Source organism: Peromyscus eremicus, chromosome 10 (genome assembly GCF_949786415.1).
Source record: "Peromyscus eremicus chromosome 10, PerEre_H2_v1, whole genome shotgun sequence".
Taxonomy (NCBI): Eukaryota; Metazoa; Chordata; class Mammalia; order Rodentia; family Cricetidae; genus Peromyscus; species Peromyscus eremicus.
The window spans coordinates 15687959-15760047 of NC_081426.1; positions in this window are offsets into that span (position 1 = coordinate 15687959).

The window sequence follows — 72089 nt, forward strand, 5'->3', positions numbered from 1 at the left end:
CATCATTACAGTGAACTTTTAGTAAGTTTAGACTCCAAAACAATCCCAATACCCAAACTAATTCACGGTATGTGATACAGAACAAGTTTGACATCTACAAAACATAGGCATATGCCTTAGAGAATGTTCCAAAGAATGTCAGACTCTGAACACTCAGGATATGAAGGATTTCACTGCAACAGGCCAGGAATTGGAAAGATGCTTTCCTTAAAAATTTGGTATCTCTTCTCTGTCTCTGTCTCTCTCTGTCTCTCTCTGTCTCTCTCTCTCTCTCTCTCTCTCTCTCTCTCTCTCTTTCTCTCTCTCTCTCTTTGATATTTTCATTTAAACAACCACAAATATACCATGTACCATATGTTGTGACTTTTTCTATCTTTGACTTTTATGCTAAGATTCATTCATGTTGACTTACCAGTCTACTTCTTCATTTCTAGAGTGTGACATTTTCCTTTGAATGATAATATCTCAAAAGACTTGTCTCTCTATGGATTTTCTAATTGGTTGCCACATATCTGAAGAATTTCTGCAGGCTCATAAAGCTAGTCACAGATGTCTTGTGCTGTTGGATATATATATTTTAAAACACCAAGGGAGTACTGAGTGGTTTTATTTATTTTCATTCATTTTTTTTTTGAGACAGAGACTGTGTAACTTTGCCTGGTCTGGAACTTACTGTAAAGACCAGGCTGTTCTTGATTTTACAGTGATCAGTCTGCCCAGGTCCCAGCTTGAGTCATTTCATTTATTTGTACAAAGATTATTCGGATCTTGTCTTGAGGATATTTTCTGGATTTACACAGTACTAGAATCAGAGAACTGGTTGAAAGAGGTTAGTATTCTTCTCTTTTTAAAAACTTTATTTATTATTATTATTATTTAAATTTTTTTCATTCTATGTATTTTTATTATATTCTTCCCCTCAACTCCTCTCATATCCCTTATACCCAGTTTCATGCTCTTCCTCTCTCTTAAAAAAAAGCAACAGCAAAAGGATACACACAAACATACACACAACATGAAGTCTGCTGTGTTTTGGTCAACTTCTTCTGATCATGAGGCTGCTTTGTGGAGTATGATTGACATATTCAGTGTCACTCCAGTTATAAAAACTGATTTTCCCTCTCCTGGTAGCTATCAACTGAAAAAATTTTCAAAGTTGGAGTGGACCTTTGTGTCCACTTCCTCTTTTCCATGCTGGGAATTTATCTGGCTTGAACATGTGCAGGTCCTGTGTGCGCGGCCACAGTCTCTATGAGTTCATATTTACAATTGTCCTGAATGTATTCTTGATGCAATTGGACCTCACTCAATCAGTCAAAGACCTAGAGAGAACACAAAATCCGAATTACTGAGAACTCTGACTCTTTGGGGGTGGGGGGGTCTGGGGCATCAGTTTTCTTCCAGAGGTTACAACCTCCTTGACTGTCTCTCTGGGTGTCTTAGGATATTTTGGTCCCATAGTGATAAGACAATTTCTTATAGGAAATTTTGACTATTACACAAAATATTAGCAAAATCTTTCCTATACTTTCCTCATATATTTATAGTTTTCCTTCAATTCCTTGATAGTACAAAAGCAAATAGATAATGCTACATGTGTTTGCTCACTCACATACTTTACGTTAATTTGTTGGTCACTTATTCTGAATCTTCTATGTCACAAAACTTGGAGAATAAGAAAACATGCTAAAATGACAGTATCAATACCTTGTATCTTTGTAACAAATAAGTGGATTGTGTTTGTGGGCCTAAAAATAATTCTGTTGAAAATCATTTTCTACAAAAGCCCTTTACAAAAAGACCAAAAAAACAAAAATTGCCCATTAAAAATATTTAAATTTCCTAAAGTAGAATATGTGAGCCTAATTTACCATGTATTTGCAGTATGTAAGGGTGCTGGACTTCATCTTGCTTCGACTGAATTGATTTGCAGTCTTATTTCATGTCATCATAGGATAGGTTTTAATCACTCAGAGTGTTTGAGTTGTTCCCTGCACTCCTTTGCTGGGTTTTATTTTATTTTCCAGAACAGGGCCAAGATTAAGGTGACAACCTCTTTCCTGTGAGGCAGTTTCCTTCCTGGTCTGGGCCTGGTGTGCAATTTTTCCTATGAGGTAGGCATGCATTACAATTTTGTGGATGTATTCACTCCACTTCTCTAATAAAACATGTGCTGTGTTTTATGTGTTAATAATTTAAATTTTACATGATTTTTTCCTGTTCCCAGCTCTACATTTTAAGCTTCTCTGTGTTCCCATTCATGGAAATGACTACTCATTTGTAGCTGCTGCACTTTGCAGAGTCTGCACCCACAGAGATCACTTGTTCATTCCCTAATGATGGAAGGTGAGGATTTCTTCAGCCTGCCTCCCCACATCAGGACAAGAGCCTTAAGACAGACACCATCCTAAGTGCTACCTTGCAAATGCAACACTTGTACTTCCTACTTGTAGATCCATGTATATAATGGGTTAATTTTATCTTCACACAGTATCCCTCTATGTTTTGTATCAGAGGTAGATCTGAATTGTTGGCCAGGTTGGTGATTTATATTTTCTTTTATATGCTGTATTTTTCCAAAAAGTTTTCTATTTTCATATTGCAACATTTTAAGGACATTGAAGCACACATAAACACACACACACACACACACACACACACACACACTTATAATCACATTAAAAAGTTCCACTTTAGTTCCCTCTTTTAAAAAACCTAACTTTGTTGCATGTTTAACATTTTAATCTAACTATTAATCCATCAATATATCATTCATCTATCTTCTATGTAAACTTCTTCCTTTTCTGAAGATCTGATTAAGTAAGTCACTGATGAGAAATCAGCTTTTATGTATTGTATAAACAGTCTCTAGCTGCTGTTTATTTTCTTCCTGCTTTCTACTCTTATTCTATTCATGTCTGCCTTATCCCTTCTTTCCTGATTAATTTTTCTCATCTATAGTTGTAAAACTTTCATTTTTAGAATTGAATTTATAATTCTAGTAAAGTTTTCTGTTGAAATAATTATTGATCTAAAGTGTATATATAAAACATTGTGGAATAAATTTACCATTTTTATGATATTTGGTTTTCCTACACAAAATAGTTCAATTTATTTATGTGTCCTTTAATGTCATACTAAAAATTATGTATTTTTATAAATCAAGAACAGCCTTTGTTAATTTATTTCAGGTAACTTTGTTTTTCAGGACAGAGTAAACATAAAAATGCTTTTGTAAAAAATATATCATTATGTACATATATACTAGGAAGAAGTCTATTTTTAATGAGCAAATTTGCTCACTATACAGCACTGAGTAGAAGAAATTAGAGTTGCCTATATGTTACAAACACCTCAGTAGCATTTACTATAGGGAATGGAAATGGTTAGAGAGGATTATATTGTTGAAATGCCTGAGGTTAATATCAAGGTCCCATTTTATAGTCTTAATCTTTTCCCCACAAAGCACTCTTTCACGTGTGTGTGTGGACTGTGAGGTTGCTATGTGGAGCCTAGAGCATCCAGCAGCATAACTGTTGGTATCTGAAAGGAACACCTCAATAGTTGGTGGTTTCTCATCCTCCTGCTTGTCCTCCTATAATATAATAGTGGAAAATTAAAGAATAATCACCATTCTTGTCCAGGAAATCAGACAGTTTGAATTTACCCAAGAACAGCTTTCTAGAAGTGATTCTTAAAGGGAACAACTCTGTTGTGTGAGGAGGCTCTTACATTGGTTCAACATTTAGATGTAAATCTAGACAGAAAAAAAGTAAGATGTGGATGTTCCAGAACATCAGTTTCTTCACTGAACTGCACACACTTTAAGAAAGAAGCTCACATGCAAAAGTTTTATTAGGAGAAATATCAAGTAAGAGGAAGAGAGAGAGAGAGAGAGAGAGAGAGAGAGAGAGAGAGAGAGAGAGAGAGAGAGAGAGAGAGAGAGAAGAATTGATGAGAAGATGAGATGCTTCTACCCTGTAAAGAATGTTAGATGAAGGTATTTTGAGCAGAAAATCTTAAATGGAATCACCTTCCAAATCAGTGCTCTAGGGGCATTTCCAGTTGTTCTGGAAAGCACTGGCATTGCCTGACTATGGATGCACAGAGCTGATGTGAATTTGGCATAATTCTAGCCGTGATTGCTGGTGATGTCAGGAAATCATTCTCATCTTTGAAAATCTTAAGCACATACGCATGCTTCACAGTCCTTGTCTTTCCAAAACAGCTCTCCCTCTCTACTTAGCTTCAAGAAGCAGTTCCTGAGTTACTGAAATGACCATTTTATGTAGAGAAGGAGAAGAGAAAGGTAAGTTTGACTAAAAACAACCCATTGGATTCTCTTGATGTTAGGTCTTCAATCCTCTCTTCCCTGTACTATTTTTTCACAAGCACTGTTCCTTAGCCTTCACGACTTTAGTTCTTGGTGGCATACCTTAAAATTGAGCCATAATCATCATCTGTGAAACACAATGACCTGTTGCAATCATACTCATCTTTGGGTAGAGCTGGGCTTAGTATTCCTTACTGTTATAATAGGACACATCAATTGGATTTGACATTTAAGCGTCATCAAATCAGAGTTAGCATGGCAACTTCCATTCTATTTTATCTTTGACAATTAATTCAAACTGTTCTCATGGCAATAATGGACTGGAGTTCCCCAGAAACCACTGCAATGGGGAAAGTTAGTTTTCTTTGAGAATCACAATTGTCTGACATTTCATATTCTAAAGTTGAAGAAGTGGAAACCAAGATATTTTCATTATCCATGAAGTGACTAATGGTTCCACCAATGTTTCTGAGACAGTGTCCTTCCTCTTAGTGGACAAAATTTCATAAAGAGATCTTTCTTTAAGTGTACATGCTTTAGCCTACAGCCAGGCTCCATATTTCTTTTTGCTATAGTAGTCTGTCTGTAACAATAGTGCTCTATTTGTCCAGCTGCAACAACACATTCCATTAAGCAGGTCATTATATTCCTCAGCACTCATTCAATCCTTTGTCCCAGATGGCATGGACCTTCTCTCCCTACGTCTTTTCAGTTGCTGAAGTAACTGTTTTTTTCTCAATTCTGGTATGTATATGCTGCCAGCTGGCCTCTACTACTATATGGAATATTTGTAGATGTTTAAACTCCAAATTCTGTTTTTCCAATCATAGTTATGGCATATAGTGGACAATGGGCAAGAAATTCAAGTGTCCTTCCAAAGCCTTCACTATGGTTTTGGAGAGTATTGTGACCCCTAAATCCTGGAGACCATAAACTACATTGTGGCCTCCAGTAATGTCTTCATTCCAAAAGTTCCATTTCTCTCAATCTCCAGTCTTGCACCTAACACCTGCCATCAATTCAGTTATTTCTGCATGACTGCTTTGGCCCCTGCCTTCTCCACTCTCCTAAAAGCTTCTCTACAGGCACATTTTTCTTTTTCATATTCTTTGGCAGGGTACATTTGCAAAATCCCAGTGGAGTTTGGAAGCTATAGAGTGTACTGAATCTTACACATGCAGTGTCTTCTCTCTTCACACACCTTTATGGAAATGTTAATCTACAACCTGGACATAGATAGCTACTCAAATTAGCAAAAATAGTTAATGGTGAAATGAACAATTATTGTAATCCACTATACGAAAGTTTAAACAATGCTATCTGTGATTATTGCTGTAATTTTCAATTCAGCTTTCTGAGCTATGGTTAACTATGAGTAGGTAACTAAAAACCTGGGAAGTAGAATGATATATAAGAAAGATTTTAGCATCTTTCTCCTTCACCACTTCCATGCCCATCATGATCCCTGCTAGCTGATCTTGAGTTCTAACACTTCGAATAGTCCTGTTAGCTATCTTTCCCCCTTCCACTCATTTCTCAGAAGGTAGAGATTCTGCCAAGATGTCCAGTGAAACATGGTCTTCATGGTCATCAAGGAAAGATAGCTGTTTAAGAGCAGTGGAGGTTTTGTAGATGACCCATGGAGAATTGTTCTGTGCCACACAGTGCTGTGCCAACTGTGTGCTGGTGTGTTGTACCCGACCAACAGACACCAATGCCAGAGATTTATTGATGGAAATTTATCCCTACAAATGTTAAGTAGTAAGAGGGAAGGCTATCTTCTTGCAAACTACTATTCTCCCTGAAAGATCTATGTTGCTTTCACCCCAATCCTAAGAAGATTTCTTGGCCCTTTTCAGTCTTACCTAAGCCTCTTCTAACTTTTCTTAACAATCTACACCATTGAGATCACTTCAAGTTTTCTAAATTTGAAAGTTGAGCTAAATTAGTTTTGTTGGCACTGGCACTTTCTGTGCTTTATAGTTCTGTTTGGGAAAGATGAATTGTACAAATAGTATAACCAAATAAATGTGTGTTATTTGTTGCTTCAAATAGAGTATTACTGTGTTAACTCTAAAAACAATATAGATGCTTTGATCTGGTGAAATTAAAAGCAACTTTTTGAATGTTTTTCTTTTTATTTATTTATTTATTTATTTATTTATTTATTTATTTATTTATTTATTTATTTATTTAGTTTTTTGTTTTTTGAGACAGGGTTTCTCTGTGTAGCTTTGTGCCTTTTCCTGGAACTCACTTGGTAGCCCAGGCTGGCCTCGAACTCACAGAGATCCCCCTGGCTCTGCCTCCCGTTGAATGTTTTTCAAAACAACAGTGTCAGATATTTTGTGAAACTTATTTTAAATTCAGTTCAAAGTTTTAAGGAAAAAAAAATGGCAAAGAAAATATTTCACCAGTTTCAGTAGGTAGTGAACTAGTAATTTAATTGTTATACATATAACATACAAATGCAACACAATTTGTAACTTCTAATCAATGAAAGTGAACGATCAAAATGGTTATACGGGGATCTTGCCATAAATCACACAGACTTGAAATTTAGGGACCAGAAAATGCAATTTTCTGGGAAAGAGGAAATTCGAGTTTCCAGGGCAGCAAGCACTTAAGTCTAGAAAAGCCCCTATCTAAAGTATGCAGGTATAGAGATTGATTAGACTATTTACAGCAAGGTCCAGCCTCCTCATGCCTTTGCAAAAGGCCAAATTACAGATGCTACAAGATTTCTGGAGACTCCTTGCCACATCCACCTGTCCTTTTAACCCAGGTTTCACAGCAAGTCAGGTACCAAGCAACATGCTCTTTTCCAGGTTGCCAGGGGAATATAAGTATGAAGTTAACCCAATGTAAAATTATCATGTTAGGGGGCAGTTTTTTATGCCTTGACACCACAGACATAAATCCATAAATTAAAGAAATTATATATATATATATATATATATATATATATATATATATATATATATATATTCACATTGGCTAATTGGTACTGATTTAGTTTCAGGAACTTTATATTTATGCAAGACTTCAGCCTATAATTTTTCAATTCTGAAAGCGTTTTTTTGTCTAGCCATACTTAAAGGAAATTATTTTATTCTTTTTCTTTTTGAAGTATGTCGGATTAGAAATTAAGCATAAAACTTTCAAATTTATTTCGTCTAACTCATATCACCTGTTTACTCTTTAGATGATTCTGAAGAAAGGCTTAATTAAACTTTTATTTTCTATGAGTGTTACATATTGATGCAAAATCACAGTTCTCACCTCACTGGACATAAGAGATAGTTTATGTTGAATCTAATTATGAGTCACCATGGTCTGGGAATATAGAGTCATGTTTCTCCAAATACTATTTTCTAGCACAGAAGTAGTTAGATGTGATACTATTCCTCACAGAACAGAGAAAGTCATAAATCAACCTGTATACCAAGCTCATTGATGGGAACAACAGGTCTATGGTTTACAGCAGAAGTGAGCAAAATTCAGCTGGTGTTTTCAAATGTTGCGTATGACTTTCGTGGCTTTTGGTGGTGAAACTTGTGATACTCTAAGAATACATTTTAAAGTTTTAATAGTGGCAATGATATTAGATCACATAGATGTGGGCTGTGGATTGCTTCAAAGTGACAAAAAAGAGCCCAAGACAAGTTAATTTTTGTGTGTAATGCTTTTAGCTCTCCATTAACTGCAAGTTCAAATATTTAATCTTATAAAATTTTAAATACAGTTATAGTTTTTCTTCTTACTTACTTTGTGGAATTCAGGCTATTTAAATATTTAACATTAGCGTTACATATCTGTCGTCCCTTAAATGTAAAAATTCCTAAATATAACCCAATGAGTATAGGCACATTTTGTAAATAGAAGTTGAAATTTTCTTTGATAATTTTTCTTAAGCATCTCTTAATATATTTTGTTTTAAAATTGTTCATTAATTAACATTTAAAGAAGGCAAAGATTTCATGTTTATTAGAAACAGTGGCCATAGACACAAACTACAAGGTCATATAAAAAATTTTATCTTTAATAAATAGTATCAAAAATTCTCAATCCTTTAAATCATTAAATTCACCACCAACATGCATAAGAAACAATATAATCTGTTGAACAAAAGTGTCAACAAATTGTCAAGGTTATCTAAAAAAAAAAAAAACCAAGAACATCCTGTGAAAAAATCTGATAGAAATGATTACAACTATTTTAAAGGATTTTCAATAAAACAATTTAAAAAATTAATTAGTACATACATCATTAGGTTCATTATTGTATTTTCAAACAAAATTTATCTTAAGGAAAATTAGTTTTTGTTAATTGTTTTCAAACTTTTTTCTCCCCTTCTTCTGTTCCCCATGCCACCTTTTAGCTTATTTTCTGCTTCCATTTCACATATTCCCTAACACATACCACCCATTTCCTCAACACCTTTTACACAGCTCATGTTCTCTTTTCTAGTTTCATATGTCATATGTATACTCACTTACTTATATACATACATATAATCTTAACTATTCAGGGACTTGTACCTCAATAAACATATGAGATAGTTGTCTTTGGTTAGCTCATTTACTGTAATACATTTCAGAACCACACATTTTCCACTAAAATTCAGGAATTCATTTTTTTCCATAGCTAAATAAATTCTCATTATGTATATGTCCCCCGTTTTCCTTTTCCACTCATCTGTGATAGACTTTTAAGTTGGTTCAATTCCCAGTCTCTTATGAGTAATGCAGCAATAAGCATGGATGTGCAAGCATCTCTGTAGTAAAATTAGGAGTCTCTTGAGCATGTGCCCAAGAGTGGTATAGCTGGGTCATGTGGTAGATGGCTGGGTTATTGAAGTACTTGAAAAACAAATGGCTAATAAATAATTGTAAAAGTGCTCAACACACTTAGCCTTCGGGAGAATGTAAAATAAAATAACATTGAGATTCCACTGACCCCAATCAGAATGACAGTCATCAAGGAAACAAATGACAACAGATGTTGGTGAAAATGTGGACATGGAGAAAGCTTTATTCACTTGAGTGGGAATGCAAAAATAAGTATGGCAATTACGGAAAGCAGCATGAAAGTTTCTCAAAAAATAAAAAAATAGAATACATCCCTCTATGCCAATACGTATCGAAGCACAAATGATGTAAAAATTGCCCCAATAGTTCCAAATATAGAAATGTTTCCCCAAATAGCCAGGTAAATTATAGAGATGAGGGTGGCCACTGTTACAATATTCATACAAAGAAAATAAAATGTGGGAAATACAACTGAAAAGTTAACACTCATTCAAACTTTAGCAGAGGACTAGATATTATAGCACGGTACTATAATGAAAGAGTGTGTGCTTGTAGAAAGATGAGAGAGTGTTGTATCTATAGGAATGAAAATTCCAAATTTTTACCAAAAGGAAGGTTATATATACAGTGCTAGTATGTGTTCTTAGTGATGATTTTCTTTTTCTGTTGGTGATTGTCCTGGAAAAAGTACAAAAGTACAAGCCAACAACTCAAATGTTCTAAGGGAGACATTTATGAGCAAAGTCTCTTGTGGGTCCAACAGGGAAAGAAATGTAACCATTTCTATTTAGCTTTAATATTCAAAATGTAACTTACCTGTATTTTTTTTATAAAACAAGCTTTGGTTAAAATAAGCAAGAAAGTCAATGGTAAAGCACTTTATATATTAAATTAACAACATCAGAGTCCATAATTTATCTTTAATTCATATTTTAAAGGATTTAGACAATATTTGTATATTGTTAGAGGGCATGATATCAAAACGGATACATGAAGCATCATGATTAGCTAAGTATATTAAGAGTTTCTAAATCCCTGAATGTTAGTCATTTCTTTGGAACACTTGTACTCTGGTTTTCTAGTTATCTTAAAGTATGGCATTGCGTATAAACTCAAGTTAACTTTTGAGTGCAGTGGCATTGAGCCTAGAGGAGTGTTCCACAATACCCCACCTCTTCTTCCACCTAAATTCCTTCCAGGCCCTCTTCCAAGATGTTCCATGACTACTCAGAGTTGGGTGTTAAACAGATGTCCCTTTTAGGGCTCAGCCCTAAACTGTCACTTAATCTCAGCACTTTGACTGATTGTGAGTATTTACTTTAACTGCCAGTGACAGCAGAAAGAAGTGTCTGTAGCCAAAGCTCAGAGTAGCACCAACCTGTAGACATAACCATAAATATTTACAAGGCAGTTTTATGGGCGTATTATGTCCATTCAGCAGAACAATGGTAGTACTTTCTCTACTAGATCATATTATCTCCCTAGAAACAAGCTTTTAACAAATTACATAGTACCAGGTATCAACTCCTTCCAATGAAACAGGCTTTGATTCAATCAGAAAGTATTTGGTTGTGCATTGTATATCCATGACACTATTGTAGATCTGCTTGGAAGATTGGTACTGTAGAATGCCAGATCCACAGCTGAGTAAGACTGCTGATATATCTTCCCCATCAGCCTTTATAATACCTTCAAGTATACCTTGAAAGCTATCCAGCGTGGAAGAAGCTTACAGGCCAATCCCAGCTTGATTGATTTATGTCCTACAGTCACAGTGTTGTGTGATGTTCAGCAATAGGGCCTTAACATGAACTATTTGGGGTAATCAAGTGTAGTAGCAATAACCTGTACTCTTTTGGTGGTTCTTGGGAGCCTGCATGACCAAGAACTCATAGGGAAGGGGCCCAATATGAGCACAGGGACTTTTATTGTATACGCTATATAGATCCTGGGGACAGCTATATTCAGTCAAGCAGAGTATTTCCATTATAACTTAATAAAAAAAAAACTATTAGCTTACAAAGTAGCTAATTTCCTTACGGTTTTTTCATACATGCTTAATTTTGGTTACTGACCTCTCTTCTCTTTGTCTCCTTCCTTCCCACCCCTAATCAAACTTTTTCATCTCTCTTCTTCCCACTTCCCCTTTCACATCACATTTGTGCCACACGTTTTCATAATTTTCCATTAATGTTCTTGTTCGCATGCATTGAATTATTATATTTGTGTTCTTAGCAAAGTCTGAGTGTGAGCTGTTATTGTTTGAATTGTTTGAAGTCCAGGAAAGACAAAGTAGAGAGACAAATTGGCTGACAAGGCTGTGGGAATAGCAACACTGGGATTGCTGGAAGCAGGAGTTCTTCATATGGTGAGTTACATGCCATGGCCAGAGAAATGGTAACATGATGGATATTTGCAGATAGCTGAAATGCTGATTAGCAGAAACAAAGCTAATTTGTCCAAATAACTCTAAAAGGTAGTAATCAGTGAGGAGGAAAGGAACATTTTCCCAAATGCCTGTGTGGCTATGCTAATACTGCAGAGACTCGGCAGGGTGTTCTGCCTGCCTCACCAAAAAGAGAATGACCAACCAATAGAGAAGGTCTTGTCCTTGGATTTTTCAATCTTTATGTGTTGTTAAAATTTATTAATTCCACTAGCTATCATCTGACCAAATTCCATTTTTCTTTAAGGGAACAAAAGTTCATTGCATTGTTTTTGTGGAATTAAAAGGAAGCAAATCTTCTGAATTTTAGCTACTTAAATTACAAATTTCTCTTTCAGCCTTCTGAAGATGTGGTAGGAAGTATCCAGAATATTGTTACATAAAACCTTCAATAATATTTGTAAGATACACTTATTAGTGTAGTGGACAGGTGTTTCAGTACATTCTGCCAACTGTAGCATTCGCCCCTTGTCGTAATGGAAGAACTTGACCATTTTGCCAAAAGGATTTTCATTCAAAGGCAACTCAGAGAGCATCTTTCCTTCAGGAAATGTTTCATCCATCAATGCATTTAAAACTTAACAGGCAAGTTTGGTGCTTTGAATGAGGATGTCCCTCATAGGCTCATATATTTGAATACTTGGGCCACAGTTCGTAGACTGTTTAGGAAGGATTAGAAGGCATCATCTTGTTGGAGGAGGTCTATCACTCAGAGTGGCTTTGTGAATCTGTCAGACTGCTTTCAAAAGTGGCTGCAGTAGTTACACTTCCACTAACATTATTGAAGGTTGTGCCTTTCTGTACATCAACTCCAGCATTAGTGCCCACTTATATTCTTTATGTTGACCTTAGCCAATTTTTTTTCGGGAGTGAAATGGAATCATGAAGTGTTTTTAATCTACATTTCTCACATCTAAAAATATTAAACACTGTTTTCAATAGTCACTTGTATTTCTTACTTTTGAGAACTTTCTGTTAGGTTGTATAGCCTATTAATTTTAAACTGAATTGTTTATTTCTTCATGTTTAGTTCTTTGAGTTCTTTGAACATTTAGTTTATTTTTCTTTGTCAAAGATATAGTTGGGAAATATATTCTGCTCTATAGGGTGCCTATTTACTCAATTGACAGTTTCTTGAAATGTGCAGATGATTTTTGATATCCCGTTTGAGAACTAATGCTCTATGGGAGTCATATTCAGAAAGGTCATACCTGTGCTCATCAGTTCACATGTACTCATTATTTGACCTATAGCAGTTTTATAGTATTGTATCTTACGATGACATCCATGGTCCATTTAATCTTCAGTATTGTGCTGTGTGAGAAATAAGGTACAGTTTTATTTTCTTCATATTGAAATACATTTTTCTAACACAATTTGCTGAAGATGTCGTTTATCCCTTATACACTTTTGCAAATTTGTCTAAAATCAGAGAGCTGTACTTAAGTTTACTCATATCTATTCTCCTCCATTGCTGCTTGTGTTTGTTTTTGTACAATTTCATGCTTTTGTTTATTATAATCTGACCCTGAAATATAATTTAAAATCAAGTATGGTGATACTCCATGTAGTAGTCTTAGAGTTTAGGATTGTTTTGAATAGATTCAATTCAATCTCAACCAAAGTTTCAGGGACATTCTTTGGAAACAGAGAAAACAATTTCAAAATTCACATGGACCACCCTTCCAAAAAATGAATCTATTCACAGCTTTGATAAGATGATGATTTGTAGTGTTTAATTTTTTTCTATCCATGATCACAGTGGTCTTTCCACTGTCCAGTATCTTCTTCAAATTCTTTCTTTACTTCCACAATTTCTTTCATTTTCTTGTTATGGTTTATTCTCAAGTATTGTATTTTTATATTTTTTATTGTGGCTCCTTGAAAAAGAATTGTTTCTTTGATTGCTTTTGAAATATGCTTTTCATTGGAATACAAGAAACTGCTTCTCTTTTGGGTGTTAATTTTGCAATGAGACACTTGGCATAAAGTGTTAATAAACTCAGATTTTGGCAGAGATTTTGAGTCTCTTACATATAAAATTATGCCATCTAAAATAACTTTAATTTCCTCTCTTCTATTTTATATTCTCCTTGCTTACTTTCCCTGTTCTGTTCCTCTAGCTATGGCTTCAAATATATTAAATAGGAGTGGAGAATGGTCATCCTTTTATTGTCCCTGATCTTAGTGGAAATGATGTGAATTTTTTTCTACTTAACATGATCTTGGCTATAGTTATATTGTATACAACTGGGGTGGGATGGTCTGTATGTCAAGTGTGTTGCTGATTGGTCAATAAATAAATCACTGATTGGCCAGTGGCCAGTCAGGAAGTATAGGCGGGACAAGGAGGAAAATAAAGCTTAGAAGTGGAAGGCTGAGTCAGACACACTGCCAGCCGCCGCGATGACAAACAGCATGTAAAGATGTCAGTAAGCCACGGGCCATGTGGCAAGGTATAGATTAATGGAAATGGATTAATTTAAGCTGTAAGAACAGTTAGCAAGAAGCCTGCCACGGCCATACAGTTTGTAACCAATATAAGTCTCTGTGTTTACTTGGTCAGGTCTGAGCTGCTGTGGGACTGGCAGGTGAGAGAGATTTGTCCTGACTGTGGGCCAGGCAGGAAAACTCTAGCTACATACAACCTTTATTATATTAAGATTTATTGTTTCAATGTTTCTACAGTGGCTGAAACTTGCTTTGTATCTTAATATGTGGTCAATTTTGGATGATTTTCCATGGGCAACTGAAGAATATGCATTCTTTATTGTTTGATGGAATGTTGTATAGATAAATTGTGGGTCTATTTGTTTTATAATCTCCTTTAACTCCAGTGTTTCTCTCTTTCACTTTTGTCTTTATGGCACATAACCGGTGAGAGTGGGATGTTGAAGTGAGTTACTATCACTTTGTGGAAGTTAATTTGTAGTTTCACATCTAGTTTTACTCCTTTATGAAATTAGTGTTCACTTCTATTTCGTGCATATATGTTTATACTTGTGATATCCTTATAACGTACTGATTAGACAGACAATAACAACCCAAGAATGTCCTCAGTTCTCTTCTAATCAAAGAAAAGAGTGTGTGACAAGTACCTAGGAGATCTAAATGCTCCACAGGTACAAGAAACCTCCATCTTTTTCTCTAACCAGCTAGGGGAATCTCTGTATGCTTGTTTTTTGTATATGTTAAAAAAACACTTTTGCTTCTGAATGAATCACAATGATAGTCTGGTTTCTAAAGCTCCCTCAGGGGAAGAGGGTACATGAGACAGTAGGGTAGGCTAGAGAGTTTCCTCGGCATACCATTGTGAACATTTAGCTATGTCTATTTCAAGTAAACGAGCTTAACTGCATCTGAGTCCAGCTGACATTTCTAAAAATTTTAAATGATAATAGAAAGGTCTTACATGGTGCCCAAGGCCTAGTTAGGCAAGAGTTTTTTCAACAGGACATACCTGCCTCAATTCTAAGATTTAGTACGTTGGATAGACAGTGAAATTCATCTTTGTAAGCACATATTACCTTGATATTACAGGTCAGCAATGGATTTCCTAGCCAGATGTAGAATACTTTTATAACCCCAGCACTTGGCAGGTAGAAGCAGGAGGTTTGAGTACCAATGCATAGCTTAGTACCATGAGCTCAGAAGGGGTACACAAGCCAGCAGCTTGTGGATATGACCTAACACAATTTTATAATGAATTCTTATTTGTCTCATATAATTTGCTGAATACTGTGACTATTTTCCTGAATGTGAAAACCAAATGGCTGTATGAATATACTTCATGTCAGTACAAGTTGAAATACCTCCATCAAGCCATCATAAACTTGGTGCTATGTGTTTTCCCTCTAAAATTTTGAACTAGCTAGATTCCAGCTTGTCACTCCTGATCCTCTGTCCTACCAGATCTTCCCTCTACATGGCACCAGCCCAAAGCATACACCAGTTCTTGGGCCACTGCTTGTGTTTTAAAGGCCATACAGGATGCACATTCAACCAGCTATTTGATCTTTTGAAGATATCAGACATCTCTTTTCCTTTGCAATTTCTTCCTTCAGTCCTGAGATACTATTGCTGACCTAAATATGGTCCACAGCAGCAGTGTTCCTACAGAGACTGGTTATTCGCATTATCTGGGACTCCTAGGTATGGATCCTTTGCACCTTTGTTTATGGTTCTGAGCACTCCAATCACTATGAACTATGTGACTGAACATTCCTGACTCACTGACTTTATCTATTTTTTTTTTTTTTGTTTAGTCCATTCATTTCAAGGCAATGCCCAGGGATCAGGAGACTGGAGTTTCTGTAGCACTTCATTCAAGAGATGACGGTTGTGTCTAGGATACCTTCAAGGTAGGCAATGGAGCTGTGAGCTTAGCATAGGACTTTCTAAAACTCTTGTTTTCCCTCTCATCTCTCTTAATTATCCTACAATTTAAATGAGATGAAAACATCAGACGTATGCATATCTGCTGACTTCATCCTGTAGCTACTTCATCCATAGATTCCCCCTTCTATAGGTTCTTCTGAAGTCAGTAAACATTTTTCTGAGATGCGTATGAGGTTCCCAGTAAAGCAGATGGAATGAGTGCCTGGAAAGTAGAGAAGCAGACATGTCGCTTTTGTTTTACTGATGAATATTAACCAATGCATAACTTCAACATGACAGACTGAACAATGAGAAGTCCACATGTTTAATTCACCACAATAAGTAAAGATTGATGTGGCATACATGATGCCAGACTATGTGAAACAGCTCACTAACTAATTTAAAAACATCAGTAAGCTGCTGGAGCTCAGCCTGGTGCTTGGCCGTAGATCTCTGCATCTGGTGACAGTTAAGGTGGTCACTGATCTGATTACCTGGTTAGGCCTGCTCAGGCACCCTTTCCACTATTGCTAGTAGTCTAAGCTGGGGTCATCCTTATGGATTCCTGGGAACTTCTCTAGCACCAGGTTTCTCCTTATCCCCACGACGTTTCCCTCTCTCAAGATATCTCCTTCATTGCTCTCCCACTCTGTCCCTCCCCCAGCTCGACTATCCTATTCCCTTACGTTATCATCCCCCATCCCATTCCCATCCCCTCTATTGCCCCCCATTGCCCCAAGTTTACTCAGGAGATCTGAGCAATTTCTCCTTCCCAGGGCTATTCTTGTGTCCCTCTTAGTGTCCTCCTTCTTAGCTAGATTCTCTGGAGCTGTGGGTTGCAGTCTGGTTATCCTTTATTTTACATCTAGTATCCACTAATGAGTGAGCACATACAATGTTTGTCTTTCTGAGTCTGGTTTACCTCACTTGGGATGATATTTTCTAGTTCCATCCATTTGCCTGCAAATTTCATGATGTCATTGTTTTTCTCTGCTGAGTAGTAGTACTCCGTTGTGTATATGTACCACAATTTCTTTATCCATTCTTCAGTTGAGGGGCATCTAGGCTGTTTAAGGTTCTGGCTATTACAAATAATGCTGCTATGAACACAGTTGAGCAAGTGTCCTTGTAGTATGATTGAGCATTCCTAGTGTATATGCCTAAGAGTGGTAGCATTGGGTCTGGAGGTAGATTGATTCCCAGGAGTCTAGTCGAAGAGAGAGAAGAGGGACTTTATGAGCAAGCAGCATCAAGATGATGACAGGGAAACTTACAGAGACAACCAAACCAAGCTAGTGGGAGCTCGTGAACTTTATACCAACAATTGTGAAGCCTGAATGGGATTGGACTAGGCCCTCTGCATAAGCAAGAGAGTTGTGCAGCTTGGTCTGATTAAGGGGCCTCTGGCAGTGGGATCAGGATCTATCCCTGCATGAGCTGGCTTTTTGGAGCTCATTACCTATGGTAGGACACCTTGCACAGCCTTGATGTAGCAGGGAGGGGCTTAGACCTGCCTCAACTGAATGTACCAAGCTTTGCTGACTCCCCATGGGAGGCTTTACCTTTTTGGAGGAGGGGATGAGAGGTGAGTTGGGGAGGGAAGGCTTGGTGAAGGAGCAGGAGGAGGGTTGAGAGGGAGGATCTGTGGATGGCATGTAAAATAAATAAAAATAATCTTAATAAAGAATAAAAACTTGAGACTAAATTGTTTTAGTTGAAAACACATATTATGGTTAAAATTTATAGAGATTTTATTAAAGCTTAATAAATTTATTTTGTCCTTGAAAACAAAAATATCAGTGAAAATGACACAACTGGAAAATGGCTCCCACATAATGTCTGCATTCGCTGCTGCAAGCCTTCTCCTGCACTTCCACCAGATTTCCAGTCATCGCGGCATACTCTCATAACTGGTGTTCAACAAGGGGATGCCATCTCCAGCTTTAGGGAGAAACACGTCCTTTGTCCTTTGCTCCTGCATTGACTGGTGAGTCACATTACATAAGAAATGCCGACTGCACTGTGCTTTAAATCCTTATTTGTGCATTTAGATCATTTATTGTTCTCCTTTTCTCTACAAGGGATGACAGATAAATGAAAGTTTAATATTTGTACTTTAATATTTCCCTAAGAGTCTAGATAAATTCTCTGCTATAAATTTATTGCCACCTTTTCTTACATCTAAAAATGAATTTTAAGTATTTCAAAAATGGTTATATATATATATATATATATATATATATATATATGTATTACTCTGTCTCTATGTATTTTACAAAGTTAAAAATATCCCTGGTACTTTAAAAATCAGCTCACAGATAATATTAAATTTTCATTTGACAGACAACTGCTACTCCTGTAGTGAATTAGTTTGTGCTTTGGATTTATAAGCTAATTAAATAAGCTGTTTGCCATGGAAACAAGTGTTTGAGGCTAGATCGTCTTCCTGGAGTATGGACATAAACAATGTTGACAGTGATGTTTCAAAGACTGGGGATTCATAGTTAGGCAACTTTTGTTGAAGTCCCAGTTGAGTTACAGAATGGGAACAACACAGCTTATAAAATCTGAAAAGATGCCCAAGCTTTTTTAGTTTATATAGAGACAAGAACAAGATATATTTATTTTTATTGTCTTCTACATGAAAAAGAATACCTGTCTACAAGCTTTCATGGTCTGAGCCAAATCCTTATGCCCTACTTGAATTTCAAAATCAGCCAGGTTTTTAACATGGCAATGATATTAGTCCGAATTCTTCCTAAAAGCAGAACTACACAGTTATATATGTATATAAACATAACTATGCAATTTGGTAGCAACAAAATATATTTATAAACAGCTATAATATAAATGTATATATATAGTATATATCTAATATAAATGTAAGTATATACAGTATAAGTATGTATTATTTTGAGTAGCTGGTTTTGCATTTATGCACATATTGGGAAACTGTCAACTAAACAGATTATTTTATAATTTAACTGAACTAATAATTGCTGTAGAGGACATTTAGGATGTTATGAGACAGAATAATGGTTCTCTAGAAAGGAGGTAATTAACCTTCATTGCGTAGGCCAAGCATTTCTCCCTAAGGGACCACGTTTTGAGTTATGAAACATGGGAGCATGTTAACTTTGTATGGAATGGAAAGAAAACTCTTACAGGAATAATTTTGTATGAAAATAGAACATAGAATGATCAAGTAATGAAAAGGTAATTAATTTAGATATCAGAAAGCAGAAGGGGAGTCACAGAGTCTAAAAGCTTTAGCAATGATAGCAGTGGTAGGAAGGAAAAAAATTTTACTCAATGTCTGGGATTGAAGCCTAATTGGGAGCTTGTGTTCTTTGCTAAAATTCTGGGGTGTGGGTGGGAACTATCTTTGAGATTTGTAATAACCAGACTAAAAATTCTGGAGTAATATTTTTATGCAAAGTTTTCAAGTATATTTAGTTATCAGGCAAGCAGTTAGATAACCAGGGCTCTGGATCTCAGGAGAGAAGCTCACTCTAGAGAAAATCAGAGAGAAGTTCAGATGTCATCATGATGGCAATGTCCCAAACCCTCAGACATAACCGGCTGCTCTTCCTTGTGGTACTCATCACTAACATTTTGAACTTACAACTACTACCAATCACATTTAATTAAAGGCTGTAAATATAATTTTAACAACTTAATGTCATTTCAGTTATACCATCTAGTGACAAAATTTTAAAAATTAGATTAGGATCAGTAAAGCTTACAATAAATGGATATACGTTTAACTTTTACAAATCAATTATATATATATGTGTGTGTGTGTGTGTGTGTGTGTACATATGTGTATACATACACAAATGTGTTTAAAAATATTAAATTTTTGTGTATTTTTGTGTGCAATATGTGTAAAAATTGCTGGATCTTCCTCTTAGGAAGTTACCTAGTTACTCTAAAAATCTCTCAGAATTGTCATCTTAAAATGTTTATAAATTACTCTTATTTGTAGTATTTTATCACGTCTTTAAAAAGCTGTTATTAGTTCCTTGGGAATTTTATACAATGTATTTGATCATAGTGACTCCCCCCATGCATCAGCTGCTCCCGATATCCACCCCTCTTTCCTATCATCTGACTTCTGTCCTTTAAAAAAAAATGTCAGAACCAATTTGTGCTGCCCAAATATTGTTGTTGTTGACATATTGGGTGGGCACTACACTTAGAGAAAACTGTTGACCCTTTCCTGGCAGCCAATAGCTTCATGGCTAGGGGAGACTTCCATCGGCAAGCTGGTATTTTGTCTGGCTTGGGTTTGTGCAGGTCTTCTCTGTGCTGTCGCAATCACCATGAATTCATATTTAGAGCTTCCCTCTTGTGTCAGGAAGACACTGTTCCCTTATAGACATCTAATATCTCTGCCTCTTCCACTTTTTCTGCTCCTCTTTCACAATGATCCCTAAACCTTGAGAGGAGGGGTTGTTGTATTCATGCTCAATTTAGGTTTCAACATTCAACATTGAAATTTTGTGTAATTACAGGGAAAAAAAAATCACACATTAGCGTAGACTTTAATGTATTAGAGACAGGTCTGCCCAGATCTTGTGGAAGTGAGCTCACACAGCTAGTGTGAGAAAAGGGGAAGGGAGATCACCCACTAGTTGGAAGCTTCCTTCTTTCCCTTCTACCCACTGGCCCTTCCCAGCAGTATACACACACGTGTTTTCTCTGTATAAAAGTCACCAGGGAGGCTACCTGGAAATCAGGACCCCAAGAAAGACTCAGGGATCGCCCAATGACAGAGAAATGGAATGAGATCTACATGAACAGCCTGGACAGGAGTGGGGGTAGTGAAGGGCGAGGGTCGAGGGAAAGAGAGCTTGGGTGAGTGGGAGATTCCAGCTGGATCAACAACAGAGAGGGAGAACAAGGAATAGGAGACCATGGTAAATGAAGACCACATGAGAATAGGAAGAAACAAAGTGCTAGAGAGGCCCACAGAAATCCACAAAGATACCCCCACAACAGACTGCTGGCAATGGTCGAGAGACAGTCCGAATTGACCTACTCTGGTGATGGGATGGCCAAACACCCTAATTGTCGTGCTAGAAACCTCATCCAACTACGGAGGGATCTGGATGCAGAGATCATGACTAGGCCCCAGGTGGATCTCTGGGAGTCCAATTAGCGAGAATGAGGAGGGTTTATATGAGAGAGAATTGTTGAGACCAAGGTCGGATAAAGCACAGAGACAAATAGCCAAACAAACGGAAACACATGAAATATGAACCAATGGCTGAGGGGTCACCAACTGGATCAGGCCCTCTGAGTGGGTGAGACAGTTGATTGGCCTGATCTGTTTGGGAGGCATCTAGGCACTGGCACTGGGTCCTGTGCTCATTGCATGAGTCGGCTGTTTGAAACCTGGGGCCTATGCAGGGTCGCTTGGCTCGGCCTGGGAGGAGGGGACTGGACCTACCTGGACTGAGTCCACCAGGTTGATCTCAGTCTGTGGGGAAGGCTAAGCCCTGGAGGAGATTGGAATGGGAGGCGGGCTGGGGGGAAGGTGAGGGGGGCGTGAGGGGGGAGAACAAGGGAATCTGTGCCTGTATGTAGAACTTAATTGTATTGCAAAATAAAAAAAAAAAAAAAAAAAAGTCAGCCTTAGTCAAACTAAAAAGAAGTATCCCTCATTAGATTGAAAGGAAATTTCTAATAGTACTAGACAGAAGAATAAATATTGTCCTTTCAAGAATATTAGATCATAATTTTCACTTATGACTTATTGACTATTTTAAACCAAAGTAAAAATTGTGACACTTCATTCAAAATTGAAAACAACCATCATGATATAACTTTTACATTAAAAACAAAATGTTGAATATTTATCACAGAAATTATTAAGGCTTAGTTGCCTTTGAAACAATGAAAATATTATTCATTTTAATTTTCTAATTATTCTTAAATGAAAACATTTATGATAATGGATGAATTTTAATAATAAAAACGTCTTATACAATTCTCTCAGGTTTTTCAAAGTTCAAAAGAATATGGCACTCCAATTTTTATAAAGATATTTTTAGGATGATTTGATTCTGCTTGGCTCTCTCTATATATATTAAATAAATTAATGCCTGGTACCAATATATTTGTCTCAGAGTTTCCAGAATAGCTTGTCACATTTCCGCCTCCAGTAATTGCATGAACTTGAACATGTTAATTCATCTCTTCAAACCACTGTTTCTTCCTATGTAAAAAACTAATAGTACCTGCCTTCAAGGCATCTTGAAAGCTTTGAATGATGCATTGCAGTATGTGACATAATATAAAGACTTAAAAAGGATATTATAAAGAGGACATATATTATTTTTTATTCTGTGGTACATATTTTATAATTTCATCAGACCTAATTGGTGCTCAAATGTGCATGATTATGTAATATATATATATATATATATATATATCAATTATTTCATTCATTCATTATCAGGAACACCACACTTATCTCTTTGTATATTGTGTGTGTGTGTGTATGTGTGCATATGTGTATGTGTGCGTTTATGAAAACCTTTTACAAGGAAGAAACTAATTTTACAAAGAAGTCCAAATACTGTACTAAGGTATTTAAGGTCTTTGAAACTTAAACTTGTGTGACTATATGCCTGCTCTCAGTAAACTTTTAATGTACAAAGTTTAGATTTTTAATTAATATCAAAATGGATATTAAATAATGGATGGGATGAAAGGATTTGAGGTACTCAGTGAAACACATACTTATGTAGAAGCATCATCTAGCTTATAATCACAGGTCCCTCTTTACTTTGTTGACCATGTCAGTTCATTCCTAATCATAGATGAGATTCAGATTTTATTAAGTCACCTTCACATTTACTTTATTTCTTTCCTATACTTTTTTCGAAGCTTTGAAAGTTGCCAGATTTTACCATGACTCCTCTATGTGAGGAATTCATTTTCAATTAATTTGCACAGATGGAATTACTTACAAATCAGATAGACTTGAATATGACTCTTGTCTTTTCTGCAACCCCAAAAGCATTGTCCATCTGCCACCTCAAGTTCCATCACATATATGGAGAGGGAAACAAACTCTCATAGGCTTGGAGGACGAAAACAAACTTAAAAGGGCAGCTTCCCATGCACATGTACATGGGAAGAATACAATTTGTATTAATCTCTACTTATTCTAGTTCTTTCTTGTTGCCAAATGAACACTGTCAATGTGTAGATGAATTTCTAAATGGTCTTATTAATTAAAAAAAAAACAACATGGAGCCAGATATCGGGGTAAAAACCTGAGAGATCAGGGAAATAGGGAAAGCCACAGATAACCTTACCTCACCAACTCCACAGTTTCCAGATGCGAGTTACTTCCTGTCTACCCATGCCTATATGCCTTGCTGTTCTGCAGTCTGATTTGCTCTCTCTGTCCAGCTACATCACTTCCTCTTCTTGCCCAGCTCTGTCACTTCCTGTCTGTACAAACCTACAGACCTCCATGGTTAACTGGTGTTGTAATTTAAGGCATGTACTACTACACCTGGCTCTGTTCCCAGTGTGGCCTTGAACTCACAGAGATCCAGACAGATCCCTGCCTGCCAAGTGATAGGATTAAAGGTGTGTGCTAACATTGCCTGACATCTGTGTTTACTAGGCTGGCCTTTTCCCCTGATTCTCGGGTAAATTTTATTTATGAAAGCACAAACAAAATATCACCACATTTCAGCACAAATAAAATATCAGCACATCAATGTAATATTCTTATATACTATACATTGTTTATTTTGTGTACATGGTCAATTTTCCAAAAAAAGTTGCTTATGTAGAAGAATAATGGGTTATGGATATATGCATGTTCATAATTAGGCTTCCAAGTTTCACTGTATCGTCTTGATTTCCAATTTTTATTTGCTATGATAGCAATTCATTAAAAACTTTATCAATCTTTTCTCCCAGGTTAAGGAGAATTTCAAATCTGCACAAAAGTTTGGGTTCATAATTTATATTTTCTTATGATACCCATCAAAAGAGTAAAAGTTTCATACCATAATAAGATACTTTCATTTTTTGGTTGCTTGTTTGTCATGAGTCTCTTTATCGTATTAGAAATTTCATTCTTTATTCCATTGTCTAAGCACATTATCTGACTGGGTTAGGAATCTGCCCATTTTTGCCCCATCCTAAAATAACATATATGAAACCATTTCTGAAAATGTATCTAAAAGAGATAAATCCCTTGACATCTGGCTACAAAACTACTTGAATGAAGTCCAATGAGGTGGCAAGCAAATCATGTGGGTGCAGACATATTATGGAGAAACAGAGTTCTCAAGTGTGATTTATTTACTCTAATTCCAAGATTCCTTAAGACTAGGCATTGCTCTCAGATGTGATTTAAATAAGTAAAGCCCAACCTTATAGAGTCACATATTTTACCTCTTGGTCACTGGTTTATGTCATTTTTCAGGAGGTTATGGGACCTGAAAGGAGCAGCCTTGTTAAAGGAAGTCCACTTTTGGGATCAGGTTTAAGGGTTTATAGCCTTGTCCCATGTCCATTTCTCATTGTTTCTGCATCCTAGGTGTGGGTGAGAAGTGACCTATTAGCTTCCTGATCTGGCCACCTGCTGCCATACCACTCTGCCATCATGGATTTCCCCTATGGACCCATAATATTCAAATAAACCTTTTCTTCTTTGTTACTTTGTGTAATTGTATATTCTGTAGTAATTTTTAAAAAGTAGCTGATATAGTATTCTTCGTATTATTTTATTATCCATTAATACATATGGGAAGGATTAATTTTCATAAAATTCATATGAATTAAAATCACAACTCTGACATAAAGCCATTAGTGCCCACCTATGATATCCAATTTCTATTTCTTTTGGATTTAAGGTGATAATATTTACAACCATATTGATTTTCCTTTATCTGCATGAAGTCAAACTGCAAAATTTGTCTCGACTTTTTCCCGTTAATAAACTTGGAAAGCATTTAAAATCTACTTAGGTATGGAGAGTGACCATATAAATTTTCTTGGCTTCATATACATAATTTCAAAGAAAGAAAACCTAAGACTTCACTATAAAAAATTCAAGTAACAATGTGGAGTCTGATTCAAAACACTTTAGCAAGTCATCTAAGAGACATGAAAAACTGTCTAAGAAGAGGTCTCTCATTAGCCATGGGACTCCTGGCTAAGAATCTACCTGGGCTGCAATGAGTAATGCTTGGGCCATTTCCAGACACCTGACAGGCTTATCAGGAACCTGCCTTTTCCCATTCTGCTTCTCAGTGAGCACTGTTTCAGCCCTGGACTTGAGGCCCTGGCAGGTCATATTCTTTGTGATATTTACTGTCTTTATGCTAGGTCTTAACTAGCTGAGGTCTCAGACAGAGGTTTGCTTCTGGTCATCCATGAGAACGCTCTACTGCACTGTGACTCTTCAAGGTATTCTTTCTACTCTCATTCCTCTTCCATCAAGGCTCCTTCCCCAGAACCAAATTCCACAAGAACCTTTGTTTGTGGGCTCCCTCCACAGTGAAATGACCTTCCCATCTCTACAGACACACCTGAGTCTGGACTCGGGGTTGGTACTTCCTCAAGCTGTAATCTTTTTATTCTTCAAAATGAAGACAAGCATAGGGTCCGGCTGGGTTGTTTGAAGCGGCTCCTCTGCCAACTGCAGTTCAGCTCTCTCCTGGTTCAACTGACCTTTGTTTTCCTTGAGTATTCTAAATGCATTTTTCTTTAATACTGTGGACTTATCCATGTGTAATTTAGTGGTAAGGTAGACAGGGAATTTTTCTCTGACTCATTTACAACAAATTGTAGTGAGAATCCTAGTTGCTCTTAATAATAAAAACCCAGAGTCAGATATCAGGGTAAATGCTGAAAGATCAGAGAAGTAAAGGAGCAGCCACTAGAGAGACATTTTACCTCTACTGAATCCTCAGACCAAAAGGCCAAGCTTCCATCTCCACCCTGCTTTATCACTTCCTCTCTCGAAATCCATGTCACTCCCTGTTTCCTCCTCCCAGGTGCTGGGATTAAAGGCATGTGCCTCTCAAGTTATGGGATCAAAGGCATGAGATCCCAAGTGCTGGAATTAAAGGTGTGTGCCACCATTGCCTTGCTTCTAGTGGCTAGCTCCCTACTCTGATCACCAGGCAAGCTTTATTTGTTAGAATACAAACAAAATATCACCACATCAAACAGATTATGTTCAAATTCAAATAACTTCCTATTGAATTTTAGTTTTAAATTTCAAGTAAACCCAAATTATTTTTCAATTAAGAAATAAGACCTTTTTTAAATATCTATTTGTTTAATAATAAGAAAAAAATCTCTGTGACATTGTGCAATGGAAATTAGAAAGGAAAGTACTAGGAAATAAATAAATAAATAAATTGAAATGTGATTATTGTAGATTCAAAAAAATCTATTCTGTAACCCAGGTACATTTGTATAAATTAACAAGATGGTAAGTAATACCACATCGTCTACAGATAATTTGCCAAAGAAACCACAGTAGGTGAATGAAGGCTTGGAAAATACACAACCATATATTGACTATGGTTATTCCTATATGCATATCTTCAGTAAAGTTTAATTTAGAAAGTAGGTATAAGTAAAAGATTAACAGGAACTAAAAGTGAAATTAGCTATAACAATATATTATAATAAAGTTGGATTAGCCCCTGGACCTGCTTCTCTCCGAGATAATGTTTTGGAACAATATTAACAGTGGGAAAATGAAGCCAAAGACAGCAAAACCACTTGGAAAGAACAGACAGTTCATCATACAATTGTTCTGAATGCTAAGCAAAATGTCCTCTAGTGTTTTGCCCAAAAGCAATGTCAAATTTTAATTTTACAAAACTCAGAAAGAGAACTGAAGAATATTTATATTTATGGCAAAGTTATTGATTTTACTCATAATCCTGCACATTAGTTAAATATGTTAAGCAACATGGCACTGAGCTAGGTCCCAGAAAACAGTCAGCTGCTGTGTAAACCCTGAGAGCAATCAGCAATGATCGTACACATGGTAGGTCAGCATTCTGCCATTGAGCTACATCATAGATCATTTCCGTACTATTATTATGAGGCAGAACTTTACTGTCTACTGGAACAGATGTGGGAGTCCACAGAGGTTTCCTAGTGAGATCTGAGCTTGCTTTACCCAGCAGGGCTGCATTAGAGGATGGATTGACCACTTGTGTGGTTACCAGGAAGGGTCTGCACTTGGCTGGGCTAGGGGAATGTCGTTTGCTCTACCCTGTGCGATTCCTTTACAAAGCCCTTTAGAAGAGACAGAGGAGCCAGTGGATAAGGATCTAAGCCCTCTCGAGGCTATACTGTATTTCTGTGTCTCTCTCCCCTCTATATTTCTATCTAAATCTCTTATCCCTCACTCCTCAAGATACCTTGGGGGGAAAAGGTGGAGGCGGGCCCTCCACAAACAGACCCGAACCTATGATTCTCATAAGCAACTACAATTTCCAAGCCTGTAGTTACTGTAGATAAACTTCCTAAAAATGAGAGATCAGTCAGATCTCTAATAACACAGAGAAAGTAGAGAGAAAACTGGAAGTGTGGTGGTGCTATAAACCATTAAAGCGCATGCACAGTGACTTTCTTCCTCCAAGAGCCCAGCTTTGGAAGGTTCCATACTTCCTCAAAGACTGTCATCAACTCAGAAATAAAATGTAAGTCCCTATCCTTTGAATGTCACTTCTCATTCAATTCGCCACAGGAGAGAATTGTCCTTGTGGTAGTGAGTAGTAGTTAATGAACTAAGCTGCTGAGAGTAAATGACTCTTGTTGTGGTCCAAAGCCCAGCTATACGTGGAAAAAGTAGGTGATATTTTTAATCATCTCCTCCAAAATACAAGATTCAGCACTGGAGAGGCCATGGTAAGAAGATAGAAACCAAGGGAAGGGTGGAGGGTTGTATAGATACTTTGTCCAACTGGGAACAGTTTCCCTAGAGGGATTTTCATAAGTCTTATAAATTGGTGAAACTAACAAGTGGCAGAAGCTCAGAAAGTCACAGTATTCATAATGGTCCTCCTTAAGACTATCAAAACAAAACAGTAAACCACTGCTGGGGAAGAAGATACTCTACCTGGGACGTGTTGTAAATTTTGTAGGAAAATTTAGGGATTTCTCTCTCACAAGTCACTGGCCATGTTGGGGTAGACTTCACAGTGATAGAGGTGCCTTCGATTCACCCACGGCCCTGTAAGCAAGTCACCTCTCACATAGTATTTAATAGCCTTAATAAACTCTTAATGGTACACACCTGCATGGAATCATTTCTCTGGTCTGTTGTGCATACCTTATGTTAGTTAAATAGCTATTTGTTCACATAAATGCAAGAAAAATAACACAACACATTTTCATTAAAAGTGGTTCCATAACCTTTGAGATGAAGGTTACAGGGTCATTCTCTCATACTTGCGTGTTCCATTAAAAAAAAACAAAACAAAACAAAAAAAAAAACAAAAAAAAAAACTTGCTTTCAAAGCCGTTCTCTCCAGACTTGGAAAAACAAATGGAATTATAGGACAAAGATGACAGGACAGGCCCTGGTATCCCTGTCTCTGACTGTTATCATTATTATATCAGTTGTTCTTGTCCACTCATGCTTCCTTGTGACTTACCATAATTAAAAAATAAGTTTGAATGTTCTTGTAAATCTGTCATTTTGTTTTGTTGTATCTGGCATGAACTTTGTAATATGTGAGAGAAACACAATGTAATTCATTCTTATAAGAACAATTTACTTGATCCGACTTCAGAAGGATTTTATTTCCAGATGAGACACAAGGTGTTGCACAGCATACTAGGTCAAGCTGCTTTGCTCACTCTCACAACTGCAGTTGGTATTCATAATGATATGTCTGAAACCTCACACCTAATCTAATCTAAATATTAATATATGGATTGGATACATAGCTTCAAATATTATGCAAATACGTATAATTGCACACACACAAACGCACACCACACACACACACACACACACACACACACACACACACACACACACACAAGCATGTTCTGTTAGTATTTCATCTAATTACCCATGGACCTCTTTTGCTTCAGTTTTATGAGTGAGTATCTGGACTCTTGTTTCTATTTGTAGAACTCTAAGTTGTAGTTTAAGAGTTAATGTTTCTAGTTGAATCATGTATCACGGGAGGTGTTGGGGAATCTTATTTTAAGCTGTGTTACTTTTGTTTATGTTGCATTTGTTTAACTCTGTGTTACTGTGCCTATCTAAAACATCTGATGGTCTAATAGAGAGCTGACCAGCTAATAGTAAGACTGAAGGAGAACTTAGGCAGAGCTGTCAGGCAGAAAGAATTAGTAGAAGGGGAAATCTGAGAGAAGACAAATCTGGGAGTGAGAGAAGGAAGAGGACATCAGAAGCCAGCCACCCAGCTACACAACCAGCAACAGAGTAAGAAACAAGGTATAAAAAAATAGAGAAAAGTGAAAGTCCAGAGGCAAAAGACAGATGGGTTAATTTAAAATCCAGAAAAGCTAGCAAGAAACAAACCAAGTTAAGGCTGGGCATTCATAATTAAGAATAAGTCTCTGTGTGTGCTTTATTTGGGAGCTGGGTGGTGGGCTCCCCAAAAGAACAAAAACAAACAACAAGGAGGAATAATGCATTGAAGAAAAAAATGACCAAACCACTTGGACTTTCAGCTGGAATAGCACTAAGTTATATCCCAACAGTTTGGAAGTATTGAACAATACTCTTCCACAGTGTGAACACATTCTCATTGTCTTTCTAGTCTATTTGTGGCACTTCCTCATGCTTTTATCACTTCATAATATATGTATACTTTAATTGATATCAGGGAGTGATTTCTTGGGAAGCTGAGTAAATCAACAAATATATTATGCAAACATCTACGATCATCTTTTGCAAAGTCATATAGAAGCCTCTTGGATGCTTCATTTCTGTGATTACAGGTCAGGAAATAAGCTCCTGTAACTTGTAGAAGCATGTTTTACTCTAAACACTCTCAGTGAACAAGATATTTTTGTGTATGGCTTTGTGCCTGTGAGTCCCATGTGTATATGAGAGAAGGTGAGGTAGAGAGAACAGGGGGAAGGAGAGGGAGTGAGAGAAATCTCTGGACCCTGTGCTGAAGTCCCTGAGAATGAGAAGTTGAAGATGAATATGTCATCTGATTTCTTTCATTATCAGGGATGCTTTTCCAATTTTCAGATGATTGTGTTATTGCATATTTCATTAAGGAGATGGATTTCTAGTATTTCCCCATCTTTTAGAAAGATACTAGTCCTATCACAAGGATTTCAGCTTCAAGATACTATCGATGTACAAACCTCCTGACAATCGTATATGATATTCAGATCCCCAATGCTTAACTCAGTGGGGAGTGTGAGACATGAACATCGGGAGCCGCCTTTCCTCTTTCTCTTTCCTTCCACCTCCCTCCCTAACTCTTCCTTCCTCCCTCTCCTCTTTCCTCCTTCCCTCCCATTTTCTCTGTTTGAATCTCATTTTATCCAACACAGAAAAAGAGTTTTAAAAAACATGCTGGAAAGGCTATACAGATTGAAAACCGTTAACTCAGAAACATTGTTTCTCCTACTTATAATTGCATATATTTAATAGGGACAATGTGATGTTTTAGAACATTTACATAATGTATAAAGACCAGATCGAAGTGATTAGCATCTCTATCATATCTTTGTGGCCAAAACATCCAAGATGCCCTTTCTTTGTTATCTTATAATATGGTTCAATCACCTTACAATTATTTTGTGTCTTTAAAAAATTTGTGTCTAAAACAATTGCAATAATTTAGACTTTAATAATAGTCATTTTAACTACATTGAAATGGTAGCTAATTGGGACTTTTTATTTGCTTGGAATTTTTTTTAGGTTTAAAAGATTCCTAACAGACCTCTGAAATCAATGCAGACAGAGTTTAGAGTTGCAAAGGTTTCTTAAATATGTTATAGTTTTTAAATCATATAAGATAGTATTGACTACTTGCAGGTAACAATGGAATGGGCTCTAATACATTCATTAGACTGCACAGGCCTTTACCATTGTGCAGTCACAGACCCCTTCCATATAATCCCTGATATCTCTGAGTCTACTTTTTTCACATAAATGTATTTCAAGTAACTAAAAACATGGCAAGAATGTACATGGGATGAAACATTTTTAAGCAATAATGACATGAATCAGTACTTCTTTTTTTTTAAATAGTCCAGTGCTTTTTCCGTGAATGAATATACTACATTTTACTATTTTGACTACATGAGTATAAACCCAATTGCTGAACTAAGTGATACTATGAAAACTATGTTATTATTTACGTGTTATTTTCATATCTCCTAAGGGATCAATGATGCATTTAAATTTCATCCCTATTATGAAATGAGAAAAGCCTGAATATGAAATCTGAATGTAATATTTAGACACAAGTCCTTGAGATGTGATTGGGCTTATACAAAGTCATGAAGGTAGAGCAAGCATGATAGAATCCTATTTTTCATCACTTTTACGTGGCTACATTCAGCCAATCAGTACATATCTGGCTTCCAATAAATTCAAACTTGTGGGGCTGTGGAAGTGTGCTATAGGAGTTGATGGAAGAGAAAGAAACAGAGGACTGAATTCAAGGCTCATGGGGAACGTACTTGACAATAATGCCCTAACCTGAGGCTTCTGCCCCAAACAGGAAGCTCCCTTTAGCCAGCTTTTAAACTCAAACAGCAGCTGCAGATAAAGAATCTGTTTTTGCTCAGCAGATAAGTTTCAAAACTAGGCTGGACTGCAGAAGGGAATTCATCCCTGCAGTTACTTCCAGACTCCAAGACCCATCATTTCTGAGACCTGCAACTCCAAGCTTCTAGCCTCACTTCTCTGTTCAACCAGGAGTCCTGTAACACTTACTGGATCTACCCCAATTCTCAGACAATTCTGAGTACAAGTTTGCTATGCTTCACCTTATGTGAATTTCAAAAATTTATTTTTGTTTCTTTGCTTTCTTCTTCTGTCTATTAGGAATTGAAATCCTATGGCAACCCTGCCCCAATCACATTTGCTTTCTTCATTCTTGAGTAGTATTTATTCCTTTTTTGTCTCTGTCACATTTCAGTCATTATTAAAGTATTTCAAACATTTTCATTACTGTCAAATTTTTCTTGATTGTTTGAGGTCAATGATTTTTTATGTTATTATTATAACTATATGGAGGCACTGTGGAATATACTGATAAAGAGTTAAACTTGATAAATGGTTGTTTTCCTTTTCACTTAATCAGCCATTTTTTTTCTCCTTCTTTATGGATTTCCCAGCCCCTGATACAAATAATGTTGAAATTAGGCCAAAAGCTCTATGGTGATCTGTAGTTCTCTAAGTTAAAGAGAGAGTTACAGACTGATCACTTTAGATTGTAAACTATAAAGGACTTCACTAAGTGAGATATGTATGAAAAGCTAGGCTGAATGTTATACCACTTGTGCCAAAGAGTTAGCCAAGTAGTGATTACAAAGGGAACATTCTCAGAGGATGTTAGAAGTGTTCTTCCAGTAAGTCAACAACAACAACAAAAACAGCCTGTTCTAAGTAAAAGATCACACCAGTTAAAATATCTTTGATATATGTAATTTTACTAGGTTAATGTTAAAACTTTCCTTTTGTTTAAATAGAAAAGGGGAAATGCTGTGGAATAATGCTTTTGTACACTGGTTTAATAATATACTGATTGGCCAGTAGCCAGGCAGGAAGTATAGGCAGGAGAAGTAGACAAGGAGAATTCCGGGAAGAGGAAGGCTGAGTCAGAACATGGAAGCCCACCATCCATGTATGTACATGTAATAGCACACAGGTAAAGCCATGGATAACGTGGTGGCGTATAGATTAAGAGAAATGGGCTGAATTTAAGTGTAAGAGCTAATCATCAGTAAGCCTGAGCTAACAGCCAAGCAGTTTTAGTTAATATAAGCCTCTGTGTGTTTACTCTGAGCAACTATGGACCAGGCAGGACTCAGGAAAACTTTCAGGTACAATTGCATACATAATAGTCAACAGTATATCATAAACATCAATTTGTAAATATTGATAAACACAAAACAATCATGGTTCTTTTGTCAAAAACCACCCTATTGTAAGCCAGCAATATCTCTATGATATGCTCGTATTGATCTATGACCTTGATATACTTATTTATTAAGGGCAATATGTTTTTGAGAGTTTTGAGTGAATTATCCAGCTCTACTGAAGGTAATTTAGAATAATCCATTTATAAGTTCAATAATAGCTAGCCAAGGAAATTTATTTTACTATTTCTATTTGCTCAGTTCTGCTTTGTTCAGGGCCTTCCGAACTTGCATTGTGCCTGACGCATTTTTCATTTCTGAAATAAATAAAATGTTTAATGATAATATTGTTAGAGTAACAACCCTCACTGATATGAATTTTGAAAAAAATTCTCCATTTTTTTTTCAAGATTCCTTTAAGGTAATTACAAAGTAGCCTTTTCTTGTTGTTTTTGTTTTTGTTGTTCATGAATTGAACAAGTCAAATAAAATGTGAGGCAAAGATTTTATTAAATGAAGATATTGGGGAAAATCTAATAACTTGTTTTACAGATAAATATTTGTTTTGTTTTATGAAATATGCAAAAATTTCATAGCAATTAACAATATTTAAATTACTACTACCTGGGTGGAGCACGTTGAAGTATAACTGACTTTAAATATTTACTATGATGTATTTCCTGGCTAATTATCTGGATAGTCTACATTTTTATGCTACTTTATCATGTCAATTTTCTTATCATTGGGTTACCTAAAACAGCTTAAATTTTAAAAGTGTATAAAATAAATTCATTAGGTGAGTTTTTTTCTTCCTTTTTTTTTTTAATATGCTACTTGGGGTGTGGGTAAAGTGACTGTTAAGCATTCGTAAAAGGCTGGGTAAAATTCACAGCCACAGCCACAAAAGAATGTTATTGATTAAAGTAACATCAATGTAGCTTTGATTAAAATAGTAATTACAAATCATCAAAAAGCACTTTGTATTTTAAAGTCTATTTTCCCAAGCATTATTTCATTTAGCTTTCACGGAGTTTAGAAGTATTACCCTAATTTCAAATGTATGAGTCTCAGAGAGATTATTACTTACTAAATAACATGTGCAGAAAATAGCCTAAATCTTTTCTTTTCTTCTAAGTCAATTTTCCAGTTTATGAAGAAACTAGGCTGTCAGATGAGCTGAGAATCAGTGTATTTCTGGAAGGAGGGGCTCAAGTCTGTCTCAAAAGGAAAGAACAGCTATTATTTCCAATGTTTAATAGGTTGATAATTTCACAAATTACAATGTAAATTTCCAATATATTCTTCCAGAGTCAGGATATGAATTAGTTTTCCCAAGAATGAGATATATGTCTACAATAGAATTTAGTATTTCAGGGACTTCACTGAAAGCCCCTATTACTATTAGTCAATTGGTCATTATGTTAGGAGTGATATATAGAACTAGAGAACACTAACTATTTCATATTTCCTAGAGTCCATAGCATTTTTAAGATCACTATTTGCTATAGACTTCTTTAACAGAGAGGCTGATTAGTAAAGAAAAGTAACATAAACGAAAATACCAGCAAGAATTTAGCTTAAAAAAGAATTTAGCATATATGACATCACTTTATTTTATTTTTATTTATGAAAAGACATTTTAAATGGGTGAACATGTTATATGGAGGAACTGTAAATAGAGGGAAAAAAATGTTTGCTAAAATGTAGTGTTTCGTCTTTAATTAAACCTGTCAAAAATGTTAGATGTTTTGTTTGTTTTCACTTTTTGTAGTTAAACATTTTGTAACACAATTCTTACACAGGAAAATAAACACTTTTCGGTGAAGGCATTCATGCATACCACTACTACAGTTATCAAGACATAAGCTAGGCCACTGCCCAATTGCTCCCTGGTGTCTGTCTGTCATTAACAGCCACAGACTGGCTCAGCAGCTATAATAATGCCTTCTAATTGAGTTAAAATAGTCTTTTTATGTTGATCATTAATTCATATCTATTTCTAAAACTTCTTTGGACATATTTTGTGTTTGAATACTATTTTTCCATCATGTTTTGGACGTATTTGTTGTATATCAAAAGGATTTCATAAAAACAAATATTTTTAAATTTATCATGCACATTGACCATATACATTTCCATGCTCTGCGCTCTCCTTAAAATTCATTTATATTCCCAGTTAACCTCTGTTTATTCCTCAGTGTCTCTTCTGATTTCCTGTCATCTCTCTCTCTCATGTATAATATATATGTGTATATATACACATTATATTTATACATGTATATATGCATATGTGCATATATACATTATTGTATATATGTACATGTTTACATGATATATGTATATCATATACATATATACATAAGTGAGTGGGGAGTCCCGTCATGGTCCTTATTACTCTGCATCCTCAGCAGCATTTATTATTGTTTGTTTACTTAATGATAGTGATTCTTGTGTGGGATGACCTCTGAAACAATTTTTTTCCCATATTCCCCTGATGACTAAGGACTTAGAACATCTTTCCATATGTTCACTGCCATTTTGATGTCATCTTTTGAGAACTATTTATTATTTCATTACATACTTATTGTTTGGTTTTTCTGTCACTTTGAGATATCTCTTTTAAACATCATTTTGAAATTCAAGGTTTTACCCACTGTCATTCTGTGGGATGTTCCTTCTCTCTCGAATTTATCAGGTATCATTTCCACAATTATGCTCTCGGTTAAGGATTGATTTTGCTCTTCTAGATCTTTTAGGATTCCATAAAAATTTCAGGATTTTTTTTCTATTTTTGATGAAGTTTACATGGAATCCATATATTACCTGTGACAATGTAGTCATTTTCATGATTTTAGTTCTGTCAATATTAGAGCATAGGAGGACTTTGTCTTCTAATGTATCCCCCAGTTCCTTTCTTATGGAGTTCTTATACTTTCTTGTTTAGGTCAATCGTAAGTGGGTGTTTTCTTATTGTTTTGAAGCTATTGTGGGTGGGGGATTTTCCTGATTTCTTTCTCAACTAGATCATCCTTATTATAAAGGAATGCTACTTGTTTTTGTGTGTTTATTTTTGTTTCCTTCTATTTTACCCAAAGTGTTTATCAGTTTGGACTTTTCTGGTGGACTCCTTAGGATCCCCTAATACAAGAACATACTATCTGCAATACTTTGACCTCCTCATTTTGTATTTGTATAGTTTTTCTTTTTTATCTGTTCTTGTTGCATTACTAGAACTTCAAGCACTAAATTCAATAAGAATATAAAAGGAGGACAACTTTCCGTTTTCAGTGTTACAGGAAATGCTGTCAGTATTTTTGCTTTTGTTGAGTCCTTATTCAGTTTAGACATAAGGGGAATACTGACTTTGTAAAATTAACTTGATAGTAATACTTCCCTCTTTTTTACAGAAAGTAATTATATGAGGATGTGTGTGTGTGTGTGTGTGTGTGTGTGTGTGTGTACTTATACACATTTACAGAGGAGAGGGAGTAGCTTCAGATATCCTACAATATCATTCTCTGCCTATTCCTTTGAGGTGGGATTGCTTCCTGAACCTGGAGCTTGCATTTTTTTCAATTAGGCTGGAGGTCAGCGAGTCCCAAGGATGTGTTTGTCTCTTCTCCCTTTGGTGCCAGGGATACAGGTGTGCACAAATGCCCAGCTTGCTATTTAAGTGTAGAGAGCTGAAAACTACTTAGCAAATGCTCTTCTCACTTTGGAACTTCCTGTGTGGATTTTTAATTAATTTTATCCTATATTATGCAATGTTATTTTAATTTTGTTATTGTTACAGTATATTTGGGGAGCTATTAAGGAAAAGCTGTTTCCTTCTGGTCAAAAATCCTGAAGTCTGTCTGAGAGTAGAGACATGAAATTGTCACTCCCATAAGAATTGATTTGGTTGGGCTGGTCAGTTTTATGGCAAGGGAGCAACACTTCAAAAAGTGTAATTTTCCTTAAGGTGTGCTAAGGAGATGAAAACAATACTTATCCCCTCAATGAGATGCCATGCTTTTCCTTTCCAGAAACCCTGTTCTCTGTGCAGTTAGTACATAGACCCCATGAGTTACTATGTTGTCAGCACACCCTCTGTGCTGTCTCTTTGTTTTGGATGCTATCCAGAGTCATTATGCTTTTTCTGGTACTGTGGGCTCTTTCCCTGTTTCTCTGAAGCTCTCCCCTACCCCATCACATGACTGCTTTTCTGCCATGCTATTGCTTACAAGTATGGTTTTTCTTCTTCTTCAATGCCTTACTCTTTGTGCCTGTCAAGATTTACCATTTGCTTGAGATGTGTTTTGCTTTTAAACTCTAATAAAATTTTCATAGAGCTTTCTTCTCAGTCCATTTAAATTATTTTATTAAGGAGACTAAGAACCCCAGGAGAGAAACCCTAATTTCCATGATCACACTATAAGAAGCCTACTGCAGTACAGTCGAGATTTCTGTGCTATTTTTTCATTCATTTTACTTCATTGCATAATATGAATCCACAGAATTGGATATGCTTTTGGCCTTCAGGCAGCCAACCATTTTTGAGTTGTTTAAAATGAGGCAAATGTTTATATTAACTTTTTACAATTATTGAGTATATTCATGTCAGGTAACAGTTTCTGGTTTATAGCCTTCTTTTTTTCCTACACAACAACTTAACTACTACAAATTATAAATTTAATTTTCATTTATTTTTAAATAACTTATTATTGTTAGTTGTCTTTCTCCTTAGCTGTTCTTCATCTTCTTGGAAACCTTATTCTTTTTCATTTCCTAGGCTGTTCTCCAAAAATGCAAGGTGAGCAGAGCTTAGGGTCTTTTCCCTGAAGCCTGAAAACATCTGCTTTTTAGGGAGAACACAATGCAAAGCCTTATTTGAGTTCATCGTTGAGGGTCACACTCCTCGGTCAGGCGTGTGCACTGTTGGCAACTTTGTCTCATGAAAGCTATTGAGTTAGGTTTCCAGGCTCCCTCGGCCTTTTGTGGTATGGGTGTTCTACCTTGCTTTGTCAGCTCCAGGTTGAGGAGAAAGGGGGAAAAAGCAAAGTGAAGAAATCATCCAATCATCTAAATCTTAGCATTAACATTTCATAATTTCTGTTTTATACACAGAGACAAATCACCAGGTCAAACAAGGGGAAAAAGGGTAAGGGGGCATGGATATCAGAAGATGGGGAACCCTGAAAGCCATTGAAAAGCAATCTGTATTGCTTTATACAGTAAGCATTGTTTTGCTACCTTTTCCAATAGGTTTTTGATTGAAAAACTGTCCAATTATTGAGATAAGGATATTAATATATGCATGCCATTCTAGTTAAATATGTTTCTTTATTCTCCTCCCTGAAAGATTATGAGGATAATCAAAACACAATTTAAAATCTGTCAGTTTATAGTTTGTTTTACTGAATGTGTTTTCAAATATTAGTTTTATGTATTTCCTTAAGAATTAACAAATCAGTAAATGTTTACAGCATGTCTTTTCCAAACATGTATTAAAAAACACAATTGTAATAAAGGAAACTCTGTTGTAGTTTGAATGTAAAATGTCTCCTGTAAGGCTTAGATATTTGGACGCCTGACTCCAGCTGGTGGCACTGTGTTGTAAGGTGGTAGAACAATTAGGACCTAGTCTTTCTAGAGGATGAGGGTTGTTAGAGTGGGAATTTGAGGTTTTCAAGCCAGGTTTATAGTATGTCTGCTTTCTGCTTCCTATTTTCTCCAAAAAAAAATGAAAATGAAAAGTGAATCCAAACACTTCTGCACCATGAATTGTCCTGCCACCAAGCCTTCCTTCCATGATGGACTGTACTTCCCAAACTCTGAGTGACAATAATCACCTATGCCATCAATTCCCGATTGTCAGGTCAGGTCATAACAATAAAAAGAGAAACCAAAACCAACTGTGAGAACATATACACTTTAAGATGAATGGTGGTGGACACCATTTTGTAAAATATACAGGATGAATGAGTAAAACTCAGTTTGTGAAACAATTATTATTAGTCAACCAAATTAAAAAAAATTGACCCAGTTTTTTTGAAGACACTAATTTCACTCTCAGAAAAACTGGTCATGTGTATTCCTGTCTGGCATTGTCTTAAAGAGAAACTCTTTTCTTTGAAATTGTCCCTTGATATGTATTTATTAATTTGATAAAAATATAAACAATACTTAATTATGACTAAAATGAAAAGTCTTATGTACTGTGGGATGAAATCTTTTCACAATGATTCTGATATAGCTAGAGAAGGATCAGCAATTTAGCATCCCTCTTTATCATTACCAAAATGTCTAGGTTTAAATCAGGCCCAGTCAACCATCCATAAAACTCACCTGTTATTTATCCATTCAGTCTTAGAGCCCAGGTTCTTGAATTCTCTTAGTTCTAAGGTATTCTCTGAATAAAGAAAGAGTTTGTACAGTGAATTAGTAACAGGATGATTCTTGAATATTTTCTCTTCCTGCATATATCTTGAAGTTTTTGTCACAAGTGGGAATATGGGGAATTATTGCTTACAGACAAATTAATCCCTTACATTTATTAATATTCTTGTGTTTGTCAAAATTACACTTAGCATTGGATGTTCCTGAGCTTCATTTATCTCACTCATTGGCCATTGTGTCTTAGTTGCTTGAAAACCACCATGATACTCCAACAGCACTCTAGGTCTGTTTTTGAAAATTCTCTAGAATCATCCAGGAAAACATCAAGGACCCTAGTGAGTTTTTTTTTTCCCCATTGGCACGAAGTATATCAAAACTATATCATATTTCACACTGAAGCTACTCCATAAGGTCTTGTTATCTAAGTTTTTTTTTTTTACTGAAATAGATAGGTTCAACAAAGGAGTAGGTATCCCTGACAACAGGAGAACACTCATAAATTTATTGGGTCTCTGTATTGTCATACTAAACTTAGTTTAATGGGATATCTTAGATATTTTTTGCAGTTATCTGCACTTTTAACATATCCTACAAAATAGATCAACTGTGATATAGGCATTTTATTTTTCACTGGCAAACAGTGCCTATCTACAATTACCAAATTTGTCTAAAAACCTTAATAAACTTAAGACACTCATTGTTTTATAAAGTTTATTTTGATATTTTTAACTATTGAAAAATTCATACATGTATATATTATGTTTTGTTTAAGTCCATCTTTCCATTCATACCCCTCCAATTTCTCCCATAAGCCTACCACCACTACTTATTACCTCTCAGTCTAATGTATTCTCTCTCTCTCTCTCTCTCTCTCTCTCTCTCTCTCTCTCTCTCTCTCTCTCTCTCTCTTTCTTCTTCTTCTTCTTCTTCTTCTTCTTCTTCTTCTTCTTCTTCTTCTTCTCCTCCTTCTTCTTTTTTAGTTAAATGCATAGGAGTCCACTTAGTGCTGCCAATATGTGCAGGAATGTAGGGCTATTTTCTGGAGCATGAGCAGCTTCTCAGAGGCCACATCCCCCTAACAATCTGATTTTTCATCTTCCAACAGCAGTTTTCTAACACATGTGAAGTTTCAGTATATTATGGGCATTGTATCAATATTTTAGGATAGATTAAAATGACAATACAATAATAGAGAAAAATATACTTTCAGTGGGAAATATAGACATGGATATAGTGCATTCTGTCAAGCAACAATCATTCCAAGCAGTTATTTACACCCATTCTCATTCTACATTAAATGCCATATTATATATTAATATTGCATTTTGTCAATATGAGTAGAACTGTAAAAATGCAAATTTTTGAGATGGAGAAGAACCTATGATTGGTAAAAAGCCACCCAAATTAGGAAATTATGCTCTGGTCAGAATTTCTTACTCTCAACTCACGTTTATGGAGCTCATGCATACGTGGTATTGTATTTCACCCATTAGAATGTAGGAATTCAATAAATTGACCCAGAAGGCAAATGGTGCATGCTCACAATTTCTTAATTGTCCTTTAGAGGCTGATAGGTCAACAGTATGTGTTCATGCAGTCTCTGGGGCCAAAAAAAAAACCCACTAGCAATAATAATAAAGGCATTTGATGGGGTATTAAGGAGAATCCATGAGCACAGTTGCTGCAGCACAAGCATGAAGAACTAAATCAGGATCCCCAGCACACACATAAAAGCTGAATGTGGCAGGATATATGCACATCTATAATCTCAGTGCTGGGAAATGTAGAGTCAGGAAGATCTTAAGAATTGCTGAGTACCCATCAAGCAAAAATTGTGAGTTTAACATTCAGTGAGAGAGCCACTTCAAAAACTAAAGCAGAATAATTAAGGACACCTGACATATACCTCTGTCTTCCACATATGCACATGCATACAACACATGTATACAACCCACACACAAAGAATAAAGCAGTTGAGAAGCCATTTTATCTTTCCACTTCAGCTATATCCTCTACTTTTTATAATATCTTACTTCTTGCTTTATCTCATCACCAGCACTTGTAACTCTTAAGGAATCCTTACTCTATAATTCTAAAGAAAGAAGTGGCTTATAATTTTGAATATTTGGGCATTTGCTTGTTCTGAATATGAGTTACTATAAAATTCTTTTTATTTGATTATTTATTTATTTATTTATTTATTTATTTATTTATTTATTTATTTATTTTTGGTTTTTCAAGCCAGGGTTTCTCTGTGTAGCTTTGTGCCTTTCCTGGAACTCACTTGGTAGCCCAGGCTGGCCTCGAACTCACAGAGATCTGCCTGTCTCTGCCTCCCGAGTGCTGGGATTAAAGGTGTGCGCCACCACCGCACGGCTTATTTGCTTATTTTTATCATTAACAGTGTTCCAAATAATCAGCATTCTCATTAATGCTTTTTTAAAATTTTATTATTGTAATGGAAGAATTAGGATAAATATATTCAAAGATATATTGTCATTTTCATGGAAGACTACATAAAGAGCAAGTCAGCTTCCTTAGAACAGGAGCAAAGGTCTCACCTCTGATGGAAGAATGGCCAAATACTTTCAGGCAACCCACTATATTTGGAAATGCCTTAGCAATGAGCTTAGTCTTAGGTAGGTTGGCTCATGAAAAATGGCTGTATAAAACTACTGAACGTGGAAAGTAAAAGTATGTATCTCTGATCAGCAAAGATAAGTAAACATCAAAGCAATGCTTAGTAGTGATAAACTATGCCTATAACTATAAACCATTTTGATTTCATATAAATTTAGTTTCTCAAAAGAAATTTATCACTGTCTTGCTACATAAATATGTATAAACTTGTACTTCATACATGGAAATGAAATTGCAGCACAATAATCTTTTCCACAAAATGAGTGCTAGGGAAGTTTTTCTAGCTATGTTTTATAGTTCTTTTAGTGAGCTTTATCATGCTGCTTGAATTAATGGTATGTAGTTTTGCTTCAGAGTGCAAATGTGTAAAGAAATAGAAATTTGGGTGAAAACATGTTTTAATAATGTCATTTTACCAGAGCATACTACTAATGAATATTCAGGTTCTACTGGTGGGCAGTTTCCGTCATAAAACTGGATTTGCAGATGAGGACAGCTCAGCATGAATCACAGCTACCCTGATTTATTGAGTCTATTTTGACCTTGGGCAAGTTATTTAATATATCAAAGACTGAAGTGTGGTATTATTGCACAAAGTCCTCCACACCCCAGTCCCTCTGTTGTAATCCTTACTCCCAGTTCTCAGAATGTTAGTGTATTTTGGGATGAGCTATTAGGAGATGACTGAGGGTAAGGGGAAAGTTTTGAGTGGGCTCTGACTTAACATGCTTAGTATTCTTATAAAACGACACTAGGACACACGTTATGTATTGACCATGAGAAGAAAGGCCTCCGAAGTCAGTCCTGCTGGCATGGCCATCTCAGATATTCAGCATGAGAGAAAACCCATTCCTGTTGCTAGGACATTCGATCCCAGGTGCTATGTTAAGGTGACCACAAAGAGTTGAAACCTTTGGAAAAGGAAGTGTGACTACCAACCAAAGCTGCTCTAGTGAATTCTGTGATGTCTGCCTTCTACTGCTTCATTTTTTTCTTCTTTTCTCCCCCAACATACTACTTTTATTGATTATTTGGGAATTTTATGTAATGCACCTTGATCACACTTCCCAGTCTTCCCAGATGCACTCCTCCCCCAAACCTTTGTGACCTCCTCAGGAAAAATAAAGGAAGAAAAATATTACATAAATATATATTTAGTGTGTGTGTGTGTGAAGTCTAAGCACAATAAAATTCCTAGTGACCAGCCTCTTAGTGAAAATTTAGTCCTTCCCCACCCCCATCCCTGCCAGAAATCAACTGTGCTACACTTCAGCATCTCTATCATAGTTTTTAACAATTTTCTTCAATGGCTTCCTATCTATATTGTTTCCTTTGTGGGAAGAGTGGAGGAGAGAGGGAGAGGTTGTCATGGAAGCCTTCTATGTTTCTCATTCTCAACCGTGAGTCTGCAGCCATCTGTACCACTACAAAAAAACAAAAAACAAAAAAACAAAACAAAACAAAACAAAAGGGCTCAAATGAGTTCCCTTCACAGTCATCAGTAGCAACAATCATGGACTCCCACATGGCCTCCAGTGGCAGTGTAGACCGTGGACATTAACATGGCCTTCTTGCTCCTGAAACCCTCTTCCCTATTTTGCCACATCCATCTTCAGGCATGGGATGTTGGGAATGGTATTTGGTTCTTTTTATACAGAATATGTCAAGGTACAGCTGTAAATGGGGTTGTTTGACTATGTTAGTATAAATTGATCTGACCAGTTGTTCTCATTTCTAACAAATATGAACAAAAGTACACGTCTTAGAAAGATGGCCACTTGTACATTGTCTCCAGTCAGGCAAGATCATTCAGCTTCAGAATGAAAGTGTACAAGCTCAAATGATCAATCATAAAGTCAGGAACACATGATTAAGTAATATCCGTTATGCCGGACATGGTTACTATGGAGGAAGATAAAAATAAATGTTGGAACAATGGCTTATAAAATCAGCACATTTATTCTATTAAGAAATTTATGAATAATAAAACTAAGATCAAGAGGCATGCAAAATGTATAAAATATTCAGTAAATAGTTAAATAAAAGATTAGCAGGTTCTATTTAAAAAGAAGATAATATTTAAATTTTTTTTGTACTTTTTGTAGTTGAGGACTGGCAGTGAGGCTGAGTCTCTCTATATAATCCTGGCTGTCTTGTAACTTGCTATATAGATGAGATTGACCTGGAACTCACCCAGATCTGCCTGTCTCTGCTTTCTGAGTGAGGTAATAAATACACAGACTGCCATACCAGGCTAATATAAAATCTTTCAATGTCATCAATTTAAGAAAATATAAACAATTTATAAATAAATGAAATATGAAATGAATGAATTCAGTAATATTCCAATACAAATTAGAATAAACACACTTTGTCAATATCAACTCTTAGTATATGTTACTTTCATAGAAACTTCTATGCCTTCTTAAGCTTGGCGTAGAGTTATTTTATTCCATGATTTTGTGTTTCACTGAAGAAACAAATTGAATGCAGTGTCTTGATGTTAAATTGATACTGATGTTAAATGGAAACTACACTGAGTTGCTAATATTTCATGTAATGGATTGCCTAGTTAATCAGACATAATTAATTTATGGTCTCTAATGCAAAAGGAAACTCAGAGCGATACAAGGGCCAGGCTATCCAATCCTGCATTCCCGCTGCATAGCAGTAACTCAGTCAATAGCTAGTCACATCTGATTATCATCACACACTCAGGGAGTGCACAGCTATTCATACTGAGATTTATCAGGAAATGTAAACTCACTCTAGCTCTGGAACTGTGTGAATTTAACCTATATTAACGAAATTAGCTCATTCAATAAAAGATTCTCAATTCAGAACTGCTTTATAAACTATTGACATGCCTCTGGTTGTCAAAGTACACTGGTCTGGCTGTAGAGGCTGAATACACTCCCCTACCCTCATTCTCTAAAGCATTTGGCTTACAGTGCTTAGCTCATTGATGTTCTGTTCACGGAGATGGGCTTTCTGAAATCAAATACTCCAGTCCCTAGGCTTATTTTCTCTGACGTCCTTGTTCCTCAAATTCCTATCTTAGCCATTCAGTTTAGTGGTATTGTCCTAACAATTAATCCTTAATGATTCAAGTACTTCAGAACACTATTTTGTAATCTCCATTTTCTCCTAACAACTTGCCTATTTTTTAAATCACGCCTTCACATACTGAAACTCCAAGAAAAGTTGAGCTACAAATACATTCCTGTAGTGGGATGGTCTGTATGTCAAGTGTGTTGTTCTGATTGGTTAGTAAATAAAACACTGATTGGCCAGTAGTCAGGCAGGAGGAAGTATAGGTGGGACAAGGAGGAGAAGAATTCTGGGAAGTGGAAGACTGAGTCAGAGACACTGCCAGCCACGGCCATGACTAACAACATGTGAAGATGCCGGTAAGCCACATGCCACATGGCAAGGTATAGATTTATAGAAATGGATTAATTTAAGATATAAGAACAGTTAGCAAGAAGCCTGCCACAGCCATACAGTTTGTAAGCAATATAAGTCTCTGCGTTTACTTGGTTGGGTCTGAGTGGCTGTGGGACTGGCGGGTGATAGAGATTTGTCCTGACTGTGGGCCACGCAGGAAAACTCTAGCTACACATTCCCACACATTATTTAGTTTCCATTCACTAACCACCATCTAACTTCTTCTTTATATGCCATTTAATTCATTGGTAATTATTCCACTCCTCTCACTCACAACCAACACTGTATTTACTTCTTAAATTAGCAAAATTCTTATTTTGGCACCTCTATTTTTTCATAAAATAGTAGATAATTAAAGTAACTAGAGAAAACTCCTAATGATGCTAAAGGTATAAATTTTAATTCATTTATCTCTCTTCCTCTGTAAGTGTGGAGGGGGAGGGTACACTCATCTGTGCCCAAATATATAAGTCAGCAGTAAACATTTTTGACACACTCTTTTGAGACAGGGTCTGTTGGGAACAGGGAGATTGTCATTTCAGCTAGAATGGCTAGCCAGGGATCCCCAGGTTTTGCCTGAATCCATCCTGATGTGCTGTGTGTCTGGCTTTTAAATCAGCTCTGGGTGTCTATACTCAGATCTTCATGTTGGCATGCCAAGCAATTTACCCGTTGTGCCATCTCTCCAACCGCAGGTATCAATCTTAAAATTCACGATCACTGAACTAAATCTTTCACTCATTGCCATTTGTTTCCCTCCTCCAATATTTCACATCTTGGCTTTAACCCACAGCACTGCTTCCCCAGACCTTATGCAGTAGAAAATCTCACTAATGACTTCATTTTAAAACTGCTATCTGTGATGATGCCTTCTTGCTCACCGGCTCTGCTCTTACATTGGTTGAGTATTTCTCACCTTGGGTGAAACTGGACTCTTATCTGGAAGGTTTCTCTTTCTTTTTGATTCTTTCAAGCACAACAATCTGATGGGTCCTGAAAACAAGAGCAGCAGACCAGGATGCAATATCGCATCATTGGTGAAAGACTACAAAAGAGATTTGGGTGTGTGTTCTGCAATAATCGCTAGCACTCTCATTAACAGTGACATTGTGCAATCCATTCAGATTGTTTGCTGTTGTACAGATGTGCCACATCTTGGTATAAGCGCTCTTCTACTTCTGAATTAAAAATAAAAGACATTCCTATTTATCAGAGTATTTTATACTTGTATCTATCACCTACTACTAAACAATGTGTTATTTTTTTCAACTTTTCCAGACCAATGTCTTTAAGGCGTAGTGAAACTAAACTCCTGGGTTGTTTCTCTCTCTCTCTCTCTCTCTCTCTCTCTCTCTCTCTCTCTCTCTCTCTCTCTCTCTCCCTCCCTCCCTCCTTCTCTCTCACACATAAGGATTTTAATTCTTTTCCCCCAGAGTGGAGGCAAAATTTTCATTGTGGTAGATCTGATTGTATTTCTCAAACTAGGCTACTGAATATTCTTAAAGAATTTCACTCAAAAGTTTTTATTTGTGTTTCTGTAAGAAGTGGTGACAACTTTCATCAGTACCACCCTCATAAAAAATTATCTTCATTTCACAAGTCAGTTCTCTGCCATTTTCTGCAGCAAGAATGGTAATGTGTTTACCCTCATATCCAAATAATTGCTCCTCATTTAAACAAAGAACCTTTCTCATCAAAGAAATAATTTCCTTGGGTATAGAAAGACACAAACACCTCCTCTGTGGCTTCCAAGCATCTTCTCCCTGTCTCTTCTCACATTGTGGATAGCATTGTGTCTCTTGTGAGGATCTTTCTTTCTCTCTTAGGAGCTGCTTTTAAGAAAAATGAGCAGATCATTTTCAAAATAAGAAAAGTTATTCTCTTTTACCTTCAAAATTATTCAAATGTTGAAATAATTTATAATGGTTTAAAAGTTCACATTCAATTATTTCCAGCCTTTGTGAGATTTTTGTATAGATTCCCCCATTAAACCAATGCAACAGTTCAGTCATTAAGCCTATAATGTTTGTATTTGCTTTCAAAATTAATTATACATATTTTGGTCCTCCTAAAATATTGTCACTATACTTCTGAACCTTCTGAAGCAATTCTTGCTCAAAGCTAGATATTTTTATGCAGATAAGATGAAGATAGACAAAAGTTAGACCAGCATTTTCAATTTCCTATTATTTATTGCCCAGACCCACATTACTTTTCTTACTATTGTCGCTTGAAGACACATCTGGTCAATCAATGATATTAAATTCCCTGAGAAACAGCTCTTCAGCATATCACCTTTATCTCTACAAAGTGACAAAAAGAGGCAATCGATAAGGAGTTAATAAAATGAATTAATTTATTTATCTTACTTAGTACATAACAAGCAAATTAATCTAAGCAAGATAATTTAACTGCCCTTAAATATTTTAATATTTCCATGAACTACTACACTTTATGGTTCTGAGGTCTGGAATAAGAATTATAAAGTAATAGCTCTAAAGGAGAAAAAGAATGCAAATATACTGAAGTCTTTCCCATCAACATAACAACAAATTCTAAACAGAATGTTTCAGTTTAGAAGAACATGTGTTTTCAAAATGGGAAGATACACAATGCCCATGGATGGAGGCAGTTTATTTAGTTGACAACTTCATTAGTATTTCATAAAATTCTGCAATGTTCTGAATTATATGGAGGTACTTAAAATGTTGTGAGCCAGGTATATTTTTCGAAACTTACGTTCTCTTCTACTGGAGATAACAATGTGATATTAGTCTGCATGAATAATATTCCCTAAATCGAAACCTGTTTGATGGCTTTAACGGGAATCAGCTAGAGGATGGACTAAAGCCTGTGCTGAGACCTATCAGATATGATTGTAATTGCATTATGATTTGCATACTCGGGATAATTTGAATGATTCCAACAGAATGGAGTTTAAATCTAGATCTGTTTCTTGGGTGCTGTCACACAAGGTTCTGTGCTGGAGATTTGACACTCAGGGATGACTGCTTTGAAATCATGAATAATTTTATATGTGGATTTGTGTTTTGCAGTTTTAATATGCTAAAACAATAGAGCACATGCATAGAGCTTGGAGCCTCAGTCCTCTGCAGCTTCCTTAACCTGATGGCTCATTATCTGGTCTGAAAACTTATCAAGCCTCCTGGTCCCTGACCCTGCTTTCTAGCTATACGATCTGGAATCTTGCTGGCAAAGTAGAGTAGTCTTAGGGATAATGAGGGAGGAACACCCAGCTGTCACAGAGTGTCCTGAGGATTGCTGGGTTGAGCAAAGCAGTGGCTATCCCATCTTAGACTGACATTGCCATGGAACATTAGGTGGAATACAATTCTGCATCCTCTCTTCCACCCAAAATTTAGGTCCTAAGAGCATCATGATTACCATTTACAGGGAAGTTGCTTTGAGTTTTGCATTTTATCTCCAAAATTATGTCAACAGCACAGTCTAGATGTCGACCGTATCCTCACTCATAAAGAAGATCTTACTTTTACAAGAGTAACAGGATAATGAGATATGCAAATGTGATTGTGTATACAAATGTTATTTATGTCTGTATTGGATAAGCTTAGAATTAGAAAGGATCATTTATAGACAAGCATCTGTTAGATTCTGCAAGAAACAAAAGAATCCACAATTGGGACATATTTTATGCTTATGTTTAAGATGTATTTTTTTCATTTTTTATCAATTAAGTATTCAATTTACTTTCATATGTGTGTGCATGCTTTGCCTGCATGTATTGCTTGTGCTTGTGGAGGTCAGAAAAGGGCACAAGATCCCCTGGACCTGGAGTTAGAGATAGTTGAGAGCTGCGGTGTGTATGCTGGTGGCCAATTTCAGGTCCTTTAGAAGAGCAGCTGTGTTCTTAACTGATGAGCCATCACCCCAGCCCTTCTATTGTATTTTAACACAATATCCCGAGAAGTCTGTGATACTCTTATATTGAGGCTCTATGATATTGGTCTCTGGACTTCATTGACACAATATCACAACCTACAGAGTAAACTATGTTTGTTGCTATTTCAAATACATAGAAAGCTATTAGGGTATGTAAAGACCTGTATTTGTCTTCTGTACATCAAGACTAGTATGGTAAAGCATCATTTTTAGAATATTTTTCAAAAAGCATAATTAAACATAAATTTAACTCACATATCAACTAAAATCAGCTGCACACTGATTTTAGTTGATAAGTCACCTATAACAGTATGAGTTCTAAAGCTTTTGAGTATTGTGCATGAATTCAAATTTGTCAGAATTTATCTGAAAAGGAAGTATCCTGGTAACATAAACAACTACCTGGTTGAATATCTAGTTCTCAAACAGATTTGGGGCTTATTACCTCTTGGAACTAATTAGTTGAAATTAAAAGATACATTAACTAATACATCAAATCAAATGTGTGGCCCCAGGCAAGAATTTGTCCAAATTTGCCACTCTGCTTTGAATCATAGTGTCTCCTATACTCTAGCAATCTGATTCCAACTCTAAATGCTGCAGAAACCAACATGTCCTCCTAGGAATTTCAGCACAGAGAGCTATGTGGAGGCAGAAAAATGCTTGGTGCTGTGAGAGCTTTGTTACAACTGGCAGACAGCACAGCTGAATCTGAAGGCATCCTTTGGGCCTCAGGGCTCAGTACAGTTAAATCCAGGCAAATGTTGTCTCTCTTATAATTTAATTTCCACAAAACTCAAGTTGTAGAACTTTGGTGATGTCTAACTATAAAAGCAATACTGAAATAATTTTTATTTAGAAGTAACTGAGATAAGTACAAAAGATATATTCAGAAGTATGAACAACTCTTAAAAAGAAAACTCTAGGAAGAAACAAATGAGCTCTCAGACAAGTACCCAAATGAGAAACTTATATGGAAACTTGTTATTGACTTCCAACCTCAGAGCCAGACTGTCTACCACAAGCAAAGCTGAATAATTGTGATTGGTATTTCTTTGTTTTCAATACTCAGATGAAGTTGGCTGCCCTTCTAAAGAGGGACTGCCAATTCAGCTTTCTGATGTGTCTTTCTCCTTTGTCAGACTTTTCTAAGACTTATTTTGCTGGCAGATAGGATTCGCAAATCCCCCTTTCCAGTAATCAGTTATACATCATTCTCTGTACTGGTCCAAATCTCTATGACATCTCAATTCTCTCCTTCTTCTTGAAGCTGTCTGTGTATCTTTAAACTCTTAGAAGTCTTGTCCAATGACTCAGGTAATGCCCTTAGATAGAAGTTTCAGGAGGAAACATTGGTAAATAGTTTTATGAATTTTTAATTCTTCTTCAATTCTCATAGCTGAGTTAAACCTCAGAAGTGGGAAGATTTGGATAACATTGCCTCTTGGCTAAGTTTCTTTTGTTAGAAATGCCCAGCCCATGTACAAGCAGTCTGAAAAGCAGCAGTAACATGGTGGGGACAATTACTTTTAAATAAATGATCCTTTCTCCTTTCATCCATATGGGTAACCCTCAGAGCCATTTTGTGTAGGCTCCCTTGAGTTATGCAGACTTATGACTATCATCTACTCTGATTTCTCCATTGTGGCACAAAAATTACACATGCAGCTTTGGGTCTTCCAGAGCCTGAAAAGAAATAAATTTAAGTCTTATTCAGACATATATCAAATATATAGGTTCCAAACAAGTTAGTGATCAAGCGTAGAGGGTAATACTCTCAATCAGTAGAACGGTGAGCAATGTAAAACCATTTGTTAACTTCTTATTGAATAGCAAATGAATAAAAGTAAGTTTCAATATATAATGTTCTGGGCTATGATGATGGTCTGTTCATTTGTTCAAGTGACTTAGCTGAAACTTGAAATCTAATGAAAAGGGAAGTAGCTAGTAGAAAGTCTTGAAAGATAGATGTATTGTATATAGTAATAGATCCACTAGAGAACACTACATTAAGAATCAAGATCTGCTGATCTGCTGGTATTCCTATTTAGACTATGTTAAATCAACTCCAGTTTTTCCACTTAGTATTTGAAAATGTGCCTATATAGAGAGCACTATGGGGAGAGAATGGTACAAGATACCCACAGAAAAATTTCATTGTAATCAAGGCAAGCAATGAACTGTGAATTAAAATATATTCATAAAGGTTCTTCCCAGAATCCATAGGTTACCAAATAAAAAACTGCTTTGGTTATTTGTAAGTCAGAAAGAATATTATATCTGATCAAAATTGAAATTATGTGAAATGACAATATTGTAAGTATGTAATGTGTAAATATTAAAATATTTCATTAATACCGTAAATTGAAGGATACCCCTTTGTGAAATTTTGCATTTTATATGATGTAGTACAAAATTAAGTTGGAACAAACATACTTTGATATAATAATAAAGACACTATAACCAAAACATAAATACTTAATTAAATTGGAGCATCAAAACACAAATTAAAATCTAGGGACTGTATTTTAATAATTTAAGACATGCTGTTTTTATTTTCCAAGTCTGGCTTATTTTGCTTAATGTACTCATTTCCTGTGCTTTTGTTGCTATAAATACTGCACTTTCATTTCTCTTTATAGTCAATAAGATTCCACTGTGTAAAGATATCATATTTTTGTTATCCCTTCATCTGAGAATGGGCATCTAGACTGACTATTTCTTTAAGGTATTGCAAGTATTGGAGAAGCAAGGATGGACTTGCATGTATCTCTGTGGTACAATTCCCTTGGGCACATACCTCAAAATAGCACACCTCAGTCATCCAGTGGTTCTCTTGTTCAGCTCTCCAGAACACATCCTTTCTGATTTCTATAATGATTGTGCCTGTTTACATTCCACCAGTGGTAAATAAATGTTTCTTTTTGCCCATATTCTCCTGGCATTCATTGCAGTTTGTTTTATTGATAATAGCCTTTCCTTAGGAGGGTAATATGGCCTCTAAAATCAGTTTCAATTGCATTTTCCTTTTGGCGAAGGATTTTGATCACATTTTAAAGTATGTGTTGGCCATTTCTTCTCTTGTTTGGATTATTTATTCTGTTCATTAGCCCATTGATTATTGATTGAAGATTTCTTACTTGGTTTCAAATTTTTTTCAGTTCTGTGTTTAGTTTAGATGTTAACCTCCTTATCTGATGTGTAGTTGGTGATGGTTTTCTGCAAATATGTGTACTCTCTTCTCTCTAGTAATTAATGATAGTTATTCAGAAGCTTTTTAACCTCATATCATCACATTTGTCAATTTGTAATATACTTTCTGAAATATTTTTCTTTAGTAATTATAAGGTTTGGGGTATCATACTGAATCTTTGACACAAGTGTATTGACACATACAGTTAATTTTACTTGATGACAAAATGTCTATTTGGGGCCATTTATGAAAATGTGAAAAGCAGTTGGAGTGGATTATTTCTGGATCCTCTGTTCTATCCCATGATCCATTCCATGTTGTAGCTGTCACTTTTGCTGGGCAGTAAAATTTTAGGTCAGATATTGTAATATCTCTAGCATTGGCCTTTCTGTTTAGGATTACATGGTATAATCCAGATATTTTGTATTTCCATATGTAATTCAAGACTGGTTTCTGGTTATATGAGAAAAGTTACTAAAATTATGATGGAGATTGCATTAAGACCGCTTTTGTTGATATAACCATTTTATAACGCAAATTCTAAAAATCAAGGAACTTTGAAGATCTTTCCATCTTCTGGGATCTTCTTCAATGTTTTGGGGCTTTCATTGTAGAAGTGTTTTCACTCACTTCCTTGGTTATGTTTCTCCTAACATTTAAAGCTACTGCGAATGGGATATAAGTCCTAATTTTTTTCTTGGCAAGTTAGTCATTGATATACAAAAAAAGAGATATTTGTAAGTGACCTTGTATCTTGTAATTGTTCTGAAAATGATTACCAGTTCTAAAAACTCATCTATTGAAGGAGCTTGTCTCTTTTTTATTGTTGTTTAGAGGCATGCTTTATACTGCCTGCAAACTATGTAATTTCTTCCTATCTTGTTTTTATTCTTTTTGTTTATTTATTCTGTCTCATTGATCCTGCTGAGAAGTTTAGTACTATACATAACAACTTACAATAATGAGAGAGTGAGCACACTAGTCTCACTCCAGATTTTAATGGAAAATATTTGCTCATATAATATTATATATAGGTTTGCCCTATAGTCATTATCTTATTGAGTTGTATTTCTTACATACATAGTTTCTTCAAGATTTTTTTATTGTGAAACAGTGTTCACCATTGTCAATGTGGTTTTTTCTTTTTTTCTTTCTTTTTTTTGTAACAGCTGAAATGATTGTATCCTCTCCATCCATGAGTCTCTTTATGAGGTTTATTGCATTGTTTAATTCACATTTGTTGAGTCAAGCTCACTGACCCTGGAATGAATGAAATTAGTCATGGTGCATAATCTTAATATGTTCTTGGATTCAGTTTATAAGTATTTTGTTGGGAGGTTTTACATCTATGTTCAACAGTGAAATTTGCATATGATTTTTTTTTTATTTTATCTGTACCTAGTTTTAGTGTTAACATAATATCAATACTGGCCGGGCGGTGGTGGCACATGCCTTTAATCCCAGCACTCGGGAGGCAGAGCCAGGCGGATTTCTGTGAGTTCGAGGCCAGCCTGGACTACCAAGTGAGTTCCAGGAAAGGCGCAAAGCTACACAGAGAAACCCTGTCTCGAAAAAAAAAACAAAACAAAAAAAACCAAAAAACCCCCCCCAAAAAAACAAAACAAACAAACAAAAAAAACATAATATCAATACTGTCAATGAGTTTAACAGCTTCCCTCTACTTTCTACTTTGTGGAATAGTTTTGGAGAGTATTAGTATTAGCTCTTCTTAAAGATTTGGTATAGTTAAGCCATGAAGCTTCTGATCCAGGGCTTTTCTTGTGGAGAGATTCTTTAATTACTCCATCAGTCTCATTCCTGATAATGGGTCTAATAAGGTTGTTTATATGTTCTTGATATAATATTAGTGGATTTTCCAGCTGCTTGAAACATGTTTTCAAATTATTCTTTAATATTACGCTGAATGTCATTAAAATTTGTTGTAACAACCTCCTTTCATCTATAATTTTATTAACATGTGATTTTTGTCTTTCAATTTCGGTTAGCTTGATTAGGGGTTTTTTAATCATCCTTTTCTGCTCAAAGAACTAAATAGCACATCCTTTAATTGTCTATACATATTGTTCATTTTTGTCACTGGTCTTTCATTAAATTCCACCCTAATCTGTGTTGCTTATTGCTATATGCTGCATTTGAATTTAGCATTCTACTTTTCTGGAAGTCTAAGGTAATTTCTCATGGTGTTTATATGAAATCCCTCTTATTTCTCAATATTTTTTTCTGATGAGAGTGCCATAATCACATCACCCACTATTTTGTTTCCTGACTGCTGTGGGATGGTCTGTATGTCAAATGTGTTGCTGATTGGTCAATAAATAAATCACTGATTGGCCAGTGGCCAGACAGGAAGTATAGGCGGGACTAACAGAGGGAAGAATTGAGAGAACAGGAAGCTGGGTGAGGGAGACACTGCCAGCCGCCACCATGACAAACAGCTTGTGAAGACGCCGGTAAGCCACAAGCCATGTGTATAGATCTATGGAAATGGATTAATTTAAGCTGTGAGAACAGTTAGCAAGAAGCCTGCCATGGCCATACATTTTGAAAGCAATATAAGTCTCTGTGTTTATTTGGTTGGGTCTGAGTGGCTGTGGGACTGGCGGGTGACAGAGATTTGTCCTGAATGTGGGCCAGGCAGGAAAACTCTAGCTACACCTGACTCATCAGAGATTTTGTAGTTTTGAGTGTTTTTTTAAACATTGTGAGCCTCAATGCTTAGTACATAAATGTGCAAAATTATTCTGCCTTCTTGGTATAATCTTTCCCTTTAGTAATATGCACTGGACCTCTCCACTTCTTTCAGGTTTTTGTTGTGTTTGCCAATGAAGATTGTTTTCTGGAAGCAATACATGATTAAATTTTAGTTTTAATCTTTTTTGTCCACATAGTTGTTCTGTGCCTTTTGGCTATTTGCACCGAGAGTTATTATTGCAAAGTGTTTGCTCAATTTTTCAGGTAGAACTGAATACATTGTACATGTGATTTTATCTCAGTTCCTTCTACTGTGTAGATTTTCATATTCTTGGAAGTTTTGGCAATGTTGTTAGCTTCTTTTCTTTCTACATTCCTGAATGTATTTACCATTGACTCAAATTCATCCTCCATCCTTGATGTTTACATTTCTACTTTGTTTTACCTGTGATGATGCTTCCTACAGTTTATTCTTTCTGATTGATTGATTGAATCTGCCATTCCTTACACTCCTGTTTGGTTGATTTTTAGGATCCCAATTTTCTTTTATAATTTCCTCCATGTTTTTTAATTCTTCTCCAAATTCTCAAGCATTTCTTCCTCCTCCATAAATTCTTGCCTAGGTCCTGAATTGCTTTACTTAGTTCATTCATGCTTATTTGAATTCTCTATGTTGTCAGGGTTCCATTAAACAGTAGGATTCTGTAATCCTTTCTAGAATTTTTCTCATTCCATCAACTTTCGATTCTAGTAATAAGGAGTTGAAAACTTGTGAGGATGTAATGCCTTCTTTGATCATTTGTGTTTGGATGAACCCTTGTGCTGTCTGTTAATGTGTCAGGATTGATGTTTCTCAGTCTTCATTTTTCTTTTTTTTTTCTTTTTTTCTTTTTTTTTGTTATACATGAATCTTCTTAGATAGCTGTCTTCACTTGGGCTTATGTTCCCCACTGCTGTGAAGGAATGAAGCCAACTTCAGTGATAGAAGCAGTGATTTGACCTTAATCCCAGAGTCACATTATCATAAATAGTACTTTCGTACCTCACTGCACCCTTGAAAGTGTTCAGATAAGCTTTTGAAATGTCCACCCGTTGGGGAAAATATAGTTTATAGATTTTTAGAGGTATGAGTGTTAATAAATAGTAAATAAAGAGGAGATTTAAATGAGAAAAACAGGTAATAAAGTATGAATGTTATGGAAAATTGCACAGGCAGCTTCTAATGTTTGTTCTTAATCATAAATCCCAAGAATACATTTCTCAACTCCTTCATTTTCAGTAGGCAGTGTTATTCCTTGATCGTGGCCACACTCTGCTTCTATGAGGTATGAAAATCAGTGTAGAAAATGCCATGCAGTGGTTGAAGATAAAAATATAGTCATAAAAGCCTATTCAGGCAAGATACAAGCTAAGCAAAACTATTAAGCAACTAAAGGACAAATGTGCAAATACAAATGAACATAAAAATAAAATAAAATATTCTATACCTTCTCAGTATCAGACTGAGGTTTGTTTTCATCATCCCATTTGAATGTCTATGATTGTGTTTTCTGCAGATGGGTAGGATCGTGGTCACTGTAATAAAAACTAGGGCGATTAATATGTTTCTGTTAAGATGTCCCAGTCATAGACTTGCAGGAAAAACTTTATCTCTATAGTTTTGAGATTGTTCTTTCCATGCACAAAGCTTTCTCTGACTGAGGATCTGAGAGGTTGTAAAAAGCATCCCTGTTTGTGTTGACATTTATTAATTCATCAACTCACCTGCTAGTGTGTGACAAGTATATCAGCTCACTCTTCACTCTCCTAATTTGTTCCTTTCCCAAGCAGTGCAAAGATTTTTTTGCTGAACTCACTTCAGAACACTATTGGTGAATCTCAACTTCACTCTCCCATGTCATACTTCTGCCTTCATAGCCACAAATTTCACTGCTCTGCTGTTTTCTGTCCATGGTGTGTCTAGCCATATGGAGGAATCTCTGGTGCATATTCAGCCTCCTTTAAATTTATTGTGCCATGTTTAAGCCATATTCAAGAATAAAGAACACTTAATTAACAGCTAAAACCTGTATCTCCCAGTATAAGTGGAAGTCTGCATCAATGACAACTGATGCCCATTCATTGCTCCTTTAAGGAGTTCTAACTTAGATTTTTATAATTTTTCTTCAGCTATTTCTATTATAGGAATGAAGTCCTTTCTTTTTCTTGTGACTTCTGTCTTTCACCATGTCACAAAGAGGTGGCTCATAATCAACCATCTTCCCCAGAATTACAAGAATTTGTTTCTTGTCTCATGTTACTGGAAGCAGTCCTCTGCTCTTAGCAATCTTAGTCCAGTCTCTGCTTCTATGATGATAGGGTCACCAATTGTAAGTCTCCCTCTGTCCTTCCGTAAAAACCTCTGTGACTACAGCAAGTGCATATGACAATGTCAAAGAAATACCTTCATATCAATACCTTTAACTTAACATCTATAAAGTTATCCTTGAAAAATAAAACCTTCTTGAGATATTCTGTGGATTTGCAGGGAGTCATATTGGGAACATGAAAGAATATTATAAAACCCAATATTGCAAGTATATTTACAAAGATGTATTAAAAATTGCAAGATTAAGAAACGTCATATGGTTATATTAATATAAGAAAAAGTAAAGTATAGGAAGAACCATAATTATAAACAATTATATTTTATTTTTTAGTTATTTGAAATTGAAATACAACACATCTCTTTTCTCTGTCCAAAACCTCTTAGGAAACCTCTCTTTCTCTATCTCAAATTCATGTTCTCTGTTTCTTTAATTATTGGTAAACACACACACACACACACACACACACACACACACACACACACACAAACACACACACGTAACCTGATCAGTCTTATAGTGTTACTGGATGTACATGATTTCAGAGCTGACCACTTGGTAATAGATGCCCTTGTTCTTGTCTTATTCAGGGGCCAGGTTGATTAGCCTTCAGGTATGAAGTTTTTCTGACACATAGGAGACACAATCTCACATGAAAGTTACGTTTATCTGGCTCTTACAATCCCCTTCTTCCACAATGAACCTTGAGCATCAAGTGAGGGGTTGTGGTGTAGATGTAGCAGTTGGACTGAGCACCACAGGGTCACATGTGCTCTTTATAATGAAAAAGATTTGTTTCATTATTTTGACAAGTCACATAGCTAAAAAGTAATTTAAGAAAGAAATTATATCTTATAAATAGAAACAGGCCCAAATCTTTAACTATAAATGTTTTTAAATCAAGGATTGATAAATCACATAAACAAACTTTAAATATGATGCAAAAGTCTGAATTAAAAAGTAAAAGAAACAAAACTGACATTTATAAAATGACTTAACTCATTTACTCAGTTAGCAATAACTTCTGTCAAACACAAGTCAGTTTATTTCTCTCTCTCCTTCTCCCTATAACCATTACCCCCCTTGTCATCTTTTCTCTTCCAAATTCTTTGTTTCTTGTGTTTCATTCTTCTTGAGGTTAGATATGACTAGGCAGTCCTGGGTGGATGGAAAGTCATGATCCTTCTGCCTCAGATTCCAGAGTATTATAATTATAGGCATGCAGTGTCACATATGCAAGTATCAGAATTCAAAGTGTTAAAATATTGTGATATCACCGGGTGGTGGTGGCGCACGCCTTTAATCCCAGTGCTCGGGAGGCAGAGGCAGGTAGATCTCTGTGAGTTCGAGGGCAGCCTGGTCTACAGAGCAAGATCCAGAGATCCAGGAAAGGCACAAAGCTACACATAGAAACCATGTCTCAAAAAAAAAAACCAAAAACCTGTGATATCTATTCTCTATGTAAAAAGAAGTTAAAAGAGAATTTATATGAATACCTTGAACATCTTAAAACTTATATTTTTCACTAGACTATTAATAATTTATAAGCTGTATGTGTGAGAAAGTATAAAACAAGACAATTTACATTTGCAGACATAAAGGACATGTCCTTAACAATGACTTTTAGGAGGGTTTTTTGTTGTTGTTGTAAAATAAGTAACACTAAGAAATTACAGGATGAGATCATTATGAAGAAATATTTAACATACATGAACCAACACCTACCTTAGAAGAAAGTCATTTTCTTTGGAGAGTGTGGCAACTGATAGGTAACCCATGTTCCAGTAGAGTCCCATACCCATGAACACATTGGAAGCACTAACTGTAATTATTCAATCATTCAAACCTTGGTTTATGGACAAATTAAATTTACTAATCACAGTACTTTTTTTTCAAAATAGAGTTAAATAGGTAAAATGAATATAATATTTTAAAATACTTATAAAATATATTTAATTACTTGTACTTTAAGGAAGTTTTATATTATCTACTGTGTGTAAATTAAACTGAGTTTTTAGTTTAGCTACCAAAAAAGAAAAATTATATATCTTTGAATATTGTTCTGAATGAAGGAAACCTGCCACAAAAAGTTGTAATTTCTATTTTTTAAATTGATGTTTATTTGAAGCTCAAGAACAAGTTGATAAAACTATGGCAATAGAAATTTTTAAATGACAGCTTGATTCATGTTATACAAACTAAAATATTTGCTGTCTTTCTCTTAAAGCTTGGAGGGAGAAGAAATCCGTGGAACTTATTTTGTCTGTCCTCTCAACCATCTTCATTTCAGATGTTGATGTACTGTTAATACTTTATTCTCAAGAATTGTATCTCTTTTAGGCAGGTGCGGCAACTTAAAGGAATCTGAAAGTTCTCTCTTCCATCCATTGAATGTAAAACAAATGAAAGCTGTATCATAATGTGACACCGTGGCATTTGTTAAGTATAAGAGAATTAACAATGCACAGTAAGCAAGATTATTGTAAAATTGGGAAACAAATATTATTTAAATAATCAAGCAAATCAACCCTGGATGCCATATCTGTAAGAATACTATGGGTGGAGTATGGTTTAGTCATCCAGTGCATTGTAATAGCCTAGCAGACATCCATCCAGCATGGTGAAGACATGCCTAGAATAATGACATAGAAGATAGTACAGACAATTGGAACTCATTTAGTTTTTTTAAAAAAAAATAAGCTGTAATCCTGGTGATAGCAGAAGCATAGGACTTTTAAGGAGATGATCAAAGCAGGAGTCAAGTGTATAAAAAAATGGACTGAAGAGAAGACTCCTGGAATGTCAGAGATGTGGACAGATGGGACCTTATCAATCATATCAGTATGGTTATGTGATATTGCTATTTCCTTTGATTGACAGCATGAAGGGACACTGAAGTTGCTGAAACTTAGGAAGGGCATGGAGTGGGGTGTTGTTGTTGTTGTTGAAGGCAGAGCCTCATATACATCTGGCTTGCCTTGAACTCTTTATGTTCCAAGGATAACCTCAAGCCTTTGATCCTACTGTCTTTAACACTATAGTGTTGGCATTACAAGCATGGGCAACCACACCAAGTGTACCCTATAATGGTGACTGGAATCTGTGCTGGGTGAATGCTAGTCAGTCACGCTACTAATTGAGCTCCATCCCCAACTAATTGACCTACATCCTTCAGTTGTGGTTAAGATCATGACCACTAACAAGCCCTTCACACTCACTGGCATGCCAGTGAGTACACCTAGGAAGCTCCTTAATATTTCCACAATATGTTAATGACTCAGACAAAGAATCTATTTTTTCTCAGAAAAAACAAACTAAGCAGATAAGACCAACAAATTACTTTTATCACAAGCATGTGAGAATAATTTTCCAATTTTTGTTCACTTTTATTGGATCTTTATCTGAAAAACTTTGCTCTAACTCAGCCATGAGTACATGTGACTGTGTACTAGTGATCTTAAACTTTTTCACTGTGTTCAGAAATACTTTCTATTCTGTTGATCGGATGGCCAAACACCCTAACTGTCGTGCTAGAACTCTCATCCAATGACTGATGGAAGCAGATGCAGAGATCCACGGGCACGCCACAGGTGGAGCTCCAGGAGTCCAATCAGCTAGAAAGAGGAGGGATTGTATGAGCGAGAATTGTTGAGACCATGATTGGAAAAAGCACAGGGACAAATAGCCAAACTAGTGGAAACATATGAAGTATGAACAAATAGCTAAGGAGCCCCCAACTGGATCAGGCCCTCTGGATAAGTGAGACAGTTGATTAACTTGAACGGTTTGGGAGGCCCCCAGGCAGTGGGACCAGGACCTGTCCTTAGTGCTGGCTGTTTGGAACCTGGGGCCTATGCAGGGACACTTTGCTCAGCCTGGGCAAAGGGAGGAGGGGACTGTCCTACCTCGATTGAATCCACCAGGCTGAGCTGAATCCCCAGGGGAGTCCTTGCCCTGGAGAAGATGGAAATGGGGGGGTGGGCCAGGAGGAGGGCGGAGGGGGGAAGCTGGAGGAGGGAGGACAGGGGAATCTGTGGCTGATATGTAAAATTAAATTAAATTATAAAATAAATTTTAAAAAAGAAATACTTTATTCTATTTCTTTGCAGCTTTAAATAAATGAGTTCATGAAATTGTATTTAATATCCTACTACCTTGGTCTTCTCATAGCCATCAATTGTATCTAGAGAAGACATTTCTAACTGTATTTCCTACATTCTCAGTTCCAACGATGTCTCAAATTCTCCAGTAAACATAGTCTTGGACAAAACTGGGACCTCTGTTATAAATGTGACAATGAACTGATTTCAGTTATTAGGTTAGCTATTGCAGATATAAAATCTGGTAATTTACTTTAAAAGCAATCTGGAGGTTCCAGGCAAGTACTCAGAAGTGACATTTGTATATTTCATTTAACATAAAACAATAATTTTGAGGATTGTCATCAAAATAAGAAGCTAATTACAGAGAAGAACGGGATAACATTTATATATGCATTTCCTAGCAATTAAATAGCATTAAATATGGAAAAGATTTATAAGAAGAAAAAGTGGTTCATAAAGTCCATAGATAGCCAAAGCCATATGTGTATGGAAATGCCAAACTATACTTAGATTATGGAATTGATTGGCTATGACAGCTATATTTTATTTTCCAAATACAATACAATGTCTTTTTGTGATAATAGTGGGTAGGGAGCTGATGACCCTTAGGTGTAATTAGAATAATGACTTTTGAAACACACTAGGAAAAGTTATTGAATCTCCAGTTACATGGAGCTTGGGCTATTATCCAAATCTTATATTCCCTTTTATTGAATTATGCCTTAAGAACTGACTCTAAAAATAAATTTTATTAACAAGTACTTTTTTTAATAGTAACTTATATGTTTGAAATAAGTGACACTTAGAATAGAATTATAAACATCAATCATCCATGAAGAGAAGACATATTATGTTCATCATGCACAATGAGCAAATGGAAGGTTAAAAAAAGCATTAGAAGTTTCCTTTTGACAAATACTTTATGATTTCACTCACAATATATATTTTTAAAATACTATGGGGAGCTCATCAAATTTCTTTTGAACATAGAGTTAAATATCTTAGTAGTACTAAAATTAGCATGGCAATAGAAGATAAATGCACTGTGCATGCACTGCTTGGTAGCCTGGAATGAATCACCCTTAAGTAAAATTTTTTCTCTACCCATTTGACATTGGTTAAACTATTTGGACACATTCAAATAGCCAATGATTTGGGGAAAATGAAATATCCCAAATTTACCATTAGAACTATTGGCATTTTATTAAAATGTCTTCAATTTTAAAATTCAAATAATCATTACAACCAGATCTGTTTTACTTTTTATCCTTTTAACTTTCATTTTCTTGACTACCTAGGCAATTTTCTAAAATAGTTCTTAGGAAAAATATTAGCCTGATGGTTTGGGGTAAGCTGAAGTTCACTGAAGAAAAACATTACATCTCAGACCAACAACTGAAACTTTGGGAAAATTATCATGCCCACATTTTACTTTCCTAAATCGGCTCTTTTACCCCTTTCCACTCCTACACCACACCTCTCTTATTTCATATTACCCTCTGCCATGTGTTTGACTATGAATTTCTGCTACTTTATAATTTATACCATTCAGATGCCTTTAAATCCTGTATAAAAATATTCCATGCCAAAACGTATTTAAGAAGGTTCATCCAAAATGAACAGTGTATTTTTAAAAAGCTATGTGAAAATCTATGGTCTTAAAACCCAAGTGAAAAATATAACTAGAAGAGATAATAGAATACAGGTGATAGGAAAAAGCAAAGAATGGAATATTTCTGGGTAAAAGTTTAAAAGGTTCATGGGGACAAAAGGAAGAGGGAGAACAGGGGGTAAAGAGTGGGTTAACCAAAAACTAAAGTTGGTTGGTAGGATGATTAAAAAATTATAAAATAAGAAGATGGAATTTTATCAGAGGTATACTGGGCTGGTTGGCGATGCAACTCTCAGAACACATAGGTTGTTTAACAAAAAGTATAATTGACAGAACAGAACACTTCCAAGGAGTTATTTGTCAAAGAGTTCCCAGAGGCACACAAAACTGTACAGGTTATTGCATTCCTCTGTTTACCCACAGTAACTAAATGATAAGACCCTATTGCCAGAGGCATGACAAAAATTGGATGTAGGACATTAAGAAATCTATATCAAAGTGGCCAGGAACCCTCTGCCCAGCAGCTTTTGTAATTCTCAAAGGTACTATAAAGGGTGTAGCAGGGTAGCGGGGTTGGCATCAATATTCTTCCTGGGATCTGGATCCTGCATGGTACAAGCTACAACTCTGATTTGCCAGGCAAGTTTTACATGCTTGTGGGTAAGTGGCATGATGATTATAGAGGTAACCAAGCATCTTCTGATTGAATTCGAGACCTGTCCCATTGGAGGGATTTCATGACTGGCACTATAGTCTTGTTAAAAAGCCCATGGCTGAGGAGATCATAGGTTTTCTAGGAGAACCTACTTGTGTTCTTTTGTTAAATGATCATTTTGTCAATATACCCTCGGTGATAGCTATTCTTGGTTGCCAATTTGACTACATCCTAGCATTAACTGAAAACCCAAGCAGCTGTGATGGATTTTTAGTTAACTAGATAATTTGAGATTGGAAGGCCCATCTTAAATCCAGAACATCTGGGATTAGGAGATCCTTCCTAAATCTGGGCAACAGCCTGTATTAAGAGCATGGAAGAAAGAAGCTTTTGCTTTTTGCCTGCCTGTTCCCATTCTCTCCAGCAAGTTCATGTACCCTGCTGCTGAAGTAGTCCTTCCCTGGCATTAGAGCCTCCTTGTCCAAGAATTTTACATACACTGAAGACTAACTGAGACATCCAGCCTCATGGACTGAACACCTCTTGGATTTTTAACGTTCTGTCAGAAGCCATTATTGGACTACTTGGGCCACAACATATAAACTACTTTAATAAATTACATATAATATATAATATATATATATAACATATTATATATCTACTATATATAATCAGTTATATTCCTCTAGGGAACTTTAACTAATGCACACTCTAATATTTATATCTATACACATAGGTTAGTAGCTATCTCAACCTTGGTCAGAAAAGCTTCTTTTTGCTGTAGGTGGGTTTATGGAGAGACTTGTAGCTGGGCAAAAGTCAAGAGAGTCAGTGGCTGTGAGAGCTCAGCCACAGATGTGTCATCTATATCAGTCTCTGTCATCCAAGGTTCATGCAACTCTGTAGAAGAGAGTGGAGAGACATAATATAAGATCAAAGTAATGTGAAGGTGAACTGTAAAAAAGCTGCCATCTGGATACAGCATGGCTGATGCACACCAACACACAGAAATGTGGAACTGTGGTTGCCCAGCATAAGAGCACATAAGATCAACCTGTCAAAATATAGAACGGATAGGGGAAGGGCTCACAAATTTCCACCTCTAGCTATGAAGATATTTTCAGTTGATGTCTCCTGAGAGTTTCTTTTCTACAGGGATGTGACTACTGGTAAGTTGACCATTCTCCATTGGTGGTCCCTCAAACATCTCCACATAATCACCATTTATTGGACTAATAATAATAATTATTATTATAAAATACAGAAATTTTAGTAATAATGATACAAATTTGAGATAGAGAGGGGTTGGTGGTTCCCAGGAGGAAGAAGAGAGAGTAGAGGGGTTGGCTAATACTTAATAAACCCAATAAATACACATATGGAAATTTCAAAGAATGCAACAAAATATTACTTTTATTTGTTTTATTTATATCTTTTGTAAAGATTGTGAAAAGACAGTTTTCCTAATTTCAGTTTGCTTTATTATGCCCTTCTGCTCAGTCCGGATTGTGAGAAGATTACTAACACATTGTAGGAGCTACTGTATTTTTGGACTTAATTCTTCTTTCATGTTTGGAAAACAACAAGCCCCCTATCCTCTATTGTCCCCCTTCACCTCCAGTTTACTCAGGAGATCTCATCTATTTCCCCTTCTCAAGGTGACCCATGCATCCTTCTTAGGGTCCTCCTTGTTTCCTAGCTTCTCTGGAGCTTTGGGTTATAGTCTGGTTATCCTTTGCTTTACATTTAGTATCCACTTATGAGTGAGTACATAACATGTTTGTCTTCCTGAGTCTGGGTTACCTCACTCAGGATGATATTTTCTAGTTCCATCCATTTGCCTGCTAATTTCATGATGTCATTATTTTTTACAGCTCAGTAGTACTCCATTGTGTATATGTACCACAGGGAACTGGATGGTCAAGCTGGAACAGGGACAGAGTGAGTGGGAGAGAAATGAAAGAGATATCTTGATAGATGGAGATATCATGGGGTTATGGAGAAATCTGGTGCTAGGATAGTTCCTAGGAATCTACAAGGATGACCCCAGCTTAGAATACTAGCAATAGTGGAGAAGGGGCCTGAACTGGCTTACCCTAGTAATCAGATTGGTGAATACCCTGTCACCATAAAGCCTTCATCCAGTAACTGATGGAAGCAGATGCAGAGATCCACAGCCAAGCCGAGCTCCAAGAGCCCATTTGAAGACAGGGAAGAGGGAGTCTATGAGTAAGGGGCATCACGATCATGATGGGGAAACCTACAGAGACAACCAAACCTAGCTAGTTGGAACTCATGAACTTTAGACCAACAGCTGTAGAGCCTCCGTGGGACTGGACTAGGCCCTCTGCATAAGCAAGACAGTTATGTAGCTTGGTCTGCTTAAGGGTTGCCCTAGCAGTTGGATCAGGATGCAGCCCTGTTGCAGGAGCTAGATTTTTGGAGCCCATTACCTATGTGGGGACACCTTGCACAACCTTGATGCAGGGGGAGGGGCTCAGATATGCCTCAACTGAATGTACCAGGATTTATTGACTCCCCATGGGAGGAAGCGTTACCATTTTGGAGGAAATGAAGGGGGGGCTGAGGTGGGAAGGTTAAGTGGGGAGTGGGAGAAGGGAAGAGAAGGGGATCTGTGGCTGGTATATAAAATGAATAATAATTTTCTTAATAAAGAAAATAATAAGCCCCAGATCTTGATATATTCAATTGAATGACTGAATGAAACATTACTCACAATCTGTGTTGGAGTTTCACCGCCCCCTCACTTTTTCAGAATCTTCCTCTAGTGCTTTTTCTTTCTTGTTTTTGGAAAGTTTCAATCTTAGTCATTTTTTTTTCTTCATCTGTTTGTAATCTTCTTTATCTCACTCATTTTCATGAAGTGAATACTCTAAAGATGGATTAACCAATTTGGCATGTCCTACCTGGCTCCAGGCTGTTATTCCAATTTTGCAAATACACAGCTCTCAAAACAAAAAGGAAATATCACTTGCTACAAATCATTTCTTTTGTCAGAGGTTGACTCTTCCTGAAATCTCACCTGGGCACACTTTTATTGCACACTCTATTTATTTGGAAATTTCTTTGGTTTCCATCCCTGAAAAAGGAATTAAATAAAAATAAGACAGAATGAGAAACATGCATGGGGTATATACCTGGCTACTACACTGTCCATTGAATGAGGAGGCATGGGCTGAAATGATCTGTCAATGTTTGTACATTTGTATCACAATATTCTGACCTTTGGAAAGCAGTCACTGCCTGTATGAATGTTATCCCAGAGTGACAAATACAAAGCTGTGCTATGATGAACCAGTCAAAAAGAACTACCACAGCAGGTACTCTTCTGAGTGCATCTTCTGTATTTGGATCCATTTGTTCTTTAAGAAAACTATTCTCATTTTAATTTGTAATGTCAAAAAACTTTATGATTCCCTCACAGGCTTCATTGACTGTGTTTGTTTTAATTTGCCTAAAATTTACTGTTCAGTATAAATGTGAGATATATATATATATATATATATATATATATATATATATATATAATGTTTACATAAAAACCTATAAATGTTATAAACTCATATTTTTGCATAAGTCTCTGATATATTTCAAAGACACTACTGAGAAGATCTATGTGGAGACTGTGTCCTACTTTCAGAATGTATGAATGATTCATTGATGAAAAAAAAGTAATTTTAAGAACACGATGCCCACATTCCCAGGAGGTGGGGTGGGTGATTCTTGTTCTTTCAATGGGTTATAAATAACTGTCATTGTTTAGGATAGTTGGTTACAAGTTGTTATTGGCAATGATCAGGAAAAAAGCTAAACACAGGAGATTAGATTCAGGGTACTTGTTAAAAAAGAAAGAAAAACAAAAAAAAGTGGATATAGATATGATAAGATAAAAGGTAGATTATTGGATCTACTCTGAAAAAAAGATATAAAAATGATAGGAAAAAAGGGTAGATTATTGAATCTACTCTGAAAAAAAAGGGAGGCTATAAACTTGATAAGATAAAATGGTAGATTATTGACTCTACTTTTAAAAAGCAACTACTTGTTTTAAATATTTTACATTGGATTAGATTTTTTTATATTGCATACAAATTTTGTATATTGATCCAAATTTGAGATTAATTTTGTTTGAATATACTGTATACATATTTCTACTCTTATTCAAGGTATTGTACATATTCAACTCACTTAACAATGTAATGTAATTTTCTAGTCCTTGAAAGTTTTTACTACCAACTAATTAGCATAGTAGGTAGCTGTTCCAGCTTTGACCTTGAAACACTGCCCCTAGAGTGAGAGCAGGTAATTGCCACACCTGCCTATGACCTGCCCCTGGCGTTTACCTGCTGCTGGGGCATGGCTGAGAGGGAGCCCCTTAAGGTGCATACACGTCTGGCACCTTCTGGATACCTCATGGTCCTTGAAGCTGGATGGGACACCAAGCCAGAGTTCTCCCCTGGATTGTACCACATCTCTACCTGATCCTGTAACCAACCCCTATTGGATGTATGTAAGTTATCCCAGAAATGAACCTCTCTTGATTACCAGACTAATTATGTAGAATTGCCTCATTAATTACAGTAATAAATTAGGATATAAAGAAATGAAAGTAGTTAGATACTACAATCAAACTTTTAAGTCATGTTAAGTAAGTTTTCAAGGTCAAACAGATATATTTTAGACAGGTCATCTTCAAACACTTCGGAGATCTATAGAATATGGCATTTAAGATGTTTTAATAACATAATTTTTTTTATGACAATGAGACATGTCTGCCCCTGGCAGCACCAATCTACTCCAGAGAAGATGGTGGGCATTTAAGAAACTCAATATGAAGTTTACTTTCTTTGTGGCAAAAGTTAGCCATTGAGTAAGAAAGTACTCTTGCTTCAACTGCTGACAGTGTGCTGTCTAAATAAACAAACAGGACACTAAAGAAAGGACTGCTGAACCTTGCCAAGACAAAGTAGGAAGGCTCTTTAGAAAATCCTACTTCACAAAGAAGTCTGTTATATATGTAAAGCCTGTAGGCCAAAGATGGATACCCCAACGTTGCAGAGGAACCTTGGGTGACTATTGAGGCAGCCAGCTGTTTCTGTCATTTCTTACATTTTTTGGAAGTTGCTTATTTGCACTTCCTGCTTACTCAGTAAATATTAATTCCTTCTTGGGTCTCTGAGGGAGTTGAAGACTAGAAAACTATAGTTTAGTGCTGTGAGATGTTCTGTATGGCAAATGTGTTGCTCTGATTGGTCAATAAATAAAACACTGATTAGCCAGTGGCTATGCAGGAAATATAGGCGGGACTAGCAGAGAGGAGAAAAGAAAAAACAGGAAGGCAGAAGCAGTCACTGCCAGCCGCCATGATGAGAAACAGCATGTGAAGTTGCCGGTAAGCCACGAGCCACGTGGCAAGGTATAGATTTATAGAAATGGATTAATTTAAGCTGTAAGAACAGTTACCAAGAAGCCTGCCACGATCATATAGTTTGTAACCAATATAAGTCTCTGTGTTTACTTGGTTGGGTCTGAGCAGCTGTGGGACTGGCAAGTGAGAGAGATTTGTCCTGACTGTGGGCCAGGAGGAAAACTCTAGCTACAAATGGTGCCCAACATGGGGCACGAACCCACGACTTGAGATTAAGAGACTCATGCTCTACCGACTGAGCTAGAGCTCACGTCTCTCAATAGTAGAATGGCATTTAATAGAGGGATGTGGAGAAGAACGGGATGCTGAGGTGAAGCCACTGGACAACAAAGTATCCTCTAATCAACTGACGAACAGGACAGACAGGAGACGAAACAAAGGACTACTGATTCTTGCCAAAACAAGTGTGGTTATGGCTTTATTGAAAGGCATCTTCTGAGGCCAGGACAATATGGCACCATCCCTGAAGTGGCCTTTGCAATCCGGAAAAGGTACAGTGCCCTTTTCTTCAAAGGCAGTTGAACAGGCAGTGGGCCGATGGCTTCTGATGTGCAATGGGACAGTAGCTGAAACAGTTATTCTTGAAGAGTAATTAAAATTCCCAAATCATATGTAATTTTACTTTGTTAAGGTTAAAACCTTCCTTTTTTTAAAAAAAAAGGGGGGAGTGCTGTGGGATGTTCTGTATGGCAAATGTGTTGCTCTGATTGGTCAATAAATAAAACACTGATTGGCCAGTGGCTAGGCAGGAAGTATAGGCAGGACTAACAGAGAGGAGGAAAGAAAGAACAGGAAGGCAGAAGGAGTCAATGCCAGGGGCCATGATGAGAAACAGCATGTGAAGATGCTGGTAAGCCACGGGCCACGTGGAAAGGTATAGATTTATAGAAATGGATTAATTTAAGCTGTAAGAACAGTTAACAAGAAGCTTGCCACAGTCATACAGTTTGTAACCAACATAAGTCTCTGTGTTTACTTGGTTGGGTCTGAGCGGCTGTGGGACTGGCAGGTGAGAGAGATTTGTCCTGACTGTGGGCCAGGCAGGAACACTCTAGCTACAGTTTTCCTTGTTAACAAATTCAGAAAAGAAACTCAATAAAGAAGTATAAAGTGTGTAAGTTTGAAAGATATCAAAAGATAGTTTTCAGTTGGTAATACAAGTTAGAATAGAAAATGAATTAGGTACAACATTTTGGACTCACCAAAATAGGATAGATAATGGAGTATTTTCTCTGAATCTGTCAAATGTTAGCAGACTGGACATTGTTAAAGTAATTCTTGACTGTATATATATATATATATATATATATATATATATAAATATTGTACTTATTGAATATAGTTTTTTCTTATATACTTATAACCTTCTTTTATTATTTTAGACAAAAAAGGAGAAATGTAGTGATATATTGTGTACCCTAATAAAATTTGCTTAAGGATCAGAACAGAAAAAGCCACTAGATTAAACATAGAGGCCAGGCAGTGGTAGCAAACACTTTTAATCCTAGCACTCAGGAAGCAGAGACCTGTCTGGATCTCTGTGAGTTCAAAGGCACCCTGGACTACATGAGATTGACTCAATCTAGGAGAGAAACAGAGTCAAGCATTGGTGGCACACACCTTTAATCATAATACTTGGGAATCACATGCCTCTAATCCCAGTACTTGAGATCTTATGCACAGCTCCTACATAGTCTTGGGATATCTATTATTTGGCAGCTCCTGTAAGATTACTAGATAAATTAAGGTTGGCTGTTTGAGAGGTGTAGGCTGTTTCTCTGTAACCTTATAATGCAATGTTGAGATTGGTTCTCTTTTAAATTCCTCTGCCTGGGTCTGATATCTCTATGACCTGTTTTAACATGTTTTTCTAAAATTTTCATCTTGGCACTCATATTAACCAACTTTTTTTAATGACAAAACAGAAATAATTATTCAAATACTTGTAATTGACATTAGATAAATTCCATCAACATTAATTATCTGTTTATTTAATTGTTCTATTTTTAGACTGTCAATCATATTATCAAATAGAGACCAAACTCCTTCCATTGTAAAAATGTTTCCCACTTTTTTTTTTTTTTGGTTTTTCAAGACAAGTTTTCTCTGTGTAGCTTTGCTCCTTTCCTGGAACTCACTTGGTATCCCAGGCTGGCCTCGAATTTACAGAGATCCACCTGGCTCTGCCTCCCGAGTGCTGGGATTAAAGGCGTGTGCCACCACCGCCCAGCTTTTCCACTTTTTAATATGAGAAAAACAAACACTTTCCTTTAGCTAATGTCTCCCTTTACGAAATCCTAATTGACTCACCAAATCTACTGACAACAACAATTCAGATGATGGTGTTGTAGCAGCCCAAGGAGGGTGTCCAGAGAGAGCCAAAACCCACTGGGAGAGGAAAGAAGTGAAAGATCCAGCTGTCTGCATAGGGGAAGTGTGCCAAAGTGGATAACTCCTGCAGTTTTTAAATTCCCAAAACATATGGAGTTTGCTGCAGAGAGACTGCAACAAAAATTTAGCCAGCAGGCTAAGGACTCTGACCTAGG